The 72,089-nt window shown below is 45.8% G+C and overlaps 1 protein-coding gene across 1 annotated transcript; it reads right to left on the minus strand.

Moving 5' to 3' along the window:
• Positions 1 to 6,651: 6,651 nt before the first annotated feature.
• ctnnbl1 (catenin, beta like 1) lies at positions 6,652 to 55,505 on the minus strand. Its single transcript, XM_072696671.1, has 16 exons — positions 55,389 to 55,505; positions 54,297 to 54,479; positions 53,430 to 53,536; positions 51,594 to 51,738; positions 50,631 to 50,723; positions 48,700 to 48,793; positions 45,228 to 45,319; positions 41,711 to 41,783; positions 39,265 to 39,323; positions 37,769 to 37,917; positions 35,936 to 36,117; positions 24,467 to 24,564; positions 22,861 to 22,941; positions 15,162 to 15,299; positions 14,956 to 15,028; positions 6,652 to 7,163 (listed from the first exon to the last, which is right to left on the minus strand). Exons 1-16 carry the CDS (start codon positions 55,416 to 55,418, stop codon positions 7,075 to 7,077), a joined length of 1,686 nt encoding a protein of 561 aa, XP_072552772.1. The 5' UTR covers positions 55,419 to 55,505; the 3' UTR covers positions 6,652 to 7,074.
• Positions 55,506 to 72,089: the final 16,584 nt, after the last annotated feature.

Below are 72,089 nucleotides of genomic sequence, written 5' to 3' on the forward strand. Positions count from 1 at the left end.
ATGCTGCTCTAGAACCGTTCTAGATCATTAAAGCTACTGGTCATTCCATCAGTTCTTCTGGGTTCTAGGACTAGAACTCGAACCAGGTTCTGTTAGTTCTGAATGTTGAAATACAGGGATGCTGCTGTAGAACCGTTCTAGATCATTAAAGCTACGGGTCATTCCATCAGTTCTTCTGGGTTCTAGGACTAGAACTCGAACCAGGTTCTGTTAGTTCTGAATGTTGAAATACAGGGATGCTGCTCTAGAACCGTTCTAGATCATTAAAGCTACAGGTCATTCCATCAGTTCTTCTGGGTTCTAGGACTAGAACTCGAACCAGGTTCTGTTAGTTCTGAATGTTGAAATCCAGGGATGCTGCTCTAGAACCGTTCCAGATCATTAAAACTACTGGTCATTCCGAGTGCCACAGGCACAAATTCCACCGATTCTTCTGAAATAATGCGGGTTCTAGATCTAGAACTCGAGGCAGGTTCGGTTCAGGAATACAAAAAAAAGGTTCTAGAGCGCTGTAGATACCAGTGATTCCGGGTGAAGAAGGCGGGGCTTAAAAATAACAGGAACTCCACCGGTTGAGGTGAACCAGGTTTAGTGTGTTTACAGTAGGTTTACACTAAGTTTACAGTAGATTTGCAGTAAGGTTTACAGTGTGTTTACAGTAAGTTTGCAGTAAGTTTGTAGTAAGGTTTACAGTGTGTTTACAGTAAGTTTACAGTGTGCTTACAGTAGGTTTGTAATAAGGTTTACAGTGTGTTTACAGTAGGTTTGTAGTAAGGTTTACAGTGTGTTTACAGTAAGTTTACAGTGTGTTTACAGTAGGTTTGCAGTAAGGTTTGTAGTAAGTTTACAGTAGGTTTGCAGTAAGGTTTACAGTGTGTTTACAGTAGGTTTGCAGTAAGGTTTACAGTGTGTTTACAGTAAGGTTTACAGTGTGTTTACAGTAGGTTTGCAGTAAGGTTTACAATCATTTTACAGCATGTTTACATGCAGGTTATTGGTCATCTTTTCATTGCTATGTTATTTGTTTGTTTGTTTGTTTGTTTGTTTGTTTGACAGGGTCACTGCTCACTCTACAGTAATGTATGTGTAGCCTAAGTTCAGCACCGCGGACAACGACTGAAGTGTTTCTCATAAAGTGGCCAGTGAGAGGAAGACCCGCCCCACCGCTGTCCACGGTGCTGGAGCTGATTCTAAGCTCAAGGTGGGGGTCTCTAATAGGGGTGCGCAGTTGACTGATGTAGAAGGGGGGTGTTTCTGTTAAAGTTTGGGGGCAGCAGGGGGTCTGTTAGTGAGAGCTGAGCCTCGTGTTTAACTAAACCTCCACGCTGCTGTTTTCTCTCAGCGCAGCGCTGGAGCAGGGAGCAGGGAGCAGGGAGCTGGGAGCAGGGAGGAGCCGGAAGCCAATCACTCGGAAAAGGCCATTACTGCCTCAGCTCGAGCGCCCTGATGTGTGAAATTACCGCGCGCTCATCATTGCCACTGTGCGCGGGAAAACCTTCCCGCCAATTCAGTATGTAAATAGTCGAGAGCGCGCGCGCGCGGGCACGCGTCGCGGCCGCCTGTTGGAATGGAGCTCGCGGAACTGACGGTACCCCCCCACCCCCACCCCCTCCCACCTCCATCCCACCTCCATCCCATCATTATCATCATCATAATCATCATCATCAATGCTGCCACGGCAACGAGCGACCAGAATGTGCGCGCGCTCCCGATCAGTATCGCCATGGAGACGACAAGGAGTCCTTGAACCTTTGCTCGCGACCCGGTGATCGGCTCATTTACATTGCGCGCGCACACACACACACACACACACACACACAGTAAAGTATTTTTAATAAAAATAAATAATAATAATTAATAAAATAATAACAAATAAATAATTAATACATAATAAATAATAAAATAATTAATACATAATAATAAATAACAATAAATATAATGTAATAATAAATAATACATAAATGATTATAAATTTAATAATAATAATTATTATTATTATTACAGAATACACCATATGACAGAAGTTTTCAGACACCTGCTAATTCATTGTTTCGTCTGAAATCAAGGCTATTAAAAGAGCTTCTCCTGCTTCTGCTGGAGTAACTGTCTCTACTGACCAGGGAAGAAGACTTTCGACTAGATTTTGGAGAAGCATTGCTGTGAGGATTTGATTGCATTGGGTGATGACCACACCATCTCATCCCCAACTCCCCAACTCAACCCCATAGTGCTGGATGGAGCTCCGCCACCATCATCAGTCCAGAGTATACAGCCCTTCCACTGCTCCACTGCTCAATGCTGCTGCTGGGGGGCTTCATACCCCTCTACTAGCCCACGCCTGGCATTGGGTGGCATGGTGCCAACAGCTTCAAGTTTGTGTATCTGCTCCAGAGGGTCCTATTCTATTGGCAGTACTTCTTCTCCACAGGGAGGAGATAAGCTGTGTGTGCATTTGCACATCTGTGTCAGCAATGGGTGCAACTTACAGGAGCCTAATGCGTTCATTAGGAGGAGTGTCTACAAACATTTGACACAGTGCTTTTTTTAATGCTTTAGAAAGGACGGACACACACACACACACACACACACACACACACACACACACACACACACACACACACAGTCTAAGTCTAGCACCTGTGTTAAGCTGAACGCTGTACGGCTGAGCTCCGCACTCAGCAGGATCGGGCTGTTTGAGTGAAGCCGACACGACTGACAGGTTCACACTTCTGTCAGACCTCCAGGCTGAAGAAGAAGGCGGACCCTCGGGCAGAAGCAGTGACGGCTAAGCTCTGAAGGACTGGAGGGGTTCAGGACTACAAACACAACTTCCATATCAATACTGAGAGCAGCTAAAGCTGAAGCCTCTGCCTCTTTATGTGCAACAACCAGTTAACTGTCTCTATGGTAACGCCATGTGCAGGCTGACCTTCCTTGTGGTAATACTGCAGAGTGGCACGCTAAACATTTCCATGGTAACGATGTTACTGTAGATAAAGAAATGGCAACGCTAACATCTCTGTAGCAACAGCAAAAGCGTATTCATAGCGAACGTGAAACAAACGTTGCTAATGGTCTCCCTGGAAACTGCATAAAGAGCAATGCTAACTATCTCCCGCTGCGAACAAGCAAAGATGCTATCCATCTCCCTGGTAACAGCGCAAAGTAGCTATTGGGTTTCGTGTCAAATGCAAAGTGGCTATCGGCCTCCATGGTAACAGTCCAAAATGTAAAAAAAAACAAAAAAAACAAAGCAAGAGGCAGCACTAACAGTTACCCTGGAGGCGGTAGCCACTTTGTGATGTGGAGACTGTGCTAAGCATCTCCACGGTAACAGTGCATACTGGCTATCGGCCTCCATGGTTACTGCGTAAAGATCGGCGCTCATCGTCTCCCTGGTAACAGTACAAAATCTGCCTACATGGTAACTGTGCAGAGATAGTCACTATCAGCCTCCACGGCACTAACTTTCTACATGGTAACCGCACAATGATTGGTGTGAACTGTCTCCATGGTAACTGCGCCAAAAACTAACTATGCTTACTGTCTCCCTGGTATCTCCCTGGTATCCACCACAGGAACTGTGCAAAGCACCACACTAACCACCTCCTTTCAAAAAACGCAAACAGCAACGATAATCGTCTCCCTGGTAACAGCGCAATGTGGCTAACATCATCGTTCAACATGGTCGCCACACAATGATCGGTGCAAACTGTCTCCATGGTAACTGCGCAATGTGGCCATCAGCCTCCATGGTACATTTTCAAAGATCGGCACTAACTTTCTAGATGTTCACCCGCACAGTGATCGGCGCGAACTGTTTCCATGGTAACTGCGCAAAGACGGTTGCTAACCGTTTCTCTGGTTACAGCGCCACCATAGTAACTGCAATGAACCACGCTAACCGCCCCCATTCAAAAAAGCAAACGTTAAAAAGCAACGCTAATCGTCTCCCTGGCAACAGCGCAAGATGGCTATTGGTCTCCACCGTGAAACAGTGCTGCCGAAAGCCTCCAATGTAAAAAAGGCAACAGCCGTGGTAACTGCGTAGAGTGGTGTGAAAGCGTGACCCCCGGAGAGAATAGCCGGAGCCGCAGCATCACAACAAACACACCCCGAAATTCAATGAAATTCAATAAACACACAGGCAGCCGGCCCCCAGAGGCGCGGCGTTGGGGGTTTAATATGCCGCTAGCGTGGGCCTGAAGCGCGGCGGCGGCTCCATGGAGGATCGGCGAAGAGATAAACAACAGGACAACACGCAGAGATAATTCCTCCCGTTCAGCACGGAATCCTTATTAAGGGATCTGGAATGAAACCTTAACGAACACCACCGCCACCGGCACGCCTGCGCACTCACGCTCCCGCGCCAACGCTCCCGCGCCAACGCTGCACTGCCTCCATACAGAGTGCTGGACACTTAGACACGTGCTCCGGCTAAACGGCTTAACTGGGCTATAAACTGAATCGGAGGGAGAGAGAGCTGGAGGAAAAGCGAGCTGCAGGGCTTTTGGGGTCGGAAACGTACACTATATGGCCAAATGTTTGTGGACGCCCCTTCTAATCAATGCATTCATTCTCAAATCACAAAGCTATGGATGTCCTGGAAGAGCGTCTACGCTGTTTATGTGGTCAGGCCAGTCCAGCTGTTTAGGGGCTAGTAAACCAGCTCGACCTGCTCGAATCACCTGGTCAGGGCTGGTAATCCAGGCCAGTCCAGCTGTTTAGGGGCTAGTAAATCAGCTCGACCTGCTCAAATCAGCTGGTCAGGGCTGGTAATCCAGGCCAGTCCAGCTGTTTAGGGGCTAGTAAATCAGCTCGACCTGCTCGAATCAGCTGGTCAGGGCTGGTAATCCAGGCCAGTCCAGCTGTTTAGGGGCTAGTAAAGCAACTCGACCTGCTCGAATCAGCTGGTCAGGGCTGGTAATCCAGGCCAGTCCAGCTGTTTAGGGGCTAGTAAACCAGCTCGACCTGCTCGAATCAGCTGGTCAGGGCTGGTAATCCAGGCCAGTCCAGCTGTTTAGGGGCTAGTTAACCATCTCGACCTGCTCGAATCAGCAGGTCAGGGCTGGTAATCCAGGCCAGTCCAGCTGTTTAGGGGCTAGTAAACCAGCTCAACCTGCTTGAATCAGCTGGTCAGGGCTGGTAATCCAGGCCAATCCAGCTGGTTTACCTAGTAAACCAGCTCGACCTGCTCAAATCTGCTGGTCAGGGCTGGTAATCCAGGCCAGTCCAGCTGTTTAGGGGCTAGTAAACCAGCTCAACCTGCTTGAATCAGCTGGTCAGGGCTGGTAATCCAGGCCAGTCCAGCTGTTTAGGGGCTAGTAAACCAGCTCGACCTGTGCTGTGACTCTTGCTAACTAACTAGCAGGCTTCTCCAGCTCATCCCCAGTGGACAAACATCCCACTACTGACCATCAAGACCACACTGCAGTGGGGCCTGACCCACAGAGGAACCCAACATAAGGAACAAGAGAGAAGTGAAAAGTAGACCCACAAACGAACTGATGAAGCGATTCAAGGAGAAGGCTCTCGTTTGAGAGAGCAGGTGTGAAACTCCAGTCCTGCCGAGCCACAGCATTCCTCTAATGCACCCATTCAGCTCCTGAAGGGCGGCGTAATTAGCTGATGCTTTGAGGCAGGTGTGTTAGAGCAGGGAAATACACTGCCGGTTGGTGTGGTCCTCCAGGACTGCAGAGTTTGAGGAGGAAGGGCTGCAGCCCACCGTGAATTCAAACCCGTGATTTAAGCTCTTAAAGGGCATGTGTACTACATTCACAGATCAGCCATAGCATTAGCACTTAGCATTTAGCATTCCCACTGCCCGGTGAATCTTCACCCACAGTGGCGCCAACCATGGGGTGGGATCGACATATTAGGCAGCATATGAGCAGTCAGTTCTTGAAGGTGATGGAGGTGATGGTCGGTGTTCCTGCTCAGCAGTGGTCAGCACCTACCAAAAGGTGCTTCAAGAAAGTACAACCGGTGAACCGGCGACAGGGTCATGGGCACTGATGTTCTTGGAGGCCCCATCCCACCTCACAGGTCGTAAAGGATCTGCTGCTAACGTGCTGGACACCTTCCGAGGCCTTGTGGAGTCCATGCCTCAAATGGTTAGATCTGCTGCAGTGGCAGAAGGGGAACCTCCTCAATCTACTCAAGTTTAGGCAGGTGGTCTTAATGTTATGGCTGATCAGCGTATTCCTTTAATTACCTTGATCAATATTCCAATAAATATAATTTATCATGAAACAATTTTAATTACATACAGAAATGATTCTCCCAGCTTTGACTAGACGCGAACCGTGATGTTCTAGACAACTGGGTTGGAACATCTCCAGAACATCTTGAGGGGGGTGTTGTTCCCCCTTCCTGGTATGCAGTGAGTGGACGGTACCTACCAAAAGTGCTCAAAGGAAGGACAATCGGTGAACTGGCGGCAGGGGCATGGGCGGCCAAAGCTCAGCGATGCTCATTGAGGCCCCGCCCACCTCCCAACTTACAGGACCTGAAGGATCTGCAGCTAATGTTAGTCTTCTTGGTGCCGGATACCACAGCAGGACGCCTTCGGAGGTGCTTAAATTAAGAACCAATAAGAATGAATACTACGATAAATATAATTAATCGAGAAATATTGAATTTGATAACCGGAAATTGACAAAGCAATTTTAATTACATACAGAAATCGTTCTCACAGCTTTTCCAAAAAGATCATTTAAAAATAGCCAGAATGACCGATACAAAACGCGTCTTTCAAAGAAGAGTCAACAAAAAAATAAAAATAAAAAAATGACCCGTCACATTCAGCCGTACAAGCCTCACTGTTCAACTCTGATGGAAATAAGCTTTTACTCATCCCTACCGAGCCTGCTGATCGCTTCTCCACATTTCCTCTCAGCAAAGACACAAAATACCTTCCTGGACACTCCAGTGGTCACCCAAATGCCTCTGAGCCCAACCTCTTACTCATGAAGTGAAGTGTCCTAATGGAACACACTTTATTTACAGGGGCTGCTGAAGGAAGCCTGTTAAGAGATCAGAAGGAGAGTCTTTGCTTGCGGCCCGGCTGGACGTTTAGAAGTTCTCCAGAAGATCCATGATCCTCTTCTGCTCGCTCTGTCGGAACTCCTCGTTCTTGCCGTCTCCGATGCTTTCTGCGTATTCTGCAAAACAGGGACAGGAGGAAAATACACACATCGGTCAGCAGGCTGTGATTACTTCATTATACGATGTGACTGGAAACATAAAGCATAAAGTCCCAACAGCAATGTGAAAGACTAGTGGAGAGCCGGTCGAGACATGAGAGCTGTGATTGGCCGTCGAGGTTATTGCAGCATAGTGATTTCTGAATGCTCTCAAAGTTCAGATATTAGTCAAGTCAGATTTATTTGTATAGCTTTGTATAGCAGATTTACATAATTAGTAATTAATAAAAGACAGAGACAAAAAGAAGAAAGAAGAAGAAATAACATAAGAAGACATGAAGGACCCAAGACCCCCAGTGAGCCCCAACGGCGACAGTGGCAAGGAGAACCTCCCTCAGAGCTGGAGGAAGAAACCTTGGGAGGAACCAAGACTCACAAGGGGGACCCGACCCGTCCTCCTCTGATCAGAACTATTTATTAATTATTGATAAAAATGACCAAACCAGATACAGCAGATAGTTAATAGTGCTGATATTAATAGTGGCACATAGTTACGAGTCCATTTAGGTTTGAACATGGTCATTAAACAGGTAGCAGTGGTAGGGGGGTGAGCTGCTGGTCTGCTATTGGTGGGGGTGGGTGGGGGGCCTGCTGGTTGGACCGGTAGGTGGCAGCTGGTTTGACGCAGGTATTAGCACTGTGTTTAAATCTGAATAATAACTTCTTTACATTATAATTATTATAATAATTTATTTGCATTATTTGAGTGGCTGTTTTTGAGCAGTTGTCATTTCTGCTAATAAATAAATGCTCTAAATAGTAATGTATTTATTTGGAATTCAGGGGAAATGTTGTCCATGGTTTATGAAATACGACGCAAATGTTAATTTCCCTTAAACACACTGTCTATAAACAGTAAAACCTGAGAAACTGATCATGTAGGGTGGTCTGTTCATCAAAGGCTAGGCATTAATACTGCAGAAACTCAATAAACTGTCACTAATCACTAGTTTTTGAGCTGTTTACACATTTGTGAACCATTCAGAGAAGTCCAGGCTGAAGCCCAGCTTGTATTTTGCTCTGACACAAGCCAGGATTGTAGCTCCCCAGTCCCGCCCTCCTTCAGCAGACTACACTGGACGTGTGGATAAAATAAACCAGCAATTAATGAACGAAAGCAAAGCTCCAGTTCTTCTCGAGAGCAAATCTGAGAGGCTACAATCGTGGATGAGCTGAACCTCTGACTGTATACACACTGGATCGTCCAATGTTTGTCTGCTGTAGTGAGCTCGACGGCCCTCACAGACAGATCAGGAGGAGCATTAAGGCTTGAGGAGAAGCTCCAGTCTGCACTTTCAGCACCGCTGTCTTGAGTGCAGGCTAAGAGCTGGGAGCTCGGCTTCAAAGCTTCAAAAGGCCAAATACGATTAAAAGCAGCAGCACTTAAACCTGCACCTGTGGTGGTGATGAGGAACGACAGACAGGCCGATGCACAGCGAGGCCTTCACTAATTCATCTGCGCTCCCTCAGCCCTCTCAACCACACAAAAAAAAAACCCACCGGCAGCTGGAGTGGGTGAGATCCCAGTTCTTGAAGGTGATGGAGGTGCTGAAGCAGGCGTAAGAATCAGACACTTTGACTAGACCTGAACTGTGATGTTCTAGATGACTGGGTCGGAACATCTCCAGAACATCAGGCAGGTCTTGTGCAGTGGACAGTACCTACCAAAAGTGCTCCAAGGAAGGACAACCGGTGAACCGGAGACAAGGTCATGGGTGCCCAAAGCTCAGCGATGCTCATGGAGGCCTCGCCCACCTCACAACTTACAGGACTTAGAGGATCTGCTGCTGGCGTTAGTCTTCTTGGTGCCGGATACCACAGCAGGACGCCTTCGGAGGTGCTCAAATTAAGACCCACTGACCGCTAAAGTTTCTTTCACGACTTTCAGGGTTTCTCCTGGGACACTGATGAAGATGGACACAGACTACGCATGGTTGATTAGTACCGGCCTAAGCTATTCCACCAGCCATTAAGTGGAGCCATGCCAGAACATTGGTAGAAGGACCACGCCCCAAGCTCCTCCTCTCGATCCTCTTACACTTCTTACACACACACACACACACACACACACAAGCTTCTTCACCCACGTGTTATCTCTCATAACAACGGCTCTTCTATGGCAGCGCTCAACGTACCCTTTGTAGCACCTTGACTTTTAAGTGCACGTCGAGACCCTCTAGGCATGAAACCCCTCTAAAATCACACACTTCCTCCCTCCGCTGGGTCCCGTCCATTCTCTCTCGCTTCCACGTTCGCAAGCTCACACAAACTAGGCCTTCTCTCTGAAGCTGGAGGGCTGCAGACGGCCCCCCTTGCGGCGCTGTGCTCTTTGAAGGCAGGCTATTTGGCGGTGTAATGGTTAGGGAGAAGAGCGTGGAGTGTGTGTGTGTGTGTGTGTGTGTGTGTGTGTGTGTGTGTGTGTGTGTGTGTGTGTGCGCGCGCGCGCGTGCGCGTGTGGGGATTACTCTGAGCCCAACTCAACCTCAGAGAGTGGCAGGAGAAGGATCAAAACCACTAAAGAAGAAAAGGTTAAATTTAAAAAAAAGAGAGGAGACATGTTAGGCTTTCCAAAAGAGAGGACACACACACACACACACACACACACACTTGGGTGGTATTTGCATACTGTATAAACGGAGAGAGGAGGATAATCCCTCTTCAAACTCAGAGGTGTTGGAAGCTTCAACCTCACAGAGTCCATATTCCTTAATACACAACTCAAGCTTATGTAAACACACACACACACACACACACACAAATATATGACCACCCCTGGTTCGGGCTCCACGGCTCCACGGTGTAGTTCTATAATTCCAGACTGTATCCATCTGTTTCTCTGCAGACTCGGTCAGTTCTTTAATAGTCCTGTAGGGTCCTGACCACCACAGAGCACGACGCACACTAGAACCACACTGACCACCACCACATCCGTCAGATTCACTGCAGTGCTGAGAATGCTGCTTAGTCCTGTGGGGTCCCGAGCATTAAAGATCAAACAGGGTGAGAGGAGGAGGCTGAAAAACAGAGGAACAGCCTGGAATTACAGAACTACACAGTGCTCCTGTGCGGTGGTCAGAGGGGCTGATATAATGGGCCAAGGTCATTCCAAACCAGGGGTGGACATGATGCACAGTGTATAAATGCTGCACTGTTGAAAACAAGACGCCAGCCTCCTGGAGTAGGAAAGTGGAGAGCCTATTATTTACTATTAGAAGTGTGACAACACCGCCCACTTAGCGGAAAACCAAACACAGTTAATCGGCCAAGCTAAACCCACGCAATCTCCCAGACCATTCTTAGGAAGTGTAACGAGAAAGAGACGAGACAGTGAGGTCCAGGTTTGGATTGATGGAAATCTGGAAGATTAGAAGCAGCTCAAGGTTATATTAATATTACATCCTAATGTTTTGGGGTTGGCGTGTAAACGTCCATGTAGACGTACATACTGTGAATGGAATTGGGTTGTATTTTAGACTACATTCACCATTTGTGTTGGGCACAGGGGTTCCGCCTCTATCTTTAACCCATCCATTCACTGACCACACACACTAATGACCACACACACAGGGCGCAACGTAAAAGTAGCAGAATATACTTCTTAAAACGGGTGTCCACAAACTTTATCAATGTAAGGGTCCTTCACACACTCATGTCTCTTACAAAAATGGTTCTTTACAAAACCAATCATGGTTCTTCTATAGCAGCATTCAAAGAACCCTCTGTACCCTTCGTTTTTAAGAGTGTACTGACTGACAAACCGGGATGGTTTCCGTTCAATGAGTTCCAATATTAACCACGATATTCATGTAAGAATAATGGAGAGGGGGCATATTTCATGGGCACTGTAAATGACACCCCTGGTAATACAGCCAGGATTTTCATGTATTCGCCTTCCAAGAACCGAAACAGGCCACTGCAGTCTTGTATCAGATTAACCACGATACACACAGTATCAGAAAATCTCTATCGTTACACCACTACTGGAAAAAGGAGACCAGAGAGTGTGGAGTCAAGAAGCTGGAGGAGACAGGAGGGGAAAAAATTAAATAAATAAAATAATAGAAAAAAAGTATTTGACGGGTCAGTGCCTGAGGCTCGGAGCCTGACCCACTCTGTGGTGTCTGATGTTGCGCTGCTTGAGGAAATCCAGCCTAAAAAAAAAAAAAGGCTGTGATCGCATTGACAGCGTTCCAACCAGACACACGCAGAGTGCCAGCAAGCAGGACCCGGAAAATAGGGTGACGCGCAGGGCAACACGGCGGGCTTTGAAGGGGTGGAACTTTGCAACCGCCTCTTCTCACGTGCAACAGTTGTCAAAGAAACTGGCATCTAACTCAGACTAAGCTGGAAGTCCCCCAGTTGCCTTTGACTACGCCTAAATCTCTATATTGTGGAGGTACAGCTGCCCCCATTGTACTGATATGAGACCCTCCTTCAACAGTAATTCTCCCGAGACTCCCAAGGGCCGTAACTGTTCCTTGCATCGTCTGACCTGAACTAGCCCTGACCAGCCCTAAATAAACTGGAGCAGGAACAGGTCAGGGTCTGGGGTTGCTGGTTTCCCAATACAGGGACCGCCAGATTGCCCAATGCTCCCAACTACGCAAATCAAGAAATGGATTTGGGACTGGGTTTGGGTTTCCCAGTCCCTCAAAGGAGGCACGATGTGTGACCCTGAGCAAACTTTTGACCAGGTATACTGTTCCACTTTGCTTTAAGGTTCCTTAAAGCATTGGACACTTGGCCATGCCAGAACTGGTAGACCACCAACACTACATCCATCAGATTCACACATCGTAAGCCACGTTTCTTCATGGCTGACTGTGCTCTCTCGGGCTCCGGCTGCTGATGGAGAAGCTTTACAGGTGGTAGGTGGTTCTCGGCCGCGTTGAGCGACGGACCCCACCACAGCAGAGTCCACAGCAATGCTCAGGCCTAAGACTCACTTTGCCATTTCTCAGCGTTTGTTAGCAGCACTTTCAGACAAAGTATCCCTGTGACCATAATAAACCCCTTTGGCTAATGTCAGCTCAAAAGCAAAGGGGGTGGGGATGGAGGAGGGCAGGTTCCAGCAGCGCTGTGCTCCCGCTGCTGTGAGCTGCCCGCGAGGCTGAGCTCCATCCTGGCAGCGCTCCCTCTACACAGGCCTGCTCAAGGCCACAGCTGCTACCAGCCGGCAGGAGAAAATTTCAATTTATCAGCGCGGTGGCAGCAATTCCACTGCTAAAGCAAGCCTCCCACACACAAGCTGCTCCGCTCTCCCTCTCTGCACTCCGACAGAAAGACGAAAGACAGTGTGCGAGGGGAAGAGGTGGCATCCGCTCCGAGGCAGTCTCCGCGCCCACACCAGCGTTTAAAAGGTGCAATACAGAGAACCTTTATTAAAACCTGACAGTGTTATGAAAATTGCACCCTTATGTTGCGTCTTAATTTTAGGACATTTCTGAAAGGATGCGTAGTCCTCATCAAATCACAGCCAGTGTCTGAAATTACGGAGCGGATTCGGAATTATGGATTCTTTGGGGTTGTGTAAAGCTTTGAGAGTCCGAGCAGAAGGAAAGGGGACGTGCTGCAGAGTGGCGAGTTGTTCCAAGGGATCAGAGCAATTCATAATCGCACTAGAGTAGAAACTTGAGCCCAAAGCACACGTCCTTGAAATAGGTGGACGAGGAGGCCGGACAGGAGGCGGGGAGTCCTTATTTCACCAGTCAACGTCATCGGCAGGGAGGAGAGCAGTTAAAGGAGGATACTGAAGCTTAGGAGAACATGAAGGATTAAGGATGCCAGACGGAAAGGGGTATGCAAGGCAGTTGTGGCTCACGCTTTAGCTTGCAGGTTTAGCTTCAGCTGTCCAGGTTGCACAGACTGGACGAGAGAGTGAAGCCATGTTAGCCTTGTGATTGGTTTGGGGGTATGCTGAGGTAAACCTGACCCACTTTTAGGACCGCCCAGGAGAGAGCAATCCAGCAGACGTTTATTAGACTTTGGGAAGATCTTCATATCTAGATATACTTTGTATGCTTACACTGGGGGCCCTGAGGAGCCAGATTCACTCTATTAGAGAGAAAACTCAGACTTAGGTATTTAGGTATTTTGGTAAGTTGGCCTCAGACATTTAGTCTGGTTTGCTCTGGATTGCCGAAATCACCACGGCCAGATGCAAAGAGCTCTCTTCGGGAGAAGGTTGTAGATGCAGATGAGTCTGGGAAGGGGTTTAAGAAGATCAATCAGAAATCAGACGTCCACTGTCCGCTAAATCACTTACCAGCATGGCCAGGCCAGGCCTTCCCAGCACGTTCAGCCCAAGAGTAGAGACCTCGAGATGAGTAAAGAAGTCTCCAAAAGTCCTAAAACGTCTTCATGGGATCTCCTTTTTTTAAGCTCTAGCTCAGGGTGAGCGGTGCGGATGGACGCCCTGACAGGAGAGACGTGTTGCCGGCCTTCTCCAGCAGCCATTTCCGAGTCAGCCAGCGTTTTTTTTTTTTTTAAAGCAGGCTGGAGCTTCCCTTCCTCATTAATCATTTATGGCCGAGCTCACAGAGCGAGCTCGCTGCGGAAAGAGCAGCGCCGGAGCAGGCGGGCGGCTTCTGAGGATGTGTGCTGAAATGGGGGACTTAATTATGTTCAAAGGCTTCAGCGCTGTTGTGTTGCGTATGCTTGATTATGCACAGAAGGCGTGCAGACAGCGAGCGGCTATTTGCGACCATTCATGGCACAGTCTATCCAGTGGCGAGGAGAAAGCACCATCTCTCTCTCTCTCTCTCTCTCTCACGCTCTCGCTCTCTCGCTGTGTTTGATAGCCAGGCAATTTTTAAACTCTCTCATAGCGGGAAGGGAGACGCAACAGGTGCCAAGAGCGGCGTCGTCTGGATGAATCTGAGTGAGTATTCATGAAGTTTCCTCGAAAACACAACTCCTCCAGGGTCTGTGGTTGAGACCAAATTACAGAAAAATGATGGTGCAGCTTGAGCTTGCAGGCTTTTGGATGCTGTTCATGAATACAGAGTGGGCTCAGAGTAGGCATGGGGACGGACAGATGCATGAAAGTCGAGCTACATGCTTAAACCAGTTGTTCCTCATAACCAGACTTAGCCTAATCAATAAAACATGCTGGATACAGAGGGTATTAGCTCAGCCAAGGCATGTCCGGGGTCTCAAATGCTCCTTCTGTAGTTTAGTGCTGGAGGTAAAGCTAGAAGCTAAACACTACAAACACTACAAGTCAACAGTCGCCCCCCAAAATCAATCCAAATGTTTGTGGACACCCCTTCTAATGAATGCATTCAGCTTTTTTATGCTGGCTAGAGAAATACTGCCAATAGAATAGGACTCTCTGGAGCAGATCAACAAACATGAACCAATTGGTGGCATTCCAGCCAACAGGCTCATATGAGTGGCTCTGAGTGGGTTTGTAATTTGGACTTCCCAATTGTTACAGCCCACCTTAATCTCACATGGGACCCATCTAGGCCCTTTTGCAGTGTACAACCCCGTGTAGAACCTCTGTTCCTATCACGGACCCTGGCGAGCATCAAAGATCTGGGGACAATGCTTTCCTATTGAACTACCTGTACAGGCCCCACACAGGCATGTTAGCTGGGATGCCTAATGCCAGGCGTGGGCTAGAGGGGTATTAAACTGTGCCCCCCCCCAGTATTAAACTGGACATAAAACCGTATGGGAAAGCCGTATATTGCTAAATGAACGGCTGGTTTTTTGAAAGCTCAGAAAGGCTGACAGCTCCGCTCACCTCTCATGATGTGGCGCACGGCTTTCACCGAGCCACCCCTCAGGTTCAGGATCTGATGCACTCTCTGCTGCAGCTGTGAGGGGAATACACACATGCATCAACACAAAAGCCATGGTGGAAGTAGGGATGGACATATGATCCACTTTACTTGAATAAACTGGACTTGAATCCACAGGCGAGGTCAGCTGAGGTGGGCGTTTGCGTACCTGTGGGATTCCAGCACTGCTGATCTCCACCATGATGTAGCAGATGAGCTGCAGGACGAAGAGTCCAGCGTCTAAACGCCGCAGGTAAAACTCATCCTCCATCGAGTCATCCAGGATTTCCCCTCGCCGCACCATTTCCTGTGATAAACACACAAACATGACTTGGGTGGCGGTACACAAAAGTCACGGTTCGGACCTCCACCGCTGTTTAGACCTCACGGTTCGAGCTGGAACAAAACATACGACTAACCAGGTTTCCTGACACTGAATTTAAACAGACGGTTAGTTCAGTTTGTTTCATCTAGTGTTGTATAGCGCCCCCCTGAGGTAGACAACCACATCGTCCTTGTCCGATTTACCATCTATCAGGGCTTAATGGACATGGAGATTACTGGTACACTGAGATGTTGGTGCTGTTGGTTTGCTGGCATTGGGACACTGGGATGCTGATTTTCAGGGAATGCTCATGTCTGTGCTACCGTCTGGCTTTTCGCCTTTTTAACTAGGCTTGCGCCAGTTTATTCATCCCCCTATAAGACTGATCCTTGCTGATATATTCATATAGAGACGGAAATGATAGATCTAATTCTCCTTGCCCTTAAAATATCTTCATCCGACCTAGTGTTGAGCCTTGGTGCTACTGTTTTTGGCTAGAGCACAAGAGGCTCGGACCCTGATCTCCGTAAAGCTGCTTTTTGGTTATTTAAGCAGATCCTACTGGGCCTCGGACACTGAGCGCTACACTGCGCCAAGAACAGTAGCAGCAAAAATAAATCTGACTTTTAAATTCAGCCGAGTTACTGCTGCCTTCAGGTCCAATCTTGCTACTGATCATCAGTTTGGGACTTAAATTGGGTGGTGGTACACACACACACACACACACACACACACACACACAACCCACACATCCTCATATGCATCAATCTTAAACGCTTAGCCCACACGTCAATATCCTAGCCTTGTCAATACTCCCTAAACAGGAATTCATCACCATTAGAAAGCTCGGGGAGGTTTTCTGAGGCCAAAACAAAGCCGCCCGAGGCGGAAAGCCACTCCATCATTTAATTCAGCCGACAGTTACTAACGTCTCCTCACTGGTAACGAGCTGTTGGCTTTATTAAAAGCTCCAGTGAAACCCAAAGAGCACTCCAGCACCGGCAACGTCCTACCGCAGGCTTGTGGATAGCGCCCCACAAAGAAACGCCAGACAGACCTGCGAAGGGGTTTACATTCTACAGCATCTGGAATAAGGGCAATGTATAAAAGGAAGAAAACAAGCTGTAAACTAGACTAATGGAATGTCGTGACTCATTAAAAGCGCTCCACCCACGCCATCTGTGATGAAGTCAACAAGGACACCGTTAGCCACTAAAGTCAACATCTCTGCCAGCCCTGTCGACGCCCAGGCAAAACTTCAATCGCGCAACAATCACAATCACAATCCCGTCTGAACTAGACCACAGTGCGCCGGCAGGGCAGCATCTCTCAGTGCAATTACAATAAAGGTTCAAAGCAGCGTGAACTTAAATTATTATTTAATAAATTAGATTAAAAATAAAGAAAGAAAATAAAGAAACCTGTCATTTTAACATTTTCCTTCAGTACGGTGACATATTTCCAAGTGAAATGCGGTGTCAAGGATGATGATGCGTTTTGGCTGCATTGTGGTGTCGGGTGCGATGCAAGTGATAGGGGGAGTCCTAGGGAGTAGGGGGATCATTGGGAGGTAAACTTGAGGCTTAAACTAATTCCATAGTAAAACTAACAAAGGATTTGTTATTTTACCTAAAGTGTTAAAGATAAATTCATAATTATATATATATATATATATATATATATATATATATATATATATATATATACACATACACACACATATATATATATATATATATACACACATATACACACACACTCATATTTATACACTCGTAAGACCCCCACCATCTCCCTGACACCAGTTAACAGACGTCTGCGTAGGTCACCTTAGCTTAAGAGTAAAGAGGGGCGAGAGCACCATCCACCCACCCGGAGAGAGCACGGCCAATTGTGCTCCCTCAGACTCCATCCGCTGATGGCAAAGCGGCATGGCTCAGGATTCCAACCCCCAGGCCATAGTGGCAGCACATAAGACCCCTGACTGAGCCACTCAGAGTCCCTCAGATCCTACTTTTGTGTATTTCGGTAGATTTGCAGTTAACATGGTTTCCACGTGACATGAACTCATGAGCAGTATGGAAAAACAGAGAAGTTCAGAAACCAACCCTGAATGGCCGAGTTTAGGGGGAATTCGTAAATTTTAATCGAATTTTAACACGGCAATTCTGGTGCATTCGAGAATTGCACTTAGAAATCTACTCAACATCTATCATAAATAAGGCCAGTCTAAAACACTGCCCATCATTTGTGCTGTACTGTAATGTAATGGTGTACAGTGCTTGGTCCCCAATGATTGCCCCAACTCTCATAGTGAGTTACAACAGTCTATAGAAAATCAATAAGCTGTACATCAATTCAAAAACTAGAGATCTGCTAATATCTATTGGTTTTGGCCTTGGTTTCTAACAACAACAACAACAACCGTCTACAAAAATTAACCCTTTTTACCCACATCCAACTGCGTATGATCTTACTGGGGTGGGAAATAGGACAATACATTATAGTATCAGGATGAATTCAGTGATTGTGATCTAGAATATACCTTTTTAAATATGTGGTTGATATAGTCACTGCTTAAAGGACACTCACGTTGCAATATGCATGTTTTAAAGGCCCAAAAACCTGGTACTCCATGCGCATTTGTGGAGCTCAAGGTCAGGACTCAATCCAAACTGAGGGCTCCGTGGTAAAAGTGACGGGCTGCCGGTGTGCATTTTTCTGCAGCGTAATTGCAGCGAGCGGCGCGGCCCTCCCTCCCGGGAACACCAACCTTTTCAGGTGGTTATACAGTGTGTGTGTGTGTGTTTCTGTGTGTGTGTGTGAACAAGCGAGAGGTGCTAGAGCATGCCGTGGGAAACAAGCTACACGCAGGCAGGAGAACAAAGGGAAGCGTCTGGGAGCAGCGGAGAGACAGGAGCAGGAGCGTCCGTCACGGGCTGCTGCGGCCCGGCCCATCCCAGCCCAGCCCGGCTGCTCCTCTCCTCCAATAATCCCTGCCTCCGAACACAGCCTCGCAGAAACGCGGCCTGACTGCCAGCTGCACACACGCCGGTGGTCCTGAGGCTGGGAAATCATGCGCGGAACGGTGGACGACCTGGTCATTAAGCATCATCTGAAGCATGAAGTACAAACGCAGCCTTCTGGAGTCTAAATGGGCCATTTCAATTTTAGAATTGCTGGTTTTAGAGGCAATCTGAAATCATAACTGACTTCTTCAGCCCTGAGAGATCACGTTAAATATGGTGCATCAAAGCAGGCGGTTTAATGGACACGCCCTGCAATCTTCTATCTAAATCTAATAACTCCTGCTGACTTATTCATATGTTTAGAGGTAAAGGTAAAAACGGCACTCCACCCCCAAGAACGCTCTACCGGGGGATCTCCTACCTAGTGGATCAGTGGCCCAGTCAGCTGCTACTATGGCTTAGGGGTCGCGAGTTAGAATCCCCAGCCATGCCAGCCACTTTGCCTTCAGTGGCCAGAGTCTGAGAGAGCACAGCTGCCCGTGCTCTCTCCCTTCATTAGTCCCATCGTGAGGCTGGCCGGCTCAGGTGTCTATTTGGCTGTTGGATCAGAGCTGGGGATCTGGGTGGTGTCGCGATACAAGTGAAAGGGGGAGTCCTAGGGAGTAGGTGGGATTATTGGGACGTAAACTGGCTTAAACTAATTACATAGTAAAACTAACGAGGCAAAGGATTTGTTATTTTACCTAAAGTGTTAAAGATTTAAAAAGCCCCCCACCACAACACCAGTTAACACACATCTGCCCCGGTCACCTTCGCGGCCAGAGGGGCAAGAGCACCATCCACCCACCCGGAGAGAGCACGGCCAATTGTGCACCCTTAGACTCCATCCGCTGATGGCAAAGCGACATGGCTTAGGATTCCAACTCGGGACCCCCGGGCCATAGTGGCAGCACATAAGACCCCTGACTGAGCCACTCAGAGTACCTCAGATCCTACTTTTGTGTATTTCTGTAGATTTGCAGTTAACATGGTTCCCACGTGAGCAATTTTCCGCCCGCCGCATGGGCTGCTTTCCAGACTGCTGACCTTTTGTAGGTGAAGAGCAGTGGGTGATTTGCTGCTGTCCGTGTGAAAAGCTCTTAAGAGGCAAGGCGTGTAGTTTCGCGGAGGAGGTGGATGCTCGTGCTCTTTTGGAATGAAAAAGCCTAATGGCCATAGAATCCCGTTGTGTAGGCTCGGCGATCTCCGTCGGAGGCGTGTGATGATTATGATTATGGGCCACAGGCTCTTATTACACTGGTGCTTCTTCAACTCAGAAAATCTCAGAACTCTGACGGAGAGAAAAAGAACGATCGGCATAGATAGTCTTCTCAGGAGGAACGGCGTGTCGCCGGGTTGCTGCTCTGGTTTCGATCGAGGCCTGCTCTTTGCTTGGGCTTTTAATGGGCTCAAAATATTAGCTGCATATAGCTTATGCGAACCTCAGGGAGTGAACACCTACACACACACTCACACAGACACTCACACTCAGTCATTACAGGAGAAACCAGAGGAAAGCTGTGGAACCGGGGCCTTGGCGAGTCAATTACGCCCAGAAAGGCCCGGGGGACAAAGCAGGCAGCGATTTTTAGTCACTTTGTGTTGGAGAATCGCAGGTGTTTAATATGACAGTGGGGAAACGCTGTGAAATCTGCGTCTCTCCTCCGTCTCCCGAAGACTAAAATTAACCACAGGCCTGCCGTCAGCACTTCCTCTGTAGACTAATGGACCTCTGAAATAATAATAATAAAAATAACAGCAAAAAAAAAGGATAGAACAGGAAGTTTCACTTGTGGTGAACACTGTAGGCCAGAGGCATCGAGCTGCCAGCAACCACCAACACAAAATGTTCAACTTCTAACTTAACCTAGGAAAGACTTCCAGAATATTCCACTGGTTTGCTCTGATTTGCAGCTTCATTACAATTTGTACTTTATGGACAAGCTGAGAGCTCCAGAAGCTTGATCTGAAGGTAGAGAAGCATGTGGACTGAGGATGTAGAGTAATACTACAGGATTTTACACTAATATGACTAATATGACTCGTTACACAGTTCTGGGGAGTGGTTTCGTAGTGCAGCTCCACCCTGGTGCAGTAGCAGCTATCCGGCCACAAATGGGAATGAGAGCGACGCCATTCATCCTATTGCAGCCCTTGTATGCCCAGCCTTCAGCCCAGCCTTCAGCCCAGCCTTCAGCCCAGCCTTCAGCCCAGCCTACAGCCCAGCCTACAGCCCAGCCTACAGCCCAGCCTACAGCCCAGCCTACAGCCCAGCCTACAGCCCACAGGCAGGCACAGATACTCCCTGGGACCTGAACGGTGCTGCCAAACGTCTGTAGGCCTATAAAGAGTGTTTCAGTAGGCCTGAGAGACCCCACTGCAGAGGGCACTGTGTTAGGAGTGTGGTAAAAGAAAGGGGAACAGGAGGATAGAGGAGGATTTGTAGCTTCCATCAGGCTGTAAAGAAAAGGAGACAGCCTGAAAGAACAAGTGTCCGTGATGAGACTCCCGGCCTGCTGAAACACTGTCCCCTCTACGGGTGATGGATTTTTATAGCGCTCACAGGAATTTGGCTTAACAGCGTTCGGCTTCGAACGACCTGAGGAGCAGAGGTGTAGAGAAAAGAGAACAGGACAAGAGAATTCAGCAGTCAGGGCCCAGCTCGGGAGGGACGAGCAGATCCCCCCCAGCTTCTAATCACATGAGGCTGGAGGTTCCACAAGTCCTGACCCCTCACTGCTTCATCAATCTCTCCACAGGATGGATGGATATATGGACAGAAAATGAGAAAAACACACACACACTTCTAACTTCTACAGTCTCCAGTATGAATCTGCAGTGTGTAACTTCTACAGTCTCCAGTGTGAATCTGCAGAGTGTGTAACTTCTACAGTCTCCAGTGTGAATCTGCAGAGTGTGTAACTTCTACAGTCTCCAGTGTGAATCTGCAGAGTGTGTAACTTCTACAGTCTCCAGTGTGAATCTGCAGAGTGTGTAACTTCTACAGTCTCCAGTATGAATCTGCAGTGTGTAACTTCTACAGTATCCAGTATGAATCTGCAGTGTGTAACTTCTACAGTCTCCAGTGTGAATCTGCAGAGTGTGTAACTTCTACAGTCTCCAGTATGAATCTGCAGAGTGTGTAACTTCTACAGTCTCCAGTGTGAATCTGCAGAGTGTGTAACTTCTACAGTCTCCAGTATGAATCTGCAGTGTGTAACTTCTACAGTATCCAGTATGAATCTGCAGTGTGTAACTTCTACAGTCTCCAGTGTGAATCTGCAGTGTGTGTAATTTCTACAGTCTCCAGTATGAATCTGCAGTGTGTGTATTTTCTACAGTCTCCAGTGTGAATCTGCAGTGTGTGTAATTTCTACAGTCTCCAGTATGAATCTGCAGTGTGTGTATTTTCTACAGTCTCCAGTATCCAGTATCTGCTGTGCAAGCAGCTTTCAGTCTGGCAGCAAAAACAGTGGAGTGATTTGAATCCAGTATGAATCTGCCGTGTGTGTGTGTGTGTGTAGCTTTTCCAGTCTGACAGGAATAATTGTGGAGTTCTTCTAATTCTGTATGAATTTGTAGTGTGAGCAGCTTTTACAGTCTCCAGTATGAATCTGCAGTGCAGGCAGCTGCTGAAGCCTAAAAGTAAGTGGAGTGTGTTGAATTCAGTATGAATTTATGGTCTCCAGTATGAACCTGCAAGTAGCTTTTAGTCTGACAGTAAAAAAAAAAAAAAAATTAATGAAATTATTTGATTTTTGGTATTGATCTGCAGTGCATGCAGCCTTTACAGACTCCAGTATGAATCTGCAGTGTTTAGATCTTTATAGTCCGACACCAGTCATTCTGGAGTGATACGAATCCAGTATGAATCTACAACGTGTGCAGACTTTGCTGTCTGACACTAATATTAGCAGAATGATTTGAATCCAGTATGAATCTATAGTGCGTGTCGTTTTTACAGTCTCCAGTATGAATCTCTTGTGTCTATATCTTTATAGTTCAATACTTTTGAAGTGATATGAATCCAGTATGAATCTGCAGTGTGTAGCTTTCACAGCCAGACAGTAAAAACAGTGGACTGAATGGTCTTCTGTAATTGGTTGAATCTGTTTCGCCAACAGACCAGGCTGAGGTGTGTTTTTAGTGTTTCTGAGTGTATCCTGTTGCGCAACACTTTCCGGGCTTTCTGTGGGAATTGTAAGGAAATTGGACAGACCCTCTAGCCCATAAGAACTGGCTAATAAAACATCTCCTGGTGAAGCTAATCCAGCTCCAGCGGTGTTTAAAGCTCGGAGGTGAGTGGCGGAGGAGGGGGAGGCAGCAGGGAATGCTAAAGTCAAGCTCTGAGGCTGAGTGGGGTGACGTGAGCTTCTGTTATCTCTGCATCCGTGTCACTCTCATCACTCGGATCTAACCTCCAGTCCAGCAAGGTGAGAGGAAGGGCTCGCTATGGGAGCCAAACGAATGTGTGTGTGGGAGTGTGTATGAGTGTGTGTTTGTAAGCACGAGTGTGTATGTGCGCATGTTCTTACGTGCTTTTCTCCTTCAATCCTCCTGTCAGCGAGCTGAACGGCTTCCAGGTACTTAAAATGCAGCTCCATCAGTCGGTCCACCTGCAGGGAGGGACACACACACACACACTTTACAAAACCAGGTATGCACGCACACACACACACACACACACACACACACACACACACACACACACACACACAAATAAAACCACTCAAGCACAGCCCCATGGGAGTATCTGGGCCAATTTTAAACCTCTCTTGCACCCGACTCGGCTGCAGCCACCTTTAGCTCCATTCGTGCCTGCAGCCCCGCCTTTCTTCTGGAAGTCCTGTACGATCTGCCCTCACGCCAAGAGTGTTTACTTTTGCAAGTGCTGCATTTTCACTGATCAGACGAGGGTTAAAACCTCTTCCTCACTGCCCCACAGTCTAAAAACTAAAGCACAGAGGTGGACCATGCAACATGACAATGACCCAAAATATTCCAGAGAGAAACCAAAGGTGCATATTTCCAAAGGTGGATATTTATTCTATTGAGATGCTGGACTGATTGAGACTGGACTGATTTTGCACTGGCTGTGCAACAAAAAACCCCACACACCCCACAGCTGAGAGAATTCTGCATGGAGGAGTGGGAGAAAAACAGCTGGTAGATGGTTATTGGAAATACCTAACATGAGGTTAAGCTAAAGGGGGAATAGCAAAATTTTAGTAAATGTAATTTATCAAATTTCACATATGATGCTCCCCTACCACCCATGTCAGACCAGTTGCCCGCCCTCCTGCCACTGCATACCTGCCTAATGATCATGTTAAAACTTACATGGACTCTGCCACTATTATTAATATTACCATTAACCATCATTACTCTCATTCATCTTACTATGCCTACAATAATTATATTAGTTACACTACATTATTATTATTATATTATATTATGATATTAAGATTATGTTGCACACCTGAGCCGTAAAACAGTCTTATGTGGTGGTTCGGTGAAAAATTAATTATCAATGATTTTTAAAAAGTACAAAAGCAGAGGAGGATGGGTTGTGTATGGATTGGTTTCTCCACAGATTTTCTTCCTCCAGCTCTGTCGCCTTTGGCTGCTCAGTGGGGGTCTTGGATCCTTCATGTCTTCTTATGTTATTGATTACTTGTCTTTTTACTAATTACTGATTCTGTAAAGCTGCTTTGTGACAACACCGGTTGTAAAAAGAGCTATACAAATACATGTCATTTGATTTGATGTTGAAGACATTTCTTCAGTTGTATGTGTTAAGCTATATTCCCTTCACCTCTTAATATTATTCAAATGAAGATCAAATGTCCAGATCTTTAAATATGTTCAGAAATATAAAATTTTTTATGGGGTGTCTGGACTTTTAAGCAGCCTTAAAAAGCCAATATAGTGTAAAACTAAATGTCTGAAAAAACAGCCCGTCTTGACTTTAACAGGGTTGTGAGGTCACAACCCCAAACAATTTACGTTGTTGCCGACAGCTGTTTAGTTCTTGAAGTGACCGAGTGCTGACAGAGGACCTTCGGTCTCTGACTTTCACATCTACAAGGTGGACCAACTAGAAAGGAGTGTCCTAACAGAGTCTAACAGTGTGCAGTCTACCTTCTCGCAGTCGTTCTCCGTGAACTTGCTGAGCAGACGGCTTCTCTGCTGCCCCTTTAGGTTCCTCAGCATGGACGCCATGATGGAGCACACGTGCTCTGGAGGAAAAACAGGACAGCTGTAAGTCTCACATCACTCTCGTAAGCTTTGCATGCAGTATTTTCAAAGCATCAACAATTACAAAAAGCATCTTACAGATTCAAAGAGCATCACTGCAAATATTTCCATATTTCATGATTCTGATTCATTTCTACAAGCTATCCCAAAGACCATTCACCTGCATTACACAACATATATAAGAGACGCAAGAGAAATACTGAGAAGACAGCAGAGAGACAGAGAGAGGATGAAGATGAGGGATGCAGTGAGTAAGAGCATCATTACAGAACCTGAACGCACTGAGTGAGGTGAGAAACAGGAGTCAGGCACAGTAATCAGGTCAGGTAATCAATCAATCTTGATCATCTCAAAATCATGACTGCCTGATGTGTCCGATTTCTGTTCTGTGTCTATCTAGTACACGCCCAATAAGCTCACCCCCCCCATGTGTGTTTAAGAGAGTCGCAGGGTGGGGGTGCTGCGGGAGCTCACTGATTGGTGAAGTAATGCTCTGAAAACCAAAGCTCGGCGTAGCTGCAAGTTTAGCAACATGCTCAGTTAGACTAACAGCCACAGAAAGCAAACCTGAATGAGCCGGCCTACTAAAATAAGCCTGAAAGCAGTGGAGAACCCTGCTCAGACGCTTCCCCCGACTCTCTGTGCTCTCAGATACGAGGTTTTATCCTCTAAACAGGTGGATTAGAGCCTCGGTTAGCTGGAACGCGGCCTGTGCTGCAGTGTTTAGCCTGCTAGCTAACTTATCTAGGCCTAGACAGATGTAAACGGGGTCAGAGTGTGTGGAGCTACATGTGTAAAAATGTTGTCATTAGGTGATTTAGAGCATTAGACTGTGCAAGAGAGAGTGTGAGAGTGCTGGAGCGCGAGAGTGAGAGAGAAAGAGAGGCAGTGGAGGAGGCAGGTATTAGATAAGTGTGTTATCTCTGAGCTCTGCCCTGGGATATGAAGCAGGAGAGAAAGAGAGCGAGGGAGGCGGAGAGAATGAAGAGGAAGGACGGAGGGAGGGAGGGAGGAAAAGAGAAGAGATGCTCGAGCTGTCGCTACAGCACCGGGTCTCCGTGGCAACAGGAGGAGAGGTCATTAGCTGCAGGGATGTTGAAGCAGCTGGACGGAGAGTGGAGTGAGAAAGAGAGAGAATATGAGGGTGAGAGACATCAAGAGAGCAAGAGAGAGACAAAATGGTCTTAACGAGGATTTGAGTGTACAGCAGGGAAGGTGTGAATAGATCTGGACAAAAGTATTGGGACACCTGCTTATTCATTGTTTCTCAAGGGTACTTATATATATTTACATATTAAAAAAGTTGATCCTGCTTTGATTACATTCAGCAACGAGCGTTAATGAGCATCAGGATGAAGTTAAGGCCCCCTTCTTCCACTGCTCCACAGCTCAATGCTGTGGGGGGCTTTACACCCCTCTAGCCCACGCCTGGTTTTAAGTGTAATGGTGCCAACAGGTTCCTAACGTTTATCTGCTCCAGAGAGTCCTATTCTATTGACAGTACTTCTCTACAGGGACTAGACAAGCTGTGGGTGCAACATCATATAGCTGAATGCATTCATCAGAAGGAGCGTCCACAAACATTTGGATACGCAGCGTTTAAAAACATACGTGAGATTCCTAAATCTGACCATCTTAAAACCAGCAAGGCTTGTAGGGTGATGGGCTCAGGTCAGCAGTGGCAAGCACCTACCGACAGAGGGTCCGGATGTTCTGGTGCTTCTTGCATTTAACAAAATACCGTTGCATAGCGCCGTGTCAGGAAGGGGCTCTGAATTAGCCAGGAGTGTCGGGTGGTGGGATGGGGATGTGAAGCATGATAGTTTGTGTTAACAGTGATAAATATTTAGATGAAATATTACGTTATGACCAGCAACACCAAGGTTTAAGAAAGCGTACACTTCTATTAAATCTGTATTTTTAATAAAAGCTTAATAAAATAAAGTCCTGCTCTGCTAAAAGCTTAAAACCCACACATTTAACACAGAGTTACACGGGTTACACTGGGCTAGGAGTCAGAAATAACACGCTTGTGTTGTTATTGCCAACAATGGCTGTGATTTTGAAGGGTTAAGAGGTAATGATGCGAAGGGGAGCAGCCGAAGTCTCCTTTCAACTCCCAATTCAAAAACCATCATCGCTTCACGACGCCCTCCTCGGCAAACAAAACGAGAATGTGTGTTAATAACGCACGGGCAAAAAAAAATAAAGAAGAAGAAGAGAATCAATTACCAAAAGCTTCACAGGGATGCAAAGATGGCCAATCCATTTCCTGCTCAAATAAGAGAACAAACTGAGCCTTGATTAAAAGCGATGGGGGCGATTAGCCAAGCTCTTTCCGTGCCATTTACCCAGATCATTGGTCCAATTACTAGGAATAAAGCCAATCTGTTTCATACAGAGACGTTTAAATAGAATTATCACCTAAAAAAAAAAGCATCAGTCGGCTCTGATAACCTCTAATGGTAACTTAATGCTGGTGAGTGGGTTGTCTGTGTGTGTGTGTGGGGGGGGGGGGGGGGGGGGGGGGTGGGGGGGGGGGGGGGGGGGGGGGGGGGGGGGGGGGGGGGGGGGGGGGGGGGGGGGGGGGGGGGGGTCAAATACAATCACACATGCAGTCGTTTTCTCCCACAGACAGAGTATTCATCAATTATCCTCAATTCCTGCAACGCATGAATGAGGCATTAGCTATGGCCAGATTAACCTCAGACTAATGATCTTAACGCAGGGCCCACCTCTACTGCCGACGCGCCATGATGCCGGCAACGTGCACATTGTTAAAGATGCCCAGACGCAAATCAGACGTATCTGATCTGGGACCACAGTCTTCGGCTTTCATGACCTTCACTCATGACCACTTTCAGCAAAACTTCAGCAAAGGAAAGATACCCTTAACACCCTCACGAAGAGGGAGTCGTGAAGTGATGGTGGCCTCTGAATTGGGAGGTTATCCCTTCAAAAGTGTTGCGCAGACAATCCCAGCCACTGTTGGCATTGACAGAAGTTTCCATTCCACCTTAAAAATAGTGCTGCAGTTACAGGGTGTGAGAAATTTCAGAATCTGGTACTAAGGGCCCAGAGTGGTCCAGCTGACAAAGGTGCTGTCGCTATGATCAGAGGGTCGCTGGTTCGAATCCCGATTGTGCTGCTAGCCATCGGCAGCCGAGGCCCAGAGGGAGCACAACTGCCCGTCACTGGCGTCTGCAGGTTGGTGCGTTGGAGCTGGGTATGCCGCACTTCCCTCCAGGTACGTTGGTTGCCCGTCCTCACCAGTGGCAGGACATCGCATGCGATGGGGGGGAAAGAGTACGTATGACTGCCCAAGAACCTGCTTTCAATTTTAGCGGAGTCAAGAGGGTGGTGCACTGTTCCACTGTGCAGTGTTGCTCTGCAGGTCACAGGAAGGAAACCTTCCTGGTTCTAAAAGTACTTCAAGCTAAAATATTAAATACAAGAAACAGCAGGGCCTTTTTTTAATATGCCATGTACAGATAAACCCCTTAACACAAGGCTTATTACACACTAAGGTGTATTATTACTCAGTGTCTACAGGGAATTCTGTACAAACTGGTGGGGCTGTTCTTTGGTAATGGAGGACTTCCAGCCTGCCGGTGGGTCATGAGCCATTTTAAGAGATTAAACTGATTAAGTTGGGCTCAGACACAACTCCGACACAGCTCAAAAAGAAGTGTGTAGACCCACAGAGTTTCCTAAGGTTTCCTGTGAAAGTCAGATGATAACGGGCTTCGCATGTGTGACCGTTATATGATTCCATTATGCTTCGACAAGAAACCACTCAAAGCAATGAAAACCTCAAATTTTACAATTATTTTGGATTAATTCTGGAAATACACACCGAACACACACACTCGTAGGGGGTTATTTACACAGTAGTGGATTTTAGAGTGTAAAAACATCAAAATGAGAGTTTACTATTGATTAAAACAATCAATTCCTATCCCAACACACCTCTACAACACACACACACACACACACACACACACACACACACACACACACACACACACACCGTGTTCCTTATAAACTTAGCGAGGGTGAAGAGGGGAAAAAAAAACCCCAACAATAAGAAGTGCAGAGAGTGGTGGTGGTGGTGGTGGTGGTGGGGTGTGGGTTGGAGGTAAAGCTGCAGGGTTTGCAGACAGTGTCACCTGCCTCAGCACACACTTCAGCGCCACACACCCCACAGGCAGCTTCTCACACCTCTCCCGCTAAAACCTGCTACATGTGGAGTTCACGGCAAACGGAGAAATGGTTTTGTAACTTTTGTAAAACTAAACACTTCTGAACTTCTCACTGTGCAGAATGGAGAGCATGGGGAGAAAGATCTAGACTGGAGGTTAAAGTGCTTTGATACTCTGGATGTATGGATAAGAGGAATCATCAACGTTCTCAGAAGGCCCCGTATTTGATCATGGCTCAATTAAATGGTGTTGGTCCTCTGGAACAGACCTGACCTTCAAGGACATTGCTCCAACAGGTTAGTCCTCCCTCCTTATTCTTCCATCCCCTTTGTGCAAGGCGCCAGTTCCACTAGCCTGATGCTGCCACCACCATGTTTAACAGCTGGTACCATATTCTTGTGGGTGAATGCTTAACGTTTGCTTCTCCAAAACACATCTCAACTCAATCTTTGTCTCATCTGACCATTAACTTTTTCCTTTTTCTTCGTTCGTGTGGTCAGCTGAAAACTTTAGCTGAGGTGTCAATTTTGAAGTAAACCTCCCTGGGCTTGATGTCCCAGCAGCTTCCAGTTCATGGAAGCCTTGTTGGTTCTTGAGCTGTTCCTGACCATCCGAACCAATTTGAGATTCGGTAGAAAGCTGCCACAGTATTCCTGTACATCAGCCCTTCCTGTCTCTTTTCCTGGTGTGCTCCACCAGCGCAGGAGAACAGCTAAGCGCCCCTAAAGGGTTTTTATTCTGGGTTAATGACAGCGAGGAGGTGTTCGCTCTGCTGCGCGCCACAACAGGCACATCATTAGGGGGCTAAAAGTGCTCCTGTCAGAGCAAGAGCTCCAGAATTGGGGCATCACTCACAGGGTACAGAAACACAGCACGATCAACGCTGCCTTCGTTGCTTTACAACACCCGCCCGCTCCCCCGCTCCCTCACCCCGCCTTCCACTTCCCAAAATAATCCGCCTCATTAATATCCAGCTGGTAGAGCAACAGTAACTAAATTTCAACTCTATGGAGGGAACAAGCGTAGAATACAGATGACAGACACTGCCAGTACACAACGCCTGTCGCCCAATCTCCCTCCCACTGTCCGTTTTAGCTGGATGCAGAAATTACCACCGGGGAGGACAAATCTCATCCCATGATGCAAGAAATGCACACACTTGTCTGCTCTCGGCTGATGTCTGGCCAGCGTCACAAATTAACGAGGGCCTGCGGCTAAAAAAAAAAAAAAAAAAAAAACTCAAAAATTGTTTTAAAAAAATGTCCCTGAAAGTTAAAGAAAAGTGCCCTTGAAAGTTTAAAAAGAGCTCTTTAAAAATAAAAAAAAGTGCCCATCAAAGCTTAAAAAGTGCCCTTCAAAGTCCCTCAATTTCAAAAAGCACCCTTCAAAATGAAAAAGCTTTAATCAGACAACTGGAAGCTTAAATGTGCCCCTCAATATTTAAAAGAGTGGTCTTTAAAACTACAAAAGTGCATCAGGAACCTTTAAAAGTAAGAAAATGCCTCATATATTTGAAATGTCAAATATAATTAGGCTACTAAATGTCCACCAATGGGGTGTTCAGATGACCCCTCTTGAGCCGCACCCAGGAGGAAGGTTAACGCATTTAATCGACTTGAGATGTTCAAGACCCCCCCCCAAAAAAAAAAAAAAAAAAAAAAAAAAAAAAAAAAAAAAAAAACACCAACAAAAACTGCTGATCAGACCTGTGTGAGAACTGTCTGGGCGTGGTTCTAATGTTCTACCTCGCTGCCCATCACTAACAGCCATGCAACACCGAACACCGTGAGTGGAGAGGTGAGAAATGAGTGAAACAGGCTCTTCTACTTTCTAAGCAAAGTGGGTTCCATAAGGTCCTGAAACAGACTGGGACAGACTTGCTCAAGTATGGAGAACCATCTGCAAGAGTTTGTCCGTGTACATACAGAACCACGGTGACAAACTAACACCATATTGGGTCGGGCCTTTTTTTCTTTTTTTTGTACTGGTGCCATATAATACTCATTTGGTCAAGCATTCAAATAGTTCTTTCTGTACAGCACCCGCAGAGAAGGAGTTTTGAAGGGTGCACTTGAAGGTGTACCAGGGTTCTCTAAGAGTTCTTCAAGTGCACCCTTGGAGAACTCTAGTACACCTTCTTCAAGTGCAAGTACAGAGTTCTCCAAGAGTTCTTTAGTAAAGGCAACGGTTCTATATAGGACCTCATCTCTGCAGACACCATGGGTCACCCAGCCAACGCCTGGTGATCAGAAGGCCTGCAGGAATTCCACAGAAGAACCACTTTTGGTGAAGAACATATTTCAGTCATCTCAATTAGATAAGATAGTCCTTTATTAGTCCCGCAGTGGGGAAATTCACAGTGTAGCAGCAGAAAGGGATAGCAGGACACTCAGTTACAAAAATTTGGATAAATAATTTACACTATATACACAATATAAATAAGAATTAAAAAAGCAATAAACAATATTATCTACAGCAAAAGTCTCTCATTCTTCAAAAAGAACCATGTGTATGTGAACCACGAGTATGGTGAACCACAAAGTCTGAAGATCCTCCTCATAATGTGAAGGTTCTACACCAATGCACATTTACTGAACCTGCTGAAGCTCAGAGGAGAACAAGGCTGCCGAACAACAACGTGGGAACAGCCAGCAGAAGCTGGGAGTACACACACACACACACACACACACACACACACACACACACACACACATTTATATATTTAATACTGTAAATCTAACATGAACACAGGTGAAACTGCCTCTGAAAAAGAAATCCAAGCAGCAAAAACGGTCCTAAAATATAAATAAATGAATGAATGAATTAATTAAATAAATAAATAAATGACAGCGAGAGCCTCCTCTCGGCTCCGACAGCGCTCCTTCACGATTCTTCAGGCGACTCGTTTGACAGGAAAATGTCAGATCTATTATTAGTGAGAGCTTTCTTAATGAGCTCGTTACAGATGCAAATTGAGGCTCGTTAATCCCTCCTCCTGCTGAAGTGTGAATTTCAGACAGGATTTTACGGGATCGATCTCGGCGTTTACCATTCAGCACAAGAGCGTCGCTTTTTAATTACTTCAAAAGACTCGTTTGTAATAAGAATCGTTGCTGATTAATTAATGCTGTTTGGCGGCATTGTGTTCCCGGAGCACCGACTCCTCCTCGCCGACTTTCAATTAGCCCGGCGCTCATAACACCGCCGAAACACAGCCAGTAAAAAAAGAGGAAATAACTAAAATAATCCAATTAAGGAAAGAACTCAAAGCAAAATGACAACAAGTATTTCTGCCTCCCAGGGTAAACAGTTATTATTCTGAGGACAAACGAGCAGCAGAGGAACGGAAACGTAGAAATGAAAAGATGATTTATTAGACGCTCGTCATCCACTTAACTTCCAATCTCTCAACAACCCCCCTGTCGTTTCACACACTGGCCACTTTATTAGAAACACCCACCATTGTGCATCTCCTTACAATACACTTCATTAGAAACACCCACCATTGTGCTTCTACACACTGGACATTTTATTGGAAACACCCACTCTTGTGCTTCTACACACTGGCCATTTTATTAGAAACTCCCACCCTTGTGCTTCTACACACTGGCCATTTTATTAGAAACTCCCACCCTTGTGCTTCTACACACTGGTCTCTTTATTAGAAACACCCCTCTATACTTGATCTTTACTGGCCACTTTATTGGAAACACCCACCCATGTGCTTCTACACACTGGACATTTTATTGGAAACACCCACTCTTGTGCTTCTACACACTGGCCATTTTATTAGAAACTCCCACCCTTGTGCTTCTACACACTGGACATTTTATTGGAAACACCCCTCTATACTTGATTTTTACTGGCCACTTTATTGGAAACACCCACCCATGTGCTTATACACACTGGACATTTTATTGGAAACACCCACCCATGTGCTTCTACACACTGGTCACTTTACTGGTAACACCCAGCCTTGTGATTCTACTCACTGGCCGCTTTAGTAGAAACACCCCTCCACCTTTGTACATCTTACTGGCCACTTTATTAGAAACACCCACTCTTGTGCTTCTACACACTGGACATTTTATTAGAAACACACACTCTTGTGCTTCTACACACTGGACATTTTATTAGAAACACCATCCACCTTTGTACATCTTACTGGTCACTTTATTAGAAACACCCACCCTTGTGCTTCTACACACTGGCCACTTTAGTAGAAACACCCCTGAACCTTTTCAAACAGTAAAGATCCTCTGCATACAGTAAAGGTTCTGTAAAGGTTCTCTGAGCTACATCATCGCACACAGAACCCTTCTGCAGAACCTTTATGTGAAAGAGTACCGTGCTCGGCGGGCCTGCGCTGTGTGTTCACGTTAATTAAAAAGTAAAGCCAGGTTGAGAGTTTCTGGAGAAAGTTTAGTTGAAACACGGGGGTGAGCGCGAGCTCAAGCCACGAGGCATCAAGTTTAACAAAGGCTCGGCAGCAGCAGCAGACAGGCGAGCACAAAAGCCACCGTGCTCTGGGACTGGGATGTGTTAGCAGTCTGCGCGCGAGTGATCGCGCCGCCCTGTGTTTCTGTGAGCGCCGCTGTTTGTTTCCAGGGCAGAGCAGGGCCTGTGCGTCTCCTGCAGGTTAATGAAGTCAGGCCAACTGACAAGAGAGAACACAGTCCGGGCCGTTCCCTACCCGGAGAATAAGTGCAGGATGAGACGAGCTGCAGCACGGCTTCACGCCTCCTGGACCTTCCCTCTTCTCTATTTAGCTCTCAGACGGCTGGAGGTGAAGGGTTCACATCAGAAAAACAAACGCTTATTCTTTACAACCCTGATCCGAGACCAAGTCCCAATTACTACAACTTACAAACGCTCAAGTATCGGCGGATATGCTCATAAGAAATAATCACCATTGCCCAGTAACTACTACCAATTACTCAGTAAGCATTATGAATTACTTCAGTCCCATTACCAATTACTCAGGTCCCATTACCAATTACTCAGGTCCCATTACCAATTACTTCAGTCCCATTACCAATTACTTCAGTCCCATTACCAATTACTCAGGTCCCATTACCAATTACTCAGTAAGCATTATGAATTACTTCAGTCCCATTACCAATTACTCAGGTCCCATTACCAATTACTCAGGTACCACTACCAATTACTCAGGTACCACTACCAATTACTCAATAAGGATTATGAATTACTCAGGTACCATTACCAGTTACTCAAGTACCATTACCAATTACTCAGACACCTCTAGGGTTTACTCAGTACCACTACCAATTACTCAGTAAGCATTATGAATTACTTAAGTACACTACGAATTACTCAAGAATCATTAGGAATTTAGAATCTGCTATGAAAAATCACAATAAATTCAGTAACTACAATGGATTCCTCAGTAACCAGTATGAATTACTCATATACCTATAGTAATATAGATATTACTCAGTACCTACTATTAATTACGCTGAACCACCATGGATTATTATTCTGTAATGTTCTTTAGGTTTCGGTTCTACAGTAACAGTCCGTGTACTATACTGCGGCCCGGACGGCTTTATCAGAATCAAACACACCCATCCTACACACACACACACACACACACACACACACACACACACACACACACACACACATACCCATACCCACCCATACCCATCCTATACACAGACACACACACACACACACACACACACACACACACACACACACACACACACACACACATTTATGAATGAGGCTTAATGCAGGACGGAAGAGAGACCAGGCAAAACGAGGCCTCCAGCACACTACCCATCCAGCCTGGTCTCTGCGCTTCAGAGGCGCCACAGGAAGGCAAGCAGTGAGCTTTTATTCATTGCAACCATGAAAAACCAATCAGCATGAAATTTGCCAGAGAGCTACTGGGAAAAGAGCACCAGCTCGGGAAATCCAGCCCATTACCAACCGCAGGTAAATAAACTCACTTTCTAGACCCAAATGCAACAGCACAGAAACAGAAACACACACACACACACACACACACACACACACACACACACACACACACACACACACACACACACACAGTAAATAAAGCTGTGTTCTCAAAGATCAAGCATACAAAAGAAGAGGATTACTATGGAATTAAGCCGTTAAACAGCAGCCTTACTATTCAGTTATTCAGGAACTACTCAGTAACCACCATTAGAGCTGGGCAATATAATATTTTATCATATCATGATAAATTTTGTTTTTGTGATATCAATATGCTATTCTAAGCATATGGAGGAGACTGTTAGTGCTTAATAAACACTGATCAGCTGCAGGTTTCATTACTAACAGTGTAATTAGCCTGGGTTAATTAGATGAAGTTCAGCAGATGTTGAGTATAAATCATCTCAGATGATCCAGAAACTATTATGAATTTAGTACCTACTATAAATTATTCAGCATCTAACATAAATAATTAAGTATTTACTATGAATTACTCCGTAACCACATAGTAGATCCTAATTTATTATTTACTATAATAATTCAGTAACTACTTTGCATTCAGTGCCTTCTATGGGTTATCCAGCATCTAATTTCAATAATGCAGACCTATCATTATTAATTTAGTACCTCTATGAATTATTCAGTATCTAATAATGCAGATCTACTATTATTAATTCAGTACCTTTATGAATTATTCGGTATCTAATTTAAATAATGCAGATCTATCATTACTAATTTAGTACTTCTATGAATTATTCAGTATCTAATTAAAATAATGCATACCTACCATTACTAATTCAGTACCTCTAAATTATTATTTTTTTATCTAATATGAATAATGCAGACCTATCATTACTAATTTAATACCCCTATGAATGGTTCAGTATCTAATAATGCATACCTACCATTACTACTTCTATTACTATTATTTAGAATCCATCATGAATATCATGAGTTGTGAATTATCCAGTAACATCTATGAATTATTCAGTAACTTGTATAAATAACTTGGGCACTAGTATAAAACGCATTTTTCTGCAGTTATATTTTGTAATTAATTTTAAGGAATTAAAACTAAGACTAATCTGGGAGAACAGAGGAATAAATGAAATCAGAAGAAGCAAACAGTGAGCAAATGAGACACTGTGAGAGAAGTGCGTGGTACCTTCATGTTCCTTGTCAGATATCCCGGTTTTCCTCATCTTCTTGGGTGTCTTCATAAACAGTGGGAAAATGGTGCGCAGGCCCAGGATGTCCACAAACTTGTGGCAGTTATCTGAGCCCTCTGGGCCGATCATGCCATGGTCCAGAACCTTCAGGGCGCTCGTCCGAGACACCTTCTTCTCCCTGTGCACAAGACCAGAGCACTTAAATAGAGAATGGTCTGGAGCGCCCAGCGTCCGCACAGAACACCTACACCAGGACATCGACTGAACAGCAACATCCTGGCACCTGTACTTGCTCCTCACTGGTTCTACAGATGAAACTCTTGTATGTGGCGGGTTGAGTCAGGTCTGTTCAGCTCTCTCTCTCTCTTTTGGGCGAGAGAGTTTGTTAAGAGAGTGAACTGAAGACTCGTGAAGGTTCATGAACTCTGTCTTCTACAGTCCTGTCCTTCTACTACAGCCAGAGGAACTGAGACAGTCCTTAAGTCTGAGCATCTGAACTAATAGAAACACTGATACTCAAACTTTTGACTGCTCTCTGTAAGAACTACAGAACACAGTACTGTACTGTACTTTTACTTTCAGTACTTAAGTAGTTAATTATGTACTTTTACTCAAGTCTGGGCCTCTAGTACTCCCCAGCCCCATGTCCCAAAGCAACAGGATCTCAAACTGGTTTCATGAAGACTTCAGTGTTCTTCCCAGTCACTGAAATCCCCAAATTTAATAGGACACGTTTGGGATGTGGTAGAATGGGAGATTTGCAGCATTAAAATTGGGCAAAAACCTGGAGGAACTGTGAGACACGATCATCTCAACATGGAGCGTATCCTGTATCCTGCTTGTGAAACAAACACTTCAGCCACAGAATCCATACATCTGTATATATATACTTCACTTCTTGAACTCAGACACCTAGAATTAATGAACCTGCAGCACATATAATAAGATCATGACTGGGGCCGTATGCAAACATGCTTATTTATTATAAATAAGTAAGCATAAATAAATAAATAAATAAATGCAAGCAGCAGAGAGCAGAGCCGCAGAGCCTCGGCGGCAACGGCGTTCCCTCGAACAGAGCGGTATCAGAGCTCTCCGCAGAGCGGGTCGGCTCTCTGGGAAATGTAGCTGTCTGTCACTCTGCCACTCTCCCCATCCGGAGATGACAAATGACACTGTTTATCTAGCCCACGGAAAATATTTCAGATGTCAAGGTGGAGAGATAGAGCGAGTGAGCGTGCGAGTAAGAGAGAGAGAGAGAGAGAGAGAAGGAAAGAGAGAGATGAGATTTGTGAAGCAGAACTGCTGGCTCAGTCATACAGACAGAATCCCTGCTCAGCTGCAATCAGCGTCTAAATCCATACAAGACGGACGACAAAACGTAGTGGACGCACGCCAGCCAGAGAGCCGACACACTTCCAGATCCGCTTTGCGTAAAATGTCACAATGGATTTGGGTTTTTTTGCAGTTTTTTTTTTTTGGTTCTGATAAAATGCAACAAAAGATAAATCCTAATAAAATATCCTCAAACCCCCCCCCCCCCCCCCCCCCAAAAAAAAAGATCTGCTCATTCACAATTAGGGGTTAGTTAAGGGTGGGCAATATCACAAAAACATAGCATCACGATACGCAGCCTGTATTACTATATTTTGACAGGGTGGTAACTTATTAAATAAAAAATAATAATTTTAAATAAATGTGCGGACAATAAGGCTCCAGAGCAGCACCGTAGCCACGGAGATCCGCTACCCGCTGCCCACCCGTACCCCGCCCCACAGCCCACAGTCTGTCTATTACTGCTACAACATTTTCACCAACTAATCCCAAACCTGAGCATGAGGTTCATCAGCTGAAGCCCCTCCCCCCTGAGGAAGCGGTCGCGATTGGCTGGCAGCATGAGGCAGGAGCAGAGCGCATCGAACAGGTTCTCCATCATCTCCTGTTCCTCCGCTGTGGACGGGTTGTGCCTCTTGAACACCTGCCGCACAGAGACGCCTCATTACACATTAATAACACAGCACTTACTACAGGATAACACAGCAGAAATATTAAACACCAGAGAAAATGATATCGATTATTAATCTGATAGAAGTGCGCTGTATAACGAGGTGCACTGTTCTGTGTCCTACTCAGAGTGCACAACTTCGAAACTTCTGTTCTTCATAATTGTGTTCCATTGAGCGTTCCTGATTTTCCAGTATAAGGAATACTGATCGGGAGCTCTTACGTTCTCTATAATAGTTTTCTATAGAACGTTCCAGATTTTCCATGGTCGGGAATACTGATTAGGAGTGATTACGTTCTCTATAATAGTTTTCTAAAGAGCATTCCTGCTTTTCCAACATAAGGAATACTGATTAGGAGTGATTACGTTCTCTATAATAGTTTTCTAAAGAGCATTCCTGCTTTTCCAATATAAGGAATATTGATTAGGAGCTCTTACATTCTCTAAAATCTAAAAATCAAGAAAACTCTATAGAACACTATTATAGAGAGCATAAGCACTCCTAGTGTTATATAGAGCGTTACTCAGAAATTAGAACCATTTCTGCTCTCTGCTCTCTGTTCTCCACATTTACTGTTTGGGAATACTGATTAGGAGTGTTTATGTTTTCTATAATAATCAGTATTCCCGACAATGGAAAATCTGGAATGCTCTATAGAAAACTATTATAGAGATCTCCTATAATAAGAAAATAATCGTTTTCTATAGAACGTTCCTGATTTTTCCATTGTCTGGAATACTGATTATTACAGAGAACATAAGTGCTCCTAATCAATATTCCCAAACAGAAAATGTAGAGAACAGAAAGGGTTCTAATCAGTATTCCCTATATTGGTAAATCTGGTTTCCAATATAAACCTGATTTCCCAATATAGGGAATACTGATTAGATCCATTCCTTTTCTGTATGATATTGTTCTATAGAGCGTTCCTGATTTCCCATGGTCGGGAATACTGATTAGGAGCGCTCATGCTCTCTATAAAAGTAAACGAATACACAGTGTATTACAGCGATCTGAAACCTGAACGTGATTCAGTGCTGTACAAACTGACCCTTTATATTCAGACACTTCACTGCATTCACATTTTCCTTCACGTGTAACCTTCAGCTCTCTAACCTGAGCCCAACTGTTTTCCTGTTACTCAACCCTGGAGGTTCACACACACAGCCTTTCCATGTGTCCATAGAGGCGATGCATGAAAAGAGACAGCACTGAATCTACTAGAGCTGTGAGAGAGAGAGAGAGAGAGAGAGAGAGAGAGAGAGAGAGAGAGAGAGAGAGAGAGAGAGACTGTGGGGGATATTGGCAGGGGGGCTTACTGAAAGCTGCTGCAGAAGAACATCGATACCGTCCAACTCTCCCAAGAGCTCTCTGGTGCCTGATGGAGAGAGAGAGAAAGAGAAAGAGAAGACGTGAGGAAAATAAAGAATGGACAGAGTGAAGGAGATGGAGAGAACAACATGGAGAAGGTACGAATGCAGTTGCTGCTGCAGAGGGTGAGCAAGAGAGAAGGAGCTGTGTGGACGAGAGCGAGCACATCTGGTGTGCCTCCGAGAGGAAGACCAGGAGGAAAAACCACACACAGCTGCCGCACAGCACAGATACACCACAACACCACCAGCAATAAAACTCTGTTTACTACAGAGTGCACTACTCTGCACCCTAGTCACATTACATCACTAACGCTCTTGTTACTTGAGTGCAATCAAATCCTCACAGCAATGTTCCTCTAAAATCTAGTACAAAATCCTTCTTCCCTGGACAGTACAGAGACAGTCACTCCAACAAAAGCAGGATCAACTCCTTTATTGCCTTGATTTCAAAAGGACGAGCAGGTGTCCCAATACTTTTGTCCATATACTGTATACAGATGTAGGGTCCAGTGAGTAAGGAAACAATTTCAAACCCAGTGGCATATACAGACATCACCCAACACTGCCCCTCCCACACACACACACACACACACAGCACACACTTGTGTGTGTGGTGATGGGGCCGATATCTCCCAGTGCAGGCTTGTCTTGAGTTTGGCTGACCGGGACAGAGCTGTCCGACTGTCCAACTGTCTGGCTTGATTTTCCCACAGCCCAGTGCAATGTGCAAATGATTTATGATGAAACTCGGCTGCAAAGCCTTGCGTGCCTTTCAACAAAGGAACGGCTGATTATTGGCTTCTGTGTTTCAAATGCAGAAACTAAACCACTGACGGGACTGGGGGCAGGCGTTATTATTTTAATATACGGGTATCGCTTGATAGACTCATTAGAACTCGCTTACTTAATTGAATATCTGAGTAAGGCAAGTGCTGCTCAGCTTAGGAAATGGCTTTTTAGAATTTTGGGCATCACTTGGGTGGTCTATTATGGGCCCAACCCTGAGGCCCAACCCTGGGGCCCAACCCTGGGGCCCAACCCTGGGGCCCAACCCTGGGGCCCAACCCTGAGGCCCAACCCTGAGGCCCAACCCTGAGGCCCAACCCTGCCCTACTCTAAACCTTAAACTTAACTTTAACTTAAATCTTAAATATAATCCAACTCCAAATCTAACCTTGATCCAAACCTTAAACCTAACTCTAAATCTCACCAAAGCATAAACCTAACCTTAAATCTAACCTCAATCTAAACCTTAATGTTAACCCTAAATCTAACCTCAATCTAAGCCTTAAACCTAACCCTAAATCTAACCTCAATCTAAGCCTTAAACCTAACCCTAAATCTAACCTCAATCTAAGCCTTAAACCTAACCCTAAATCTAAGCCTTAAACCTAACCCTAAATCTAAGCCTTAAACCTAACCCCAAATTTAACCATAATATAAACCTTAAACCTAACCCTAAACCCTAACCGTAAACCTAATCTTAAACCTAACCTTAAATCTAAACTTTAAACCTCACCATAAATCTAACCTTAAACCTAACTTTAAATCTCACGTTAATCTAAACCTTACCCTAAATCTAAGCCTTAACCTACACTAAATCTAAACCTAACCCCAAAACTAACCATAATATAAACTTTAAACCTAACCCTAAACCCTAACGTAAACCTAATCTTAAACTTGACCTTAAATCTCTAAACCTTAAACCTAATGTTAATCTACTGTAACCGTTAACCTAATCTTAAACCTAACCTTAAATCTAACCTCAATCTAAACCTTAAACCTAACGTTAATCTAAACCTTAAACTTCACCTAACCTTAAACCTAACCCTACATCTATACCTTAATCTTAAACCTAATCTTAAACCTAACCCTTAAATGTGTCCAAGTAGTATGCAGCTCAGGCCGGGCTTGAACAGAAAAGCAGGAAAGAAAGCTTTCTACTATATTCCGGAGATGCACTGCTGTGAGAATTTGATTGCATTCAGCAACAAGAGCATTCGTGAGGTCAGGATGTTGGATGACCACCACCCAACCTCTTCCCCAGCTTGGATAAAGCACCACCATCATTCCAGACACACAGCTCTTCCACTGCTCCACAGCTCAGTGCTGCTGAGGGGCTTTGCACCCCTCTAGCCCACGCCTGGCATTAGGCAGCATGGAGCCGATAGGCTTATCTAGTTTATCTGCTCTAGAGAGTCCTATTGTATTGGCAATACTTTTTCTCCACAGGAACTAGACAAGCTGTGTATGTGTCTGTGTGTGTGTCAGCAATGGGTGCAACTTTCATGTAGATGAATGTGTTCATTAGAAGGGGTGTCCACAAACATTTGGACATATAGTACAAACAGCAAAACTGGGTAAACTGCTCGTCGCTGGGGTTCAGACTTACTGTCGTTGTTCTGAAGGAGGATAGCCAGGATTTCACTGCAGTACAGCTTGTTAGCGTCGAAAGGCATCTTTGCCTGTTTGATACAAATATAGAACGCACACACACACACACACACACACACACACACACACACACACAAATATAGAACTTTTAGCTGCAGTTTCATCATTTCGCCCCGTCAGCATTTATGCCGCCACTTCTCCTGTGTCAGTAACCGTTGGCGTCAGTGAGCTAATTCTGCGCCTGTTCAGTCAGCACCTCTAATTCAATCAAAGCGAAACCAGCGTGACGCTCCCATTTGACCTTTAATTACTTTATTTGTGGGCGATTTCTCGGGTCACGGTCCTTCATGACTGCTCACAGCTCCGCGCCGCTGGCCCAGGCAGGGCTGCCCTCATCAACAGCAGCCCAGCAACCAATCAGCTTTCAGCAGGAGTCCATTAGGGACATCTCCCTAAAACACTACAGGCCTTCACAACCTATTGATGGTCTCTGTTTAGGAGGGATGACCAGCAGAGCGTGGACTAGATGCACTGATCGAGTTAAAGCAACATTATGTTGCAATTTTACAGTAAAAACTGATGCTCCACTGACTGGAACAGGGAGAACGGCGACTCCGTCATTGCTGCTGCACTATGGAGTTTTGGTGGTGGAGCTGCAGGTGGAGAACCTCTCTCCAGAACTGCTGTGTAATGCTGCAGAACCCATATTAGTCATATTAGTGTAAAATCCTGTAGTATTACTCTACCGCCTCAGCCCACATGCTGCTACGCCTTCAGATCAAGCTTCTGGAGCTCTCAGCTTGTCCAGAAATGCATGTGTACAGCTGCCCATGAGGACAGGTTTATCGAGCTACAGTAGGAATCGGACAGAATTTAGCTTTATCCAGCTACAGTAGGAATCGGACAGGTTTGTCGGGTTACGGTATCAACCGGACAGAATTTTGCCGGATTACGGTAGGAATCTGACAGAACTTTGTCGAGTTACAGTAGGAATCGGACAGAATTTAGCTTTATCCAGCTACAGTAGGAATCAGAGAAGTTGGTCGGGTTACAGTAAGAATCAGAGAAATTTGTCTTAGTTAGATTCAGACAATTTTGTCGGGCTACAGTCAGAACCAGAATTTGGTGGGTCACAGATGGAATCGGTTTGTTTGGTTACAGAGAATTTTGTTGGGTTATAGTAGAATTCAGACGTCTACAGTCGGATTTAGACAGAGGTTCATTGGGAAAACGTTGGATTCAGAGAACTTTGAGCTACAGTCAGATTCAGACAATTGTGTTCCAGGTGGATTTACACGATTTTGTTGGGCTACAGTAGGATTCAAAGCATTTTGCTGGGCTACAGTCGGTTCAGAGAGAAACGTGGCAGGCTACAATTGGACTTGTACAGAATTATGTCCGTTTTCAGTCAAATTCAGGTAGAATTTGATTGTCTAACCAGATAATTTGTTTAGCTACAGTCAGTTTGGAAGAATGTTGGCGGCTACAGTCAAAACCAGACACTTTTGGAGGGCTACAGCCGGTTCAGAAAGAAACCTGTCAGGCTACAGTTGGATTCATAAAGATTTTTTAACAGGTAACAGTCGGATTCAGCCAGTATTTTGTTGCAAGTTCCAGGCGAGTTCAGGCAACTCTAACAACGGCAGAGCGAGTGTGGTCATGCACCACATGCGAAGGACAATTACAAATCTAACCACGTCACACTTCCCAAATCATTTGATTATCCAGAACAATGAGCCTGCTTTGCATCTGAAGCATGCGTCCCCTTCTGCAAAAATCCCCACTGCGCTGCTTGTATCCGTGAAATTCATTCGCCTTAAAAAAAACGGCCCACCCACTGTCTAACTCCGAAAAACACGAGGCGTCCTCCCAGTCTGGAAGCTCGGTGCGTTATGAGGCACCGTCGCCACCACAGCAACAAACCTCACAGGCAGCTGATCAATTATGCAGTAATGTTTCAGCTGGTTATGCACTTTGCGATGGAAATCCTGCATTATGCAGCCCATCTTACTGCAGCTGCCTGTATTTTATCAACAACTGCAGCAGAGATTTCCTACGGGGAATTAGAGCCATCGCTGAGACAGGAATTTACATTTTCATCCACATAGCATCTGGCGCCTGCAAATTGCTTATTTCTTCTGTTGCTTAAGAAACGCCATCAAAAGCGGTGACGCACGTTACGTAAACAACATACAGCAATGTTTATCTTAATAACACTAAGCAGCGACGTGGCTCTGTGGAGCGGCTCTAGCACCACCTCTCATTCTGATACACTTCTAAGCAGCAGCTTAAAAAACTGCTCAGAGCCACAATTGAGGTTTTCCTGGGTCCAGAGGGACCGGAGTCCTACAGGGTTTCATTTGCGTACTCCTTCCAGACTTACTTCATTCAACCTTATAGCTAATTATCAAGCCTATAATGAGCTGAAACACGTGAGTGTGTGTTGGAACGACACCCTGGAGGATAAGAGCAGAGTTAAAACTGCGGGGGGGAAAATGCAACGAGGGTGGCTCACGTAGTCAAGTACACCACGAGGAATGTGCTGTACGCCAACCTGACCGTACAAAGGCATACCGTCATGTGAACAAATAAGCACAACCCATGAAAACCTTTGTCTTTTTGAACTGATCTAAACATCTGGATTTGTTTATATGAGCTGCCGGCGATTAGAACATGGTAAGGGACGATTCTGGAGGAGCTTGTCTTATTTATACCTGTATACCTGCCCAACTCTCCACAGAACAGAATCCCAAAACTTCTGTAGAGCAATAAACTAAAAATTGGAGGAGCTCGGTGATGTTCTGGGGCTGCTTTGCTTCCTCTGGCACTGGAAACCTGCAGCGTGTGGAGGCGGGGTAAGATGGATTTAGTCAAGTATCAGGAAATCCTAGGAGAAAACCCCATGCCTTTCAGAAGTCATCCTGGAAATGGATTCTGGTCGACTTGAACCTCATGGAAAATCTTTGGCAGGATTTGAAAAGGATGTTACACCAAGGATATTAGTGCACTGGAGGACACTGCCCATGAGGAATGGGCTGGGATTTCTCACGAACGCTGCTGCCAGAAGCTGGAGTCTGGCTGTGCATCACATTTGCAGGAGGTCATAACAGAAGAAGGTGTTCTACTAAGTACTAAAGACGCTTGTGATGAAGGGGTTGAGCATTTCTGAGACAGCAGTCGACATTAAAAGTGGTATTTTGTGCAGTATTTGGAGAAAACACTTGTTCTATCAGTTGTGTTGAGATTTAAATCAGTCCAGTTTGGTTGGTTTATTGCAAACAGCTCAACAATTAAGGTGCAATAATTTGCAATAACTATTAATGCAGATCGTTGGAAATGAAGAACATGCACTACTGCTTAATAATAAAATGCATAAATGCATGTATTTGGATATAAAACTGAGTCATAATGCAAGTTGGACAGATCTCAGTGGTTCAATTCTATAACAGTAGCTACACAAGAACACGTTCATGGATGGAAATCAAGCCATTTTCACATGTGTACTAATGTCTTACCTTAATCCTCTTGAGCAGCCACTGCATGAGTCCCTGTTGGGCGGCCTCTGTACACAGTCCTGGCCTGAACTCGGCCATGTTCTCCACGATGGCTAGAACAACAGTGCAGAGATAGGTCAGTCTCAGGTGAACGGCAGCAGCCAGCAAAAAAGAACCGGTTCCCCTGCCTACGCTCCAAACCTTCTAGTTAATGAAGGCCTTGATCAGCATCTACAGAGCCCTCTGTCCACCAAACCCAACTCATCAAGGCCTTCAAAAGCATCTGGAGGTCAAAGCCAGCCAGCTGTGTTCTAATGGGGCAAGACTGAACCTTGGTAGTGTGAGTTAAAGCTCTAGGGGTGGGGCTCAGAGTGGCTCAGCGGTCGAATGCGCTACAACTATGGCCTGGGGGTCACGGGTTCAAATCCTGAGTTATGGAGCTTTGCCATCAGCGGATGGAGTCTCTCTTCAAGTGGGTAGATGGCACTCTCTCCCTTCAAACCTTCAAAACCCTCACAGGCATCTGTTAGCCGGTGTGGTGAAGCTGGGGACCTGGCGGTTTCCTCCCGTCACTTTACAAGGTTGAATACCAGCTATGGTCTTCTACAGCTACATCTAGAAGAGCCAAAAGGTGTCTGGTTGTGCTAACATACTACTCAAATCTCCAAATCCAAATGAGGGGCTATCAGATATTAGCATTAGCATTTGTTTATTTTTACTTTAACATTTGGGGTCTAAATTAAAGGCCTAGCTGGAACGGTCACGGTTCGCAGCTGAGACTGGACAATAGGATCGTCTCTCAGTTCCTCTCTTCTATTACAAAGGCTTGACTCAGTGCCGAAGCCGTCCAGCTAAGTGCTTTGTGAGACACTGCCCTTATCAATTAGTCCCACAAAAAGCAACAAGCCAAAACAAACAACTGTAAGAACCAGGTTCTTATGAAATGGTAACAAAACGAGCAGTTCTTCAGGCAACGGCGAACAGGGAGCGCTGCGCGATGAGGGATTACGTTCCGGCTGCTGCGTGACAAGATAAAGTCAGAGGGAAGAGTGTGCGCAACACATTCAGAGCTTTCTGCCTTTTCTGCAGCCGAACATTAAAGGCTGGTGTGGATGGAAACGGCTTTAGCTAAATCAGCACTACCCACACACACATACACACCTCTGGTCCAGCAGCTCTGACCCAGTTTGGACAAATTCAGCTCGGTGCCACAGTAACAAACTCTCCCTCTGAAAGCAAATGCATGACTGGTTCGATACCTCGGCAGAAAAGCAGCAATTTTCCTTCACATTTCCTGAGGCTCGGAGATACCGGAGACGTCACGTAGCTTTAGTGTGCAGACGGGTAAATTCACTCCACAGCGGCCGGAGTGCCGTCTTTCTACACTGTTCTAGTTCAACCCACCTGAAGTTTTAGTCAGGGATGCACCGATCCCAGATTTGCAAGTATCGGCCGATACAGAGTACCAATACCGATACCAGCTCTGACTTAAATACTCGATAGACGTATATAGCTATAAATTCTGATAATCCTTAAAAACAACAGCATGTACTGGTCGAGTAACGGCACATTTTGAAAAGTTTCAGAGCTGCAGTAAGCAAGCAGGGAAGCATTACCTTGCTAAGCTCGACCAAACAGCTTTTTAAAATTCACATTTCATTACAGAACCACGTCTCTATCTAAAACGATACTAAGAACTTCAGTGTGTGGCTTTAAAACAAGCTGCTTAAACGGAACTTTTGGTTTTAGAACCAATATAAACACCACAAGGAAAGAAATAGTGCTAAAAGTTTTAAAAGTCAGTTTAATGGTAATAACTGTTTAAACGTTTGGTTTCATAAAGTTTGCAAACAAAAATGTTCTATGTTTTAAAAACAAAAAAAGTATGTAGTATGGCGTCAGTAAGCTTCATGGTATCGGTGCTCCCGATTGCCGATATTGTGTGCGTCACCGTATACAGTATAGGTATCGGTGCAACACTAGTTTTAGTGTTAGGAGTCTTACTCACTTACAGCACTACTGAGCCAAAAACACACTAAACCATTTTAGTTTCTCAGTTCTCACAAGCTTTATCCTTCCCACTTCACCAAAGTTTACTTTTAGCTTTGTAGCTATTTCTTGTTTTTTTTTTTTTTACTTTTGGCTAAAGACTCAGTTACTTTTTAAAGCAACACTAGGGAAAATTGGCATTTCCTGCTCCTGGGCTCCCCCTACTGTGAGGAAGTGTAATTCGTGCTTTGAGCCACCACTAAAGGACAAATTTTTCTGGACGATCTGAAAGATGCAGAGCCGTCACTGATGGTAAGGAAGCATGTAGTAAAGAAGTTCTCACAAGCGGTATCCTTCCCACTTCACAAAAGATTGCTTTTAGCTAACAAACTGTAGCTGCTACTTTTTTTTTTACTTTTAGCTATAGATTCTTAGATACCTCTTAAAGCAACACTACAGAGAATTTGCATTTCTTGCTCTTGGACTGCCCCTATATAAGTGAAATTCGTCCTTTGAGGCACTACTAAAGGACACACTTTCAGCTGGACGAGCTATGAGACAAAACTTTTTACTCTTAGCTACAGATTCTTAGTTACTTCTTAAAGCAACAGTATGGAAAATTGGCATTTCTTGCTCCTGGGCTCCCCCTACTGTCAGGAAGTGTCATTCGTGCTTTAAGCCACCGCAAAGGACATTTTTCTGGACAAGCTGGGAGATGCAGAACGTCACTGAAAGTAAAGAAGCATGTGGACTGAGGCCTGTGGAGCTGGGTAATATGATGATATTTTATTGTATCATAATTCATTTTGTTATCATGATAAACAATATACTTTTAGGTATATTGAGAATATCGTTAGGGCTTAATATCAATAATATACAGTAATAATAAACAGTTAGTGCTTGATCAACTGCAAGTTTCGTTACAAACAGTGTAATTAGACCTGATCAGACTAAGTGCATCAGATGGTGAATAGAAATCACGGTCCTCAGTAAGGGAGAAGATCTGAATAGTAGTTTTAAATAATCTGTTGCTACTGATGTATTTGGTCTGTGAGTATATGCATCGTGAGAAATGTCTTTAAATATCATATTTACCCATCCATCACCCAGCCCTACTGTAGAGCAATATTACAGGATTGTCGCCAATATCCATCTCACTCCACCATTCCCCCATTACAGTCAGTGGAGCATCAGCATGACTACTCAAGTTAAAAATGCTACATAGAGTTGCTTTAAAGTACTTCTACCTTAAATTTCTACCTTAAAGTCCTAAGCAAAAGCACTCTGAAATTTTACTGGAAGTAAAGTCCCGGCTTATTTAATAAAACCTTTTAATAAAAGCTTGATTAAATGACTAAAGCAGGGAATATAAAATAAATACCCAGTATTTAAGCCCTCCAATCTGTGCAAATTCAACAAGTAAACGTTGTTCAGGTTTCAGTTCTAATACTGAGAGACATGTAAGCAGTCTGCATGTATACATGTGTGTGGTTGCGTGTCTTACCCAGTGTGTTGTGGACTCCGTCTGCCTCTTCTTTCACTGTCTCATCCAGCCTCTCCATGTTCTGCACCAGAAGAGCCACCACCTGGCCCTCCAGCTAATAAACGAGAAACACATTAATCACCTTGCAAACAAACAAACAAACAAGAGGAAACAAATCAAGCCCACACCAGTTCAGCCACTCCGTCTCACCCAATTATCAAGCAGTCATTAGTCATGTGATCGCTTTTGGGCTTCACCCAACCCTGCTCACATCACACTTCTTTATAGATAGGCAGATACTGTTGATGTCACACAAAAACCTGGTATCTCAAAAACGGCAACTTTACAGGAGAAGGGAAAAGATTTTATTAGAGTCATTTTGGAGTATTTCTATTGGTCCGTTCGTCAGGAAATTTCAGGGCATCATGTAAGGAACAACTGCCAGATTCACATTATGTCAACAAATGAAAAATGGACACAAATGGGACTCCCTGGAGCAGATAAACCTGATGAACCTATTGGCCCTTGTGCCTAATGCCAGGCGTGGGCTAGCGGGGTATAAAGCCCCCCAGCATTGAGCTGTGGAGCAGTGGAAGAACGGTGTTCTCTGGAATGATGGATGGTGGAGGAGCTCCATCCAGTACTTTTGGGAGGAGTTGGGGATGATAAGGTGAGGTGGTTATCATTTATCCAACGTCTTGACCGCACTAATGCTCTTGTTGCTGAATGCAATCAAATCCTCACAGCAATTCTCCTCCAAAATCTAGTTGCCTTCCTTCCCTTGACAGTAGAGACAACTACTCCAACACAAGCAGGATAAACTCTTTTTAATCCCCTTAATTTCAGAAGGAACACTGAACGAGCAGGTGTCCCAATACTTCTGTCCAAATTTTGCACAAGAAAATACACTTAAACTGTGTGTGTGAGTGGGGGGGGGGGGCAATTTCATATTTTTTTTTTAGCTGTGTTTGTTAACATGAATACAGTTTCTGTGTGTGAAGCTTTGGAATATCCTATTCATCAGGCCTCTCTGATCTCTACAAAAACGAAGGACAGGTGTGCAAGCATGAGGCGCCCAGCACCGAGATCACACTGCGTCCACCATGGCCCAGGCGTCAATATTGACCCATTACTAAAAATTAAACCCAAAGGCTGCCCCACTGACAATTTCCTCCCAAATCCACCCACAGCCTCCACAGTGCAGCCTCCAGCCTTGCGCCTGAAAAGCGTCTGATTGCAAAGGCAGCATGAAATGCCACGGCTGCATCAGATCCTCATACACTGCTTCTGATATTTGAAATGACTCAGTCCCTGCCTTTCTAAATGTCAGTACACACACTCACACTCACACACAGCACAAAAATCACAAAGCAGAAACAGAATTGATCAATAGCTAATGGTCAACAGTGCTCTTATTCTGCGCTCTAATTGAATCCCGTTGGAAATTTGCTTCAGGGTGACATTTAGCGTGTTCCTCTCCTAATTCTGCAGGTTTCTGTTTAGCTCACAGGTTGGCGTTGGGCTTTTTTCAGAGTCCTTTTCAAGCATTTCTATTGGTCCGTTCATCAGGAAATGTGGGTATCATGTAAGAAAGAACTGCCAGATAAACCTGCTGAACCTATTGCCCCTTGTGTCTAATGCCAGACATGGGCAAGAGGGGTATAAAGCCCCCCAGCAATGAGCTGTGGAGCAGTGGAAAAACTGTGTTCTCTGGAATGATGGATGGTGGAGCTCCGTCCAGTACTTTTGGGATAAGGTGGGGTGGTCACTAATGCTCTTGTGGCTGAACGCAATCAAATCCTCATTGCAATGATAGTAAAAGCCAATTTAGCTATGACAGAGGGGTTCAGACTGCCCCCCATCTTTAGTTTTCGGGGGGCGAATGACCCCTTACTTGAGGCCTACGTTTTTACTACAGTGACATAAACCAGCGTCCAGTGGCATCTACTCACCAGGGCGTCGATGAGGACCTCAGCTCCTTCCTCGCTCTCATGGAGGGTGTCTATGTCCGTGAGCTCCTGCAGCAGGTCCACCACTGCAATAGCGATATGTGCTGCGGGTTAAGGTGAATCAACAGAGACTGCAGGGAACAGAGCTCCCACTGTTGCGTCAGGTGACCTTCTCAGGTAAATACCGCTGTGAGAAAGCGTTGGCTCAGATTCCTGAATCTGAACACAATGTATTTAGTCGGATTTCATAGCGCAGGGGGTTTATAGTGAGAAAAAGAAAAAGTTGACGTGAAAGCGTGGCACTTTTCTTGCTGCTTGCAAGGCGTCAATTATGCAATTAATGATAGTCTGGCGTGAAAAGGTGGTGCAAAACCATCCAGGAAGTGATATAAACCTAAAAATAACACTTAAAGAACTGCAGGCGTCAAAAAACAGCACCTGGACGATCCCTCACGAGCTCTGGGACAGTGCGTTCTGGACAGATGAAGCTAAACTGGAGCTTTTTGGTCGATAGATACAGCTGGATTATCCAAAGCACACAAGCAAGCCTACCTGAACTTCTGGACTTTTGTGACGGCCCAGGCAAAGTCTCACCAGTCTGAAGAGGGACCTTCAGGGTCTGTTCAGAGCTGTAGTAATTATCTGGGCAGCAGACCAGGTTTACACCCGGCTACAGGAGCTGTTCACACCTGGTAGTCGGGTCGAATCGAGGAACTCGGGACTGTCCCGAGACCACCTGGTGTTATTACTGTATTCACACCGGCCCAAATGAATCCCACAGCACTGCTGTGATGTAGCTGACCTTGACAGGCATTAGTAAAACCCTGCACTGAAATCGATACAGATCTGCGAGCCAGTCTGCCGTTAAACGCATAGAGAACAGGATAATTACTTCTAAGTCAAATCAGCATTAACTGAGTAGTGTTCTCCGTTTCACTCCATTCTACTGAACCGTTCGAGTGAGAGGATATCAGTGTTGTCGTGGCTCAGCAGCCCCAGCAGAGAGTGGACAGCGTTCAGCTCCACCAGCAGGTGGTACAGCTCTGGAATGGTGGCGATCACGTGCATCTCCTGGATGATGTCATTCAGGTCCAGCTCTGCCTCCATAAACCTGCCCATGGCCACAAACACACATGTCAGGAAGGTCCATAGAGATCAACATTTCTCAGAGATATAGAATTTACAGTGTACTATGGTTTTGGTTTTCAGAAAAACACATGAATTCATCATCTGGACACATAGAGCTGTATTTAGATGTACTGTATTGCATGACTAGCATGTTAGCCTGTGGCAAGCTGGCCAGTTTAGTTAGCCTGCAGCTAGAGCGAGACATCAGGACACTACATAGCACAGCTTCTTTGTCAAATATTTATATCAATATTTATAAAGCTGAATACGCTCATAAACAAAACATGGAAACCGGACCTCACAAGAACTTGCAAGAACTACAGAATGCTGCTTAACCCGAGTCATATTAGTGTAAAGTCCTGTAGTATCAGTCTACCGCCTCAGCCCACATGCTTCTTTACCTTCAGAGGCCACTTCTTCATCTCTCAGGCTAGTAAAATGTGGCACACGTGGCTCAAATTGCAAATTCCACTTCCCGACTGTAGGGGGAGCCCAGGAGCAAGAAAAGCCAATTCTCGCATAATGCTGCTTTAACTGATATTTAATTGAATATAATTTAAAGACAGGTTAAGTATCAAAATTAGCATTGTTTGTGTTTTATAATTTGACATTATTAATGAAATTAATATTAAGCGTAGACACATTTACATTTACATATATACGTAGATCTATTCACACAAAACTGCTGTCTTGGGAGGTCAAAAAAATATATATATACTATTTTAAATTGGCCACAAAAAAGTGAGTATTCCTTAATAACGTCTATTCTAGTTAATTACAGTGCCAATCAAATGTATTCAGCCTTGTTTTCCCCTTTTATTACTTTTAGAAATACAATTATGATCAACTTAATTTGGCTTTCTACAAAACAATGTGAATGAAATAAAAGCATATCATGTAAAATAAGTGATTGCATAACTATGAAGTATTATTAAATACTGAAATTTGAATGTCTAATTTCTCACTCTCCCATAAAGCTCTGACTGGTGAAGAACCCTGCAAACAGTCTCTCCCATCTCAGCTGCTGAAGCTTTTAATGCCTTCAGAATAGCTCGAGGTGTCTTGGTGATGGGGCTGGGCGATATGCTAAAAATACTAGATCATGATATTTAAAGATTTCATATTTCATCATATAAACTACTGTTCAGATCCTCTCCTGTACTGAATCCAGTGATTTATACTCAACATCTGCTGCTCTTCATTTAACTAACCCTTCAGTCTAATGACACTGTTAGTAATGAAACCTGCAGCTGATCAGAGTTTATTAAGCACTAACAGTCTCCTCCATGTGCTTAGAATAGCATATTGATATCACGATAACAAAATTTATCACGATATGATAAAATATTGTCATATTGTCCATCTCTACTTGGTGGCATCCCTCACTAGTCTCCATAATTGAGATTAAAGAGTTAGAGAAGTTATTTTTTTGGTAAATTCTTTCAAAAAAGGCTAATTACACTGACCATGATTCCCTTGACAAAAGCAATATAAGTGGGTGAATATTTTTCATAGGCACTGTATGATCAATTCTAATTATTCATAATCAATACCGCTGAGTTACCACCTTCACACTGATGCATCGGGATTAAATCTACTGTGTGCTGATGTACAGAGGCGAGGTAGGTGGGGTGTGTGTGTGTGCGTGTGTGTGTGTGCATCCACATAACTCACTTTTCTGGGTTGTCTGGAAATTTAATCCGGAGTTCTTGGTTTTTGTACGACCTTTTCTCAAAGGTCAGGATCATTTTTTTCACCATGGCCTCGTCCACCAACTCTCCCTGTTAAAGCAACACAGACGTCCTGGCCTTCAGCACTTGGCATTATCACACAGGGCTACTCAACCACACCTGCAGCACTGCATCATACGACTGGTCCTCATCAACCAGGTGAAGTCGGGAGAAACAGCCTATCTGACGTGTACTGTAAGCTAGTGTCAGTCATACAGCGTCCGAAACCACATACACGAGTCTAGTCGAGATATAGGATGTGGACAAAAGTATTGGGACACCTGATGATTCCTTGTTTCTTCTAAAATCAAGGCTTGTCCTGCTTTTGTTGGAGTAACTATCTCTACTGTCCAGGGAGCAAGGCTTTCTACTAGATTTTGGAGGAGCATTGCTGTGAGGATTTGATTGCATTCAGCAACAAGAGCTAGAGTTATGGAGGTGAGGATGTTGGATGATGATGATCACCACCCCACCTCATCATCCCCAACACAGTTCTTCCACTGCTCCACAGCTCAATACTGGGGGGCGTTAGACCCCTCTAGCCCACACCTGGCATTAGGCAACATGTTGCCAGTGGGTTCATGTTTTGTCTTATTCTATTGGCAGTACATCTCTACAGGAACTAGATACGCTAGTGCGTGTGCATTTGCACATTTAGAAGTAGCTGAATGCATTCATTAGAAGGAGTGTCCACAAACATTTGGACATATAGAGTAATTTCACAATGCTAACTGGTGCGGCATAAATTTAAATGACCTTCTAGTCTATAACAGCTCGTATTTGCAGCGTCCAGATATCCGGACAGCAGTACCTCTGGGTCCACCTCATCCTGGTCCATGAGCTTCTCCAGGATCCTCTCCTTGTCTTCTAAATCTTCACCGTCAGGTTCCCCCATTGCTGCGTACCTTGGAGGTTCTCTGCCGGAGGTCTTGTGTTTGACCCGAGATTCCTCGCCGCCATCTTCCTCCCGGGGCCGCTTTGCTCCTCGGTCGGGCTGTTAACGAGAAGAAGAACATGAGATAGGTGAAGTCAGACAGAACGAATCTGGTAGCAGCGCCATTAGAGTCAGTGTCCTTCAACGGCCCACATCAGAGTCCGGCCTACAAAGCCAAGACCCTCCTGAAGCCTGATCTGTACCAAGAGGCCTTCCGGCTTCAAGTGCGGCTCGGCTCGACCCGCCATCCTTTAAGATCCACGGAAGACGAGCGTCCAGGCTTCTTTCGGTCCTGCACCGAACTTCCCCTGGGAGTCGCTCGCTGTCTCCAAACCCAGACTGAGGACCCTCTTTTTCCCCCCGAGAGTGCTGGGGGGAGTGTGTATGTAGAGAACTGTGGTCTCCAGTAGTATCTCAGCTCAGAGGGATCTTCTGAACTCAAGAACCACTGGAAGAACCACTGGAAGAACCTTCACTCCTGAGTGTCTAGATGTTGGACATGGGAGTCATGGGGGGCAGAACTGAGGTCAAGCAAGATTAGCTGAAGCTTAATCAGTCCAGAGAACCAGGTTCCACCGTCCACAGGGCAGAGCTGGGGGCTTTATACCCCTCCAGCTGATGCCTGGCGCTGGGCATGGTGACCTTAGTAGGGGCTGCTCCTGTCTGAGGAGGCTCTCCAGGTGGGTGCTCCTAAAAACAAGCGGGACTCACCAGCTGGAGGGTCTCTGGAGGGACACTTCTTATGAAGTCCAGCACTATTCCAGCGTTAGAGCAGCTTTATAATACCATAATGAAACTAGCTAATAGCGGGGTGTAAACACAGCAGCTGCATTAGCCTGTGAGCTAGCGCCCGCTAACATGCTCGAGCCCGCTGCTGCTGTTGCCGGGGTGATGCTAGCTGGCTAGCTAGCTAACCCGTTAGCAATTTTAGCATTTAGCAACGAACTAAAGGAGCGAAACCGTCAATACCTGGTAATTCAGCAGCTCTCCAACATCCATAGTCCTGCAGGAGCTCCTTTACCCCTCAAATAAACGTGTTTTAGGGGGAAACTGGGAGCGCTGGCCGCTAAACTTCTGTCTTCTCGCTCGGCGTCGCTAATGAGGGGCGGCTGCTTAGCCACAGCGCCCCCTACAGACCCGGAGAAACAGAAACACACACACACACACACACACACACACACACACACACACACACACACACACAGTGGCAGGCAGCTTGCCGAGCCCGGGGTATCGAACCCACAACCCTGTCATCACTAGCCCAGAGCTCTAACCGCTGAGCCACCACTGCCCTGCATAGTATTTTTATATTAATTATGTATAATAATACAATAATAACTCGTTTATTAAGTAATTATGAATGATAAACGGTTAATAATAATTATTATTATTTTTAAAAGCCCTATATCACTCCCTCGCTCAGTCACTCACTAGTTCACTCTCATTCACTCAATCACTTACTCACTCGTTCACTCACTCAATCACTTACTCACTCGTTCACTCACTCAATCACTTACTCACTTGCTCATTTGCTTCCACAGTCACATACCTGTTCACTTAATTGTTCACTTGCTCACTTACTTAATTGCTCACTTGCTCAATCACTTACAGGTTTACTCACTTGCTCACTCACTCACTCACTCACTCACTCACTCACTCACTCGCTCACTCACTCGCTCACTCAATTGCTCACTCATTTTCTCACTCACTCATCCCCTCACTCACTCACTTACTCAATCACTCACTCGCTTCCACGCTCACTTACCTGTTCTCTCACTAGCTTGCTTGTTCACTTGCTCCCTCACTCACTCGTTCACTCATTTACTCATTTGCTCACTTGCTCTATCACTCACAGGCTTACTCACTCACTCGCTCGCTCGCTCACTCACTGTATTACGCTTTATTAGTGCTCCAGCAGTTGGTGCTTTACATGAGTGACACTACGTGTCTGTGTTTTTAGCGCTATTTTTAAGAGCTTCCAGTATTTGAGGGCTGACGTGAAGCAGACTGTTGAACAACACTCCTGAATCTACACCGCAACTCAAAAACGAGAGCCCTCCCAGAGTCCTCACAGTCTCTAACAGAGCACAGGTGGGCTACGATCCACTGTGACGGTCCTGCATCCATTACAGGTGGGATGGTGTTCATTCAACATCCTGACCTCACCAATTCTCTTTTGTCGCTGAACGCAATCAAACTCCTCACAGCAATGTTTCTCCAAAATCTCATACAAAGCCTTCTTCCCTGGACAGTAGAGACAGTCACTCCAACAAAAGCAGGATCAGCTCTTTTTAATTCCCTTGATTTCAGAATTAACAGTGAATCAGCAGGTGTCCCAATACTTTTGTCCACTGAGTGTACTGAGGAAGAATATCTAGCCCCTCTTGTAAATTCCTGGTCTGTTCTTGCTGCCAGCCCGAGCCTGCACGGTTCGATGGTCATACCATGGTCCACTTCCCAAGTAACGTGCGGCCAACAGCAATAAAATACACAGGGCAAGGCCTGTGTTTCTAATAAAGTGGACACTGAGAACGCGGCGCTGTCCGTCTCTAAAAGCCCGTGAATGCCGCACTCACCAGCCTAATGAAGGTCATTCTTTGTGTGGAGTGAAGCTAATTGTCCATAGCGGAGTGTCCTCACCGTCGTGGGTTTCCTTAGTAACAGTAGGAGGGTTGTTAACGGCGCAGTGACCACCGTAATGACCCTGCTGTCGTAGGGAGAACGCGACAGCTCCACTACAGCCGTTAGGAGCTTACGGGATGTCATGCAAACCGTGCCAAATGTAGCTCTGGGGTTGGTACATAGAGTTTCCCATACAGGGAAACGAACTGTTCTTGTGATGTCATACAGTCCCGTCATTTCCATACACGCATATACGGGACTGGCCGGCGCTCCGTCAGATTCGTAGACTGGGGTTTCTGCCACTGCTGGTAGACCGGTATGACCGTATGCTTCCATACACCTGCAGGTTCAGCTGCTTCCTTCCTTCTCTCTGTTTAGCCAATCATTACCTGTATCTGCTTTGCTAGATGGGATCATGCTTATGACGAGTTGGGAGAAGACCGCGAGGGAGGGTGGTGGTATTTTCGGGTGGAGTTCGGGTGGATTTCTTTGTGCTAGGAAGCCACGTCCCCCCTCTGATGTGTGAGGGCAGGAATGATAGATGACAGGCTTAAAGGGGAGGTGACGGGGTGGTGGAGGGTTGCGCAGACTTGTCGTTGGATTATGGAGGAGGGTCTTCAGGCATGTTCCTCCACCCAAAATTCCACTCCACTGCGATTTTCCCAGTTTCTCCCAGTTTGGTCATGCCAATGAACCCAAACCTAGCCTTAGCAATGCTCCCGACTCGGAGGCTAAGGACCTAACGCATGAGGTCTCCTCCGAAACATGGAAAGCCAGCCACCCCCTCCATCGCCAGCAAAGCACCGGGTCCACCGCTATCTACCCACCCGGAGAGAGAGGTGTGGGTACGGCCAATTGTGCTCTCTCTGACTCCGGCTGCCGATGGCAAAGCAGCATGGCTCGGGATTCATGCTCAGCATGTTCTGTAGGCTATACGAGACCCCAACAAACATTCAGGGGCCTGGTTTTAGAGGCCGCGGTCTCAGTAGGACCATTAGGGTCACTTTCTCGATCCTAAAGGACGCAGAGGTAAATATATATTAACAGGGATTTCGCTCCGCCTCTCGCGAGCAACGCTCAGGCACGGATCTGGGAAGCGTGGGAATGTGATGTAGGGCGCTATAAAACACATTTACGGCGGGAAAAATGTAATGAAAGTGCAGCGCATGAATACCAATCAAGCTTTATGTGCCTCTGCCGAGAGCGCACAAGAGCTTTCCATGAGCTTTTTCAATCACGTTCACTTGTCATAACATTTCTCTCTCTCCTTATCTCTCTCTCTCTCTCTCTCTCTCTTCAGCTCTGAACGGCACGGAGAGAGCAGTGTTGAGCATTTGCATGTCATCCTTCAGCCTCCTTTTTTTTATAAGCTCTCCCCAGTGGACGGTAACTATAGCAACATTTTCAGAAAATAATGTCAGATGAATATTCATCCTTTGAAAGCAAGATTTTCCATTTTTTCGAAAGGTCACAATTCAGCAGAAAATAACGGAGAGGCCCAGAAACGCTCCGAAGGAGCCTATGTGCGGCCCAGGACTGCTGGTGGCTAAGTTCGCCAAAGTACCAAGCCAGGCTCAGTCACGTAAAGAGTGCAGTTTGACTGACTGCATTATATGGACAAAAGTATTGGGACACTCAATCGCTTGATGCCTTTCCACACTGCCTGGTTCTAAAGAGCTCACTTCCTGAACTCCAGCGAGGTTCTGTATGTGATAGGAGCCACCGCTGCAACTGGTGAAGTCAGCTGGTGAAATTTCCACCCTCCTAGATCTTCCACCGTCAGCTGTGAGTGGTATTAATGAACAGTGGAAGCGTTTAGAGAGCAACACAGCCACCGGGGTCAGAGCGGGGTCAGGGCCGAGTGCTGAGCTCGGAGCATAGTGCCGAAAAGCCAGTAAACAGTGAAAGCACAAAAGTAAAGAGAGCTACGGTCTTCGGACTGACTGGACCATGCTGTAGTGTTTCTTCAGGGTTGCTACGTGAAGCCCTGGCTAAACACAGCCAAAGCAGTCATGAATGTCAGAATGGTGGGACTGGGGTCCTAAAAACTGTAGTCCAGGCTAATATTAGCCAAACTACTCAAGACAGATATGTAAGGAAGGCTGATATTTCCCTGCATGTGTGAACTGAAGGGGGCATCTCAGGGTGTAGCTTTCTACAGCTCTCCACGCTACACTGTGCTGCAGAGCTACAGAACGCTGCTGCTGCTCCGAGACGGCGTGATTGAATTAGCCTCATCAGACAGACAAAGAGACGGAGACGCTGCGAAAAATCCCTCAGCCTGGATTTTCAAATCCCTGCTCATTAAACCACGGCAATTAGCGCTCCACCCGCTAATTAATATGCCTTAGTGGAGTCAAAGCCTCGACGTCGGGATCAGGCCGTCTGCTCGGCGTCGGCAGATCTGTGAGGACTGAACCGACGCTGGACGGATAAGAGGAGATAAGAGGGAAGAGGACTGACTCGGGTTTTACCCCACTGTCTGACTGAACCAGAAAACACCCTTAGAGCTACGGTGGGCCTGAGAGAGAGAGAGAGAGGGGGGGGGGAGAGAGAGAGAGAGAGAGAAGAAAGGGAGAGAGAGAGAGAGAGGGAGAGAGAGAGAGAGCGAGAGAGAGAGAGAGGGAGAGAGAGAGAGAGCGAGAGAGAAGAAAGGGAGAGAGAGAGAGCGAGAGAGAGAGAGATAAAGAGAGAGAGGGAGAAGGGAGAGAGAGAGGGGAGAGAGAGAGAGAGAGAGAGAGAGAGAGAGAGAGAGAGAGATAAAGAGAGAGGGAGGGGGAGAGAAAGGGTAGAGAAAGATGGTGGGGAGAAGGAGAGGGAGAGAGAGAGGGAGAGAGAAAGAGAAAGAGTGAGAGAGAGAGGGAGAGAGAGGGAGAGAGAGAGAGAGAGGGAGAGAGAGAGGGAGAGAGAGAGAGCGAGAGAGAGAAGAAAGGGAGAGAGAGAGCGAGAGAGAGAGAGAGAGATAAAGAGAGAGAGGGAGAAGGGAGAGAGAGAGGGGGGGGAGAGGGAGAGATAAAGAGAGAGAGGGAGAAGGGAGAGAGAGGGGGGGAGAAAGGGTAGAGAAAGATGGTGGGGAGAAGGAGAGGGAGAGAGAGAGGGAGAGAGAGAGAGAAAGAGTGAGAGAGAGAGGGAGAGAGAGGGAGAGAGAGAGAGAGAGAGGGAGAGAGAGAGGGAGAGAGAGAGAGCGAGAGAGAGAGAAGAAAGGGAGAGAGAGAGCGAGAGAGAGAGAGAGAGAGATAAAGAGAGAGAGGGAGAGAGAGAGAAAGAGTGAGAGAAAGAGTGAGAGAGAGGGAAAGAGAGCAAGAAAGAGAAAGATTAGAGAAAGATGGTGGGGAGAAGGAGAGAGAGGGAGAGAGAGGGAGAGAGAGAAGGAGAGGGAGGGAGAGAGAGAAGGAGAGAGGGGGAGAGAGAGAAGGAGAGGGAGGGAGAGAGAGAAGGAGAGAGAGGGAGAGAGAGGGAGAGAGAGGGAGAGAGAGAGAGGGAGAGAGAGGGAGAGAGAGAGAGGGAGAGAGATCATCATCATCAGTTAGGACACATGCACATCATGGCTCATTCTCAGCAGGCCTCTTCCCCTGCTGATAGCTACAGCACTGATAACACACACACACACACACACACACAGACACACACACAGACACACACACACACACACAGACACACACACACACACACACACAGACACAGACAGATATGTATATTACATTGTATTTTATGCTAAAGCACTCATGCATGTCACCACTGTCATAATAAGACTCTGATGTCTTAATGTTAAAGTAGAAGGAAGTGTGTGTGTGTGTGTGTGTGTGTGTGTACCTTCAGAGTGGAGACAGCGGGTCCTGAAGCTGGTTTTCCACCTGCTCCTCATGTTCTAATGATGTTTGGACCTGGTTCTGGATAATGATCAGACCTCAGCACCGCACTGTGTGAATGTGGCTCTAGGCGCCCAGCGGAGCAGGAGCATCACGCTGCGTAACCCGAGTCCTATTAGTGTAAAAAGATTCCTCTACAGGCCTCAGTCCACACGCCTCTCTACCTTTCAGTGCTGATTCTGAGGATTCTCCCAGCTCGTCCAGGAAAGCGTGTCCTTTACTGGCAGCTCAAAGCTCAAATTACACTTCCTGACTGTAGGGGGAGCCCAGGAGCAAGTCTGATGACCTTAAAAGGGGTTGAATACACTTTCTAGAGGCCTAATTTGACATTCTCCACAGTATCCTCATTATGTAATGCTAATTCAACACACCAACAACACCAATAAAACAAATGGACAAAAGTATTGGGACACCTGCTCATTCCTAATTTCTTCTGAAATCAAGAGTATTAAGCAGTGTACCCTGCTTTTGTTGGAGTAACCGTCTCTACTGTCCAGCGAAGAAGGCTTTGTACTATATTCTGAAGGAGCATTGCTGTGAGGATTTGATTGCATTCAGTGACAAAAGTTAGAGTTAGTGAGGTCAGGATGTTGGATGATGATCACCACCCCACCTCATCATCCCCAACTTCTCAACACATCCCATAAATATTGGATGGAGCTACACCATCCACCACTCCAGAGAACACAGTTCCTCCACTGCTCCACAGCTCAATGCTGCTGGGGGTCTTCATACCCCTCTACCCCTCTACTAGCCCATGCCTGGCATTAGGCAGCAGGGTGCCAATGGGCTCATGTTTACTATCTGCTCCAGAGAGTCCTATTCTATTGGCAGCACTTCTCTACAGGGCCTAGACAAGCATTTGCGCATCTGTGTCAGCAATGTACCCAACTTAAAGTAGCTGAATGCATTCATTTAGAAGGGGTGTCCACAAATATTTGGAGATATGGTGAATCTATTCTTGTCTATGGGCGGAAGGAACTGTACTCTCTGCACTTTCTAAAGCGGACTCTGGTGAACTGAAGGAGCGTTATGTAAGGATGTGGTGGTCCTAAATTTAGGCCGCTGTCTGACCATGAGGAGCCTCTTGAGAGTGAATCTGAGGCTCAGGTGTGGGGCTTCGGGGGCAGGTGTTGGGTTATAAGAGCAATCTCTAATTGAAACAGGTGTGAGGGATCAAGAAGGACCTGGTCTGGGAACAGCTGCTCCAGCAGAGGAAGTGAGAAGATACCAGCTCAGCACTCTTAAATAATCACGACCCCCCCCCCCCCCCACACACACACACACACACACCCGTGTGTCCAGGTTCAGAGCTCTCTAGAATTAGTCGTCCCAGTTCAGGCCGAAGAACCCTCCCGCCCAGCTAGACGCCTAGAACCAGAACAACTGGCTGGGAATTCTGGAACAGGAGATAAGTCAGAGGGTGGATTTGCGTCTGTTCGGGGGATCGGCGAGCTAGTCAGGCATGCGGGGGCGTGATAAGACCTCAACTGGAAATTCAATTAAAACTTCGACAAGCAGAACAGCCTGATAAGGAAGAGGTGGGGCAAAGGGCAACGTCAAGGTGGGATGTGCCCCAGGCTTTATCTGGTGGCGGGATGTAAATTCATTCACCTCCATGACTTTGAATACTGAGCTTGTGGGCCCCCCTGCTCAGCAGGCAGTGTAGCTGACAGACCTAACATCTGCACACACATGCCCAGTGCAGGAGGCGACGCAGGCTGCTATCTCAGAACAGCGTCCTAGCAGCTCTTTCAGGATGCTCGTTGGCATCATTAGGCTCGATGCGGGCTAATTGCTGTCTGCTGTCCTGGTGCTGGTTTGAAGGCTGGGTGGATCCTGGATCCTGCACTGGTGTTTTTGTTGACGCTGGGATTCAGATTGATTCAGTGAGTCAGGAAGTCTCAATGAGTCGCTCAGCCTGATTGCTACACTGCAAACTGTACAAAATCTCTGTTTGTTAATAGAATTTACAAATTAACATTGAGGAACATATTTGTTCTAAAATATTTAAATTCGATACAATTTTATTTGTAGTTGGATCCTGTTCCTAATTGGTAATTGGTAATTCTGGTTTGAACACATGTTGGATCCAGGTCTGAATTGTAATTTGATCCTGGTTTGCATTCTAGATGGATCCTGGTTTAAATTCTAATTCAATTCTGGTTTGAATTCTATAATGATCCTGGTTTGAATTCTAGATGGATCCTGGTTTGAATTCTAGTTGGATCCAGGTTTGAATTCTAGTTTGATCCTGGTTTAAATTCTAGTTGGATCCAGGTTTGAATTCTAGTTTGATCCTGGTTTGAATTCTAGTTTGATCCAGGTTTGAATTCTAATTTGATCCTGGTTTGAATTCTAAAATGATCCAGGTTTGAATTCTAGTTTGATCCTGGTTTGAATTCTAGTTGGATCCAGGTTTGAATTCTAATTTGATCCTGGTTTGAATTCTAGTTTGATCCAGGTTTGAATTCTAATTTGATCCTGGTTTGAATTCTAAAATAATCCTGGTTTGAATTCTAGTTTGATCCTGGTTTAAATTCTAATTCAATCCTGGTTTGAATTCTAGTTTGATCCTGGTTTAAATTCTAATTCAATACTGGTTTGAATTCTAGTTTGATCCTGGTTTGAATTCTAATTCAATACTGGTTTGAATTCTAACCGGATCTTGGTTTGAATTCTATTTGGATCCTGGTTTGAATTCTAAAATGATCCTGGTTTGAATTCTAATTGGATCTTGATTTGAATTCTATTTGGATCCTGGTTTGAATTCTAAAATGATCCTGGTTTGAATTCTAATTTGATCCTGGTTTGAATTCTAATTGAATCTTGGTTTGAATTCTAGTTGGATTCTACATAGAATTTTAATTCAAGCCTGGTTTGAATTCTAATTCGATTCCGGTTTGAATTCTAGTTGGATCTAGTTAATTTCTTTCATTTAATTTTTTTTATTAAATATTAATGATAAAAAATTAAACTCTTTTTAGACTTTTTACTGGATCTAAGACCACAAACCTGTTCCCCTCCACCTTAGCCACCCTTTTTTTTGTTACCTGTGCTGAAGGCATGCCCTGTTGGCCTGTCTGATGAAGTGGAGAGATTAGAAATTGGGAGGTTAATGAAATTTTTATAAAGTGTCCATCTGGCAGTTTGAAGCTAGATTCAATTGACATGCGATAATTAGAATTAATTGACCTGTGAAACAATGCCGTCCCTGCACGGTTAGGGATTGATGAGACCGAGAGAGAGAGGGGGAAAGGGGGGGGGGGGGTTGAGAAAACTCGTCAGTGTCTGTGATGCATTTTAATGCTGGAATTTGAAGTTTCATGGGAATTAGTTTTCCTCTTCTTCTTCTTCTTCTCAGGTTTAATGATAACGCAAATTGCTTTTTTGGCAGCAATCAGTCTCTTATCACCAATTGTTTTTTTTTGTTGAAAACTTCAACTCAAGCGCGGCGATACACACTCACACACTGGGTATCTCCCCATGTTTGGGAGAGTTGAGGTGCTCCTCAACCGTCCTCCAGTCCTCCAAATTTCTGCCCCACTGCTGAAGGTCTGGAGGTGAGTAGTGTCCAGAGCCATTCATTCAGATCAATTCAATTTCCATTGGGTGTATATCGCTTTATATCGCTTTATATCGTCCAATAAAAAACAAGTATCTCCATTTTTATCCATAGTATTAAACCCTGGAGCTGCTCTGAACACTGTGTGAATATCTCTGGATGAACCGACCAGTAGAAAGTCACCATTTTGGAGATACATGTTTTTGACTGGACAGCGACGACTTGTACTTTGTATACTGGTAATATAAGGGTAGTTTATATAGACCCCAGCTTAGTCCTCTCATTTTGGGGTTCAGTTTGGGGTCCATTCAGTTGTGGTGTTGCCTCGGGTCATGGACTGCTTTGGGTTGTTTCCACCAAATGGTCCATTAATAAGGCAGCAGTTCCAGGTACAGTTCCAGTTCAGGTCAACTCAATGGGGAAAATGGGGTGATCTCAATCATTTTTGGCCCAGTTCAGGCTGAAGAACCCTCCCACCCATCTAGACACATCTAGAACCAGCTTGTCAGGCATGCAAAATTTGGGTCATTTCCATCAAATTGGCCTCAAACCATGTCCATACATGAGCCAGCAGCTCCAGGCAATGTTCATGTCAGATATCTGAATGGGGAAAATGTGATCTTGGTGGCATGAATGTTGGTGTCAGAAGACGAGAGAGGTCAACGGAGAATGACCAGACTGGTTGGAGCTAACAGAAAGGCTACAGTAACTCAGATAGGGAGCAGAAAAGCCTCTCAGAATGGACTACACCTTGAGGTGGATGGGCTTCAGCAGCAGGAGACCACACTGGGTTCCTCTTCTTTCAGCCAAGAACAGAAAGCTGAGGCTGCAGTGGCTCAGCACAGACTCACCTACACTGGACACTGGACTGGAGTTTTTGCAGGCAGGGTCTTGACAGCATGAATCCAACTGATCCAACTGACCATCATGGACCAACTGATCCAACTGACCATCACAAAATATCGCAATATACAGAATCGTACCCCCTGTATCGTGAGACCTACCGTATCGCCAGACTCCTGCCAATACACAGCCCTATCCGTAATGCTGACGGTATTCACAGCCACTCGGGTCAACCTGTAGGCCCAGACGCGTGCCTACGACGTTCACCGCAAACGTTCCCCACCGTGTCTCATTGCCATTCCACACACACTCCTCCAGAAACGGCTGCTTGCTTTTATTCTTTATTGCCGCTCCCTCGTCTTCATAACTATCGTCGCCACTTATCTCCCTCCCGCGCCCCTTGTTCATTTGGTCCACGTCTTCGCCCCTCGCCGGGAGCTGGCGCAGGCTATATAATTCACTGCCGCGCGATTATGATTTGCTAAGGCGCTACCTTTACAACTTGTTATTATGCTGATGGCTTTTTTCCCCCCTCCGTTTTGTGACATTGCATAAAGTGAAACGTAGCATGAAAATGTCATTAATATGCAAATGGGCGCGAGCTCCGAGTGCGCTTAAAGACAGGAGGCCTGTTCGGGCTCCTATTATCCCACCGGCGCCTGAGCCGTCCCGCTGCGCAGGTGTTGTTAAGGACGGGCCCGACGCTGATACGTTAAATGAGCGGCGCTGGGCGGTGAATACGCACTCCACAGCTGCGCGGCGATGACAATGGCGGTAGTGTGTGAGATCAGAGGAGGCATTTGTACACAGATGTAAGGAGAGTAATACAGAGGGGAGCAGATTCGGAAGGCGGGGCTGGGAGTGTGGAGGTGGGAATGATGATCCGCTGTCGACCTGAGGAGTCTTGGTCCCTCTGAAGGTTTCTTCCTCTCGACCCGAGGGAGTGTTTTCTTGCCACTGTCGCTACTAGCTTGCTCAAAAGAGGCTCGGACCCCGATCTCTGTGATGCTGCTTTGAATCACAAATTGTTTGAGACCCTTATAGACGTAAAAAGAACACTTTCAGGACTCATTTCCGAGAAATCGCTGATGACGGGAGCTCCTTGGTGTTGCCACAGCCATCCGTGGCTGGGAGAGAACAGAACTGGTGGGTAGGATGGCCCTCTCACACCTCCATCACTCCATCACCGTGCCAACCAGTGTGGCCGTCTGTTAGCTGATGTACCAGAACTGGAACCAGAAAGGGACAAGGTTGTGGGTTCGATACCCACAATTGAGCAAGGCCCAACAGTGGGGCCTTTATCCCTGGATAAAGGCCCTTTACCCTCTCTGCTCCCCAGGAACCGCAGCAATGGCTGCCCACCACTCCGGGCATGTGTGTTCACTGTCCACTGTGTGTGTGTGTGTGTGTGTGTGTGTGTTTCAAATTCCATCTGTGTCCGACATGGTGGGCTTCATGTGACTCAGAGGACGCCCATGCTAGCCTTCACCCTCCCAGCACTGGTAGCATCGTGTGATAGGGGGAGTCCTAGCTAACAGGTGGATTAGTAGGCTAATTTGCAGGGACTGTTCTGCAAAGCACCTCAAAGAACCTCCAAACGTTCCTCCCAAAGATCTTATAGGTTTGACAGCGCGATGTGCTGCACCTGGTTCTAATGTTACACATTTGAAGTAGTCATAAGGTTTCTCAAGCAGAGCCTCCACACTCCCTCCCTTCGTGAGCAGAGGTTCTCTATATTTGATGATCAGACAGGACGATTCCAGCCTGTCAAATGGAAGCCCATATATAAATCTCCAGCCCTTCATCATTTACAGCTCTTCTATAAGCCTATCCCAACTCCCTCTCCTCCATCAATTCCCCTCCATCACTCCACTCTGCCTTCCTTTGTCAGGCCGGGGCAGTGGCAGCGTGTTCCCCGGATAAAGACGGCTAATAATTTATCCCACACGGATTCGCTGAATGATCTGTCTCCGACTCCGCTGAGGATACGGAGATAAAATCATTTTCTCACTCAGTGGTTTTCCATTTGCGGTGAGTGTGTGTGTGTGTGTGTGTGAGTGTGTGTGTGTGTGGGGGGGGTTATATCTCAATGATGTAAAGCTTCCGGGGGGGGTGGGTGGGCCACAATTCATGCTGGTCTAAGTGATTACCTTTTATAGAACTTTATAGATGTGTGACATCGCTGTCATAAGGATGTGTGTGAAGACGTGAGGATGTTTCCATCAGCCCTGTGGTGCTTCATGGTGGTCTCTCGATGGCCAGGAAACAACAGGAGTAATAGAAAAATACTGCCACACACTGGCCATTTTATTAGAAACACCCCACTTCTGCTTCCACTTATGGCAATTTGTATTGGAAACACCCTACTTGCACTTACACTCATTGGCCACTTTATTAGAAACACCCCGCTTCTGCTTTCACTCACTGGCCACTTCATTGGAAACCCCCCCTTGTGTTTCCACTTACTGGCCAATTTATTGGAAACACGTCACTTGTATTTCAACATGCTGACCATATTATTAGAAACACCCCACTTCTGCATCCACTCACTGGCCACTTTATTAGAAACACCCCACTTGTTCTTCAAATGAATGGCCACTTTATTAGAAACACACCGCTTGTGCTTTCACCTACTGGCCAATTTATTAGAAACACCCTGCTTGTGCTTTCACTCACTGGCCACTTTATTAGAAACACACCACTTGTGCTTTCACTTGCTGGCCAATTTATTGGAAACACCTCACTCGCACCTCCACTCACTGGCCACTTCATTAGAAACACCTCACTTGCACCTCCACTCACTGGCCACTTAATTAGAAACACTCTGTTTGCGCTTCCACTTGCTGGCCACTTTATTGGAAACACCTCACTTGCACCTCCACTCACTGGCCACTTTATTGGAAACACTCCACTTGCACCTCCACTCACTGGCCAGTTTATTGGAAACACCCCACCTGCACTGCACTCATTGGCCACTTTATTAGAAACACCCCTCTTGCACCTCCACTCACTGGCCACTTTATTGGAAACACTCCACTTGCACCTCCACTCACTGGCCACTTTATTGGAAACACCCCACTTGCACCTCCACTCCCTGGCCACTTTATTGGAAACACCCCTCTTACACCTCCACTCACTGGCCACTTTATTAGAAACACCCAGCTTGCGCTTCTACTTGCTGGCCACTTTATTGGAAACACCTCACTTGCACCTCCACTCCCTGGCCACTTTATTGGAAACCTCTCCTTTATAAGTCCATGTTTTTCTCTGAGAGACGGGTTTCTGATAAAGTGGCCAGTGGATGGAGGATGAAAGCTCTGTAGCAGAGCATCTTCAGAGCATTCAGGCTTTTAGATGAGGTCAGCTGAACAGAAAGAAAGAGGTTGCCATGGTCACTGAATTGCTTCCAGCAGCAAATACCTATTTGCCACGTCTTTTCTTCTTCAGGGGCCACAAGATCAGGGCCTCTTCTTCCTGAGCGGAGATGTTGTTGTAAAAGCCGTAATGGCTCGCGTTGGGGAGGCAGCGGCTTCTTTTCAGAGGCGCGTTCGGGGGGAAGCCGGGTGTTTGCAGGCTCAGATTAAACCCAGGCCTGAATGCAATTACACTGTCAGAAGTGATTCTCCTCAGAAACCGCCTCTGGGATCAGGTTTAACCCGTCAGGCCCGGAGGCTCCAGGAGACCCATGCAGCTTTGTTGTGGTGTTGAAACTCCAGCTCAGCCTAATGAGAAGCTCAGCATTTGTCAAACTGTGGATTACGTGTCTGTGTGAACTGTGGAGGTCTGTGCAGATCCCAGGTGGAACAACAAACCCGAGGGATGGTTCCTCATGCATACCAGAGAACCTGGTAGCTGGAGCTACGTTTACGTAACGTTATGGACATCCTCGAGTGACCTCAGGTCCTCCTAGGGACACCCCGGAACCGCAGTCCACAGTCGTTTTCTTTCTGAGCCCAAAACCACCAGCATCACTCACAGCGCTTCTGTAGCCATGATTGACAGATTCCTGACCCTCCTCCTCAACAACCTACGAACAATGATTGGTCAGCGTCAAATGCCTAGTGAGACTAGTGGACTGAGGTGCTGACACTATGATCTGAGGATCGCTGGTTCAAATCCTGTGCCTGAGAGAGCACAAATGGCCTTGCTAGTTGTCACATACTGGGATAGTAGACTTCAGATACTGGGATAGTAGTCATCGGATACTGGGATAGTAGTCTTCAGATACTGGGATTGTACTCTTCAGATACTGGGATAGTAGTCATCGGATACTGGGATAGTAGACTTCAGATACTGGGATAGTAGTCATCAGATACTGGGATTGTACTCTTCAGATACTGGGATAGTAGACTTCAGATACTGGGATTGTACTCTTCAGATACTGGGATAGTAGACTTCAGATACTGGGATTGTACTCTTCAGATACTGGGATAGTAGACTTCAGATACTGGGATAGTAGACTTCAGATACTGGGATAGTAGTCATCAGATACTGGGATTGTACTCTTCAGATACTGGGATAGTAGACTTCAGATACTGGGATTGTACTCTTCAGATACTGGGATAGTAGTCATCGGATACTGGGATAGTAGTGTTCAGATACTGGGATAGTAGTCATCGGATACTGGGATAGTAGTCATCGGATACTGGGATAGTAGTGTTCAGATACTGGGATAGTAGTCATCGGATACTGGGATAGTAGTCATCGGATACTGGGATAGTAGTGTTCAGATACTGGAATAGTAGTGTTCAGATACTGGGATAGTAGTCATCGGATACTGGGATAGTAGTCATCGGATACTGGGATTGTAGTGTTCAGATACTGGGATAGTAGTGTTCAGATACTGGGATAGTAGTGTTCAGATACTGGGATAGTAGTCATCGGATACTGGGATAGTAGTCATCGGATACTGGGATAGTAGTGTTCAGATACTGGGATAGTAGTCATCGGATACTGGGATTGTACTCTTCAGATACTGGGATAGTAGACTTCAGATACTGGGATAGTAGACTTCAGATACTGGGATAGTAGTCATCGGATACTGGGATTGTAGTGTTCAGATACTGGGATAGTAGACTTCAGATACTGGGTTAGTAGTCATCGGATACTGGGATAGTAGACTTCAGATACTGGGATAGTAGTCATCGGATACTGGGATAGTAGTCTTCGGATACTGGGATAGTAGTGTTCAGATACTGGGATAGTAGTCATCGGATACTGGGATAGTAGTGTTCAGATACTGGGATAGTAGTCATCGGATACTGGGATTGTAGTGTTCAGATACTGGGATAGTAGACTTCAGATACTGGGATTGTAGTGTTCAGATACTGGGATAGTAGACTTCCGATACTGGGATAGTAGACTTCAGATACTGGGATTGTAGTGTTCAGATACTGGGATAGTAGACTTCCGATACTGGGATAGTAGACTTCAGATACTGGGATTGTAGTGTTCAGATACTGGGATAGTAGACTTCAGATACTGGGATAGTAGTCATCGGATACTGGGATAGTAGTCATCGGATACTGGAATAGTAGTGTTCAGATACTGGGATAGTAGACTTCAGATACTGGGATAGTAGTCATCGGATACTGGGATAGTAGTCATTGGATACTGGGATAGTAGTGTTCAGATACTGGGATAGTAGTCATTGGATACTGGGATAGTAGTCATCGGATACTGGGATTGTAGTGTTCAGATACTGGGATAGTACTCTTCAGATACTGGGATTGTAGTCTTCGGATACTGGGGTAGTATTGGGATTGTAGTCTTCGGATACTGGGACAGTACTGGGATAGTAGTCAATCTTCGGGTCAATAAGAAAATCAGTGACGCCGCCCATCCCTACAGATCAGTACTGCATCAGACGAAGCTCTTTTTCTTCACCTGATTCTACCCACCCCAGAGATGCACTCTTACTGCCCCCTGAAGGCCAGACGAGCCACTGCGCTAACGAGCGAGCAGCAGACTGGGCTCTGTGGACTGGTTTGTGTGGGGTTACTGCAAGGTTATTTAAAGCACTTTCTCTGAGTGGCTTTATTTTTAGAACCTGCATTGCAGATGAGACGTAGGAAGCCATCTCTGAACCCGCCCTGATATCCACACATCAGCCTGAGAGAGAGACTGAGAGAGAGAGATAGAGAGAGAGAGAGAGAGAGAGAGAGAACCAGAGCGAGAGAGCTATAGTAATGCCTTAAAATGATCCTTTTATCTAACAGATCTGTGTGTGTCTCTCTCTCAGTCTCTCACTCCTTTCATATCTCCCTTTATCTCTCACTCTCTCACTCTCTCCATCCATCCCTCCCACTCTCTCTCTCTTTCCTCTTGCTCTCTCTCTGACTCGCTCTCTCCCTCCCTACACATTCAGCCTGGGTTTACTAGTTTAGCTCTGTCCAGCTCCAAAAGCCTCTGAGTGAGGTAAAATACTGGGCAGCCAATCAGAGCAGAGCTCATTTACATACTTCAGCCTCAAAAGGTACAGGAACAGAAACACTTGTAAATGTTTAATTCTACGAGATAAACCGAGGTTGAAAACAATCATTTAACAAGGATTACAAGGACAATTACTACTTTTGCTATACAGAAGCACCGCAATATCAGAAACTGACCTCAAGGCGAAGTAAATGTCGCACAAGGACCCTTTAAATTCACATTAACAGAAACAGCGTGGTTTGAAAAACAATCAATCATGTAAAAATGAGCCATGACTACTTCTCCTGCACAAAACCAACCTCAAGCCAACAGTATCAGAAAATGACCTCAAGGCGAAGT

The sequence above is a fragment of the Salminus brasiliensis genome, chromosome 14 (assembly GCF_030463535.1).
Source record: "Salminus brasiliensis chromosome 14, fSalBra1.hap2, whole genome shotgun sequence".
Lineage (NCBI taxonomy): Eukaryota > Metazoa > Chordata > Actinopteri > Characiformes > Bryconidae > Salminus > Salminus brasiliensis.

Bases quoted from the DNA above. Each gene is read 5' to 3' on its own strand.
- ctnnbl1 (XM_072696671.1), bottom strand. From the start codon at position 55,418: ATGGATGTTGGAGAGCTGCTGAATTACCAG. The intron at 37,918-39,264 runs GTAAGCCCCCCT...TCTGTGCGGCAG, and splicing joins TTCTTCTGCAGCAGCTTTCA to GTGTTCAAGAGGCACAACCC. The intron at 15,029-15,161 runs GTACGCAAACGC...TTCCCCTCACAG, and splicing joins GCAGTGCTGGAATCCCACAG to CTGCAGCAGAGAGTGCATCA.